We start from the raw sequence: 54,206 nt of genomic DNA on the forward strand, positions 1-54,206 counted from the left end.
AGCCAAGTGAATTAAGTAAGTCAATTTAACATGCAATACGTGTGGTAGCACAAATAAATTACCAAATAACTAAATGCAGATGAAATTAAATTTGACATGGATGATTTGTTTACGAATAGGGAAAGCCACCGTGGTAAAACCTCACTATGTGAATTTAAGGTCACCACTCCCAAGAATCCACTATTATCAAAACAAGCGGTTACAAGTAAAGGAATCTCAGTACCTTATACCAACCTACAGTTGAACCCTTACCCCTATACACAATTGGACTTGTAATGTAGTGACAATCTCTTCTTTCAATGCACAGCTCCTACTACGTAACTAACCAATTGATGCGCGGATCCCAATATGCGGCTTACACACTAACTTGAGAAAGATGTTGGCTGCAAAGTTCTTTAGTTCATCCACAAGATGAAGATCAAGAAACTCATTGGTTACAAAACCTTACGGTGTACAAACGCAATAGTTTCTTCAAGAGAAAGATGAACTAGGACAAATTGTCTTCGGTCACAATTTGAGTAATTAATCAATTTGCATCAAGTTGCATCACCTTAGACGGCCCTTAAAATAATTCTTATATATGTCTAGGGTTTTGAGAAAAGAAACCCTACAAAAATAGCTTGAATATGCATAAAAAACAAATCTGGAGACCTGAATTTCGTAAATCTTGATAGATAGGTGATCTGTCAAGATGCTGTTGAGCATCGAGCTAAAACTTGATGTGAATGAAATATAAATAATAAAGTCCTCTCATATTTGCATTTTTAACCTTACTTTTATGCTGTTTTGTGGCTGATTATAAGTTGTCTTTGATTTATAGGTAATAAAGGTTTTACGTACAAAGTGGGAGCAGACCAATTGTCAAGCTAACTTAAGACCCAGATGTGAAGCACAAAAGAAAAATTCAGCCCAAATTAAAGATCCAGCCCAAGCGTGAATTCAAGAGATGACCAAAAAAAAAAAACAGAGAAAGAAAAAGAAGCCCAAGATTCAATCCAACGTGGATGTAGTGTGCAAGGAAACAAAACCAAAGTCAACAATTCATACATAGTCAACGTGGTGGGCTTTAGAGTCCAAATCAATTATTGTATTGTTGTTGTGGGACTCTTGATTTCTTAACCAAAAGATCTACTAGGAGTACTTGGGCCACGTTGGTTTTAATAAGAAGCTTTTAAGTCTCAGCCACATAGGTGAATGGAAGTATAAATAGTGGGAAATAGAAATAGAGGGGGCGGCAGAGAAGGAAGCGAAAACCCAAGCGAGAAGAGAGCTGAAACAGGGGACAGCAAAGGCTGAAAGGCAAGAGCCAATTTTTATTAACCTAGATTAGGATTAATTTGGTTAAGATTTGATTAATTTTCCTACATTCATACAAGTCCTTGTGGGTTCAACCTCGTTCTTGTCAAACTATACTTCGGTATAGTTCGTACACTTGCGAGTACTTTAAAATTTCACAACAAAATTTCCTTTTAAATTTCGATAGATACAATCTGTCGAGATTTAAAATACAGTACTTCTCCACTTGTTTTTTAAACAGATTTGCATGACTTTAACTCTTGACTTGAACACTATGTTGCTTGAATACTTAAATCATTCTAAATTTACCCAATTACAAGTAAAACGCGTTTTATCAAAGGATTAGTCAATTCTAAATGACATATATTCATAACAAGTTCCACATATGTCCTAACACACATCAACACAACCATGCTTAGAAGATGAATCTTTAGTAAGAGATGAATTGTGGGTAAGAGATGAATCTTGTGGCCTACGAGGTTTCTTTATTACAAATTTTTTCATAGTACTAACAAAAGAATAAAAAATAAACTATAAGTTTATTTGACATATTTTTTTCTAATACGATAAACATATTAATTATTTTTGTTAAGTGATTTTTTTTGCAATTCTTTAATTTATAAGTTTACAATTATTTAAATGCCTTATATTTTTATTGTCCTTTAGTGTTAATGTATTGACCCACTCACATAGCCAACAACCTCTCACAAGTCACAAATTTAGTCAAATAGTCAAAGTGCAAAAGACAAACTCATAACTCAAAACTTTATATCAAAACAATACAAACACTTAAAGCAACAATTACTACACATAGAAAAAAAAAAGCTATTGCCAATGACACAAAACTCAATTAAAAAATCAAAACACTATAACCCATTAACCCCACCCCCACCCCCACCCCCCCCCCCCCCCCCCCCCCCCACACACACACACACACACACACAAAGAGTCATATATATGGCAAGACATGTGAGTGAGAGATGGAACTTCGAAGAAGACACATGAACAAAGAGACAAAGACAAAGCAAAAATAAGAATAGAGAGAGAGAGAGAGAGAGAGAGAGGTGATTAAGAACACAAAGAGTCAAAATCCTATAAACACAACTCTCACAGTGAAAGAAAAGAGAAAGCGAGAGGTAAAAAATCAGATCAAGTGGCGGCAGATCAAGTGGCAATTAAGTGGCAGCAGGGGTAGATTAGGGACAGTCTAGTTGGTAGCAGATCATGGGGCTACATAGCAGCGATTAAGTGGCAAAGACCGCAGATTATTGAGATTAGGGACAGTCCAGGCGGCGGTAGATTATGAGGCTACACAGTGGGAGACTTTGGAGGCTACGTAGCAGCAAATTATTAGGTTTTATTTGGCCTTTTTTTATTTATGATTTTTCAAAATTTGATTTATGGGCTTTTTATTTCTGAGATTAAAGACCAAAATTTTCTATTGGAATTTTTTTTTTTTTGAAGTTTAAGCTGGGCTTTAAGAAAAAAGGGTCAAGTTTGAAGGTGAGGGTGTGCAAAGCTGTATTTCAAGAGGCTCAAAATTTTTTTTTATAAAAATATTATATATATATATATATATTTTTTGGGGTCAGGGGGTTCATTTGAACCCCCTGACTACAACATAGCGCCGCCCCTGTGTTGTGTGCAATAACTAGTAATTCTAACATCTCAAAAAGATGTTAACTTTTGAGGGAAATTATACTTTACCACCTTAAATTATGCACCAAATTATACTTTGCATCCTAAACTATTTGAATGCACACTTTACACTCTAAACTATCATACTTTGCACCATAGTGTTACTTTGCTGTTATGTTTGACAGAATGCTATTGCATGTGACAAGCACATGCATTTTGTTTAGGTGGAATAAACTTAAAAGACCGAAGCAACATTTTTCAAAATCAATTAAAACGAAAGCCAAATTTTTCCAAATCTCTCTCCTGGTCTCACGTGTGTGCCAGCCTCTCTCCCAAATTCAGATGTGGAAAAAAATTGATTTTTGTTTTAATCGATTTTGAAGAAGGGTGCTTCAGTCTTTTAAATTTGTTTCATCTAAGAAAAATGCATGTGTTTGTCATATGTTTGTAATATATATTCTAGTTTGATGAAGGATTCAAACCCATACTTTGTATTTGAAACAAAGTAAAAACAAATCAACTTCTTGATTTAGCTAGGTTTGGGTCAATTTGGTTGTTGGTATTTGGAAACCAAGAAAATGAGTCATTGAAGGCATAGTGTAGTTACTAAAACTAGGGGTATTCATAGGTTTGGTAATTAGATTGGATAGTTTTTTGGAAAATTACACTTTATCCCCCTAAACTATGAGAATTTACACTCACCTCCTTAAACTATAAGAATGTACACTTTTCCCCTAAACTATTGCTCATGTAACACAATTAGCATCCCACTTTTTATTTGCCAGTTAGGTTTGACCGAAAGCCAAGTCACACATATCTCATGTGACACCTTTCGGGTTGAAAGACCGAAATACCCCGCTACCATTCTTAGTCAAACATGAATCTAGCACACTGTTTGTTTCCCGAGAAAAAAGCCATATGAAGAAGATAATAAAATCCAAACAAAAAGTCGAAACAATCAAAACCCAAAAACAATTCAGAATCACTTGATGAGATGTATATAATAATAATCTAATAATTGGAGTTCATCACTCTTTCCTTAAGGTCCTATGGCATTGAAACCCAGTTAAAAAAAAAGAAAAAAAACATAAGAAAGGCTACTTAAACCCATAAAATGAGATGACCATCAAACCCCAAAACTAACACGAAAACCAAAAAGGGGGTGTTTAGTAGAGTAGTTTGAGATGAGATTTTTGTAATTTTTTGAAATACGTGTGAGTAAAAATGTGAGTTTGGGACTCCTCAACAAACAAAACAGGCCCAAAATAAGATGAACGTCAAACCTAAGGATCAAACAATAAACCCACTGAGCTAGATGAACATAAAATCCACAAAAAATAAAATCAAACCCACAAATTTACAACCCAGAAATAAACAACAATATAGAGGGATTAGACAACAAACCCACTAAGATGAACAACTTGGAACCCACAAGTAGCTCCTAGCTTCGATCATCAGCAAACTCATAAAACATTAACCCAGAATCCACATTTTCTATTTGAATAATCCACTTCGTCAATGGCCAGGTCTAAAACTTCACACCGAGTTCAAACCCACTCATTCTTTTGGACTCCACCAGCATTAATATTCTTTCTCTCACCGCTAATTCATTGAGTTACAAGGCCAACAATAACGGGTTTTGTGACTCACTGAGTTGCGACTTGCAAGGCAAACAAGCCTTGATCTCAAAGAGATCTAGGCTCACCCATTTCATAAATTTCATCTCTTTAGAAGCACCACTTAGGATCCACAAGCAGCGACGCAATTAGTTGTTGTTAGTGTGTACGAGCTGACGCCATTGGGAGGTGAGATAGATTAAGAGAGCGAGAGAGAAAATTGAGTTTCTGCTAAGGGACATTAATTAGGTCATTTTAGGGGTTCCACTTAAGCTCCAACCTATGCTTGTCGAGTTGAAAAACTCTCCCCCCAAAAATATGTGAAAAAATACATGCCAACATGAACCTGACCAATAACTCATTGATCTGACCTATATTCAACCCGTTTAAGATTACCCATTTTTTACTTAACTCAACCTATTTGCCATAACTAGGTAGGACTGAGAAACTTTTCATTAGCAATATTGTCTTTTTCATTTATTTGGGTTCAGTAAACTAAATTATTTTCTTAAGACACATGTCATCTTATTATCAGTTTAGAAACATCAACTTGGATGCTAAGAGCAACCACATCAGCCCTTGTATAGTCTTCTAAAATAGAAAAATGTACTCATTTTACACATTTTGAGAAAAAAACACTCACATCAGTGGATGTAAAAATGTGTAAATATACACATTAGCTTCAGTAACCGTGTATATTTACACGGTTACTGTTGCTTGTCTACCTATTATTTTAGATTTTTTTTTTCTCTTCTCCCATTACCTCTGACTCTCACCTCTCTCTTTTTTAGATTTCCTCTTTCACCTCACTCTCACGGATCAACTCTCTCATTTCATCAGATCACCTCACTCTCGCCGACCCACGCTGCCGACTCAAGCCCCATCGCCGATCTGTTCTTTAGGTTGTTTTCTGGTTTTCTGATTTTTTTTTTTTTTTTTGTTGGATGCTGGTGTCGATCTTGTTGCTCAGTGGGAGGCTGGAGGCTAGGTTGATGATGGTGGTTGCTTGATGATAGTGGCTATAGGGGTTGTGTTGAGAGATGACAGTGTTAAAAGAAATGATTATTTTATTGAATAAATGTGTATAATAGATAAACTGATGCGGGAGTTTTGTAAAAATGAGTGTGTAAAATAGAAAAAGTAGGTTTTTTCTTGCAAAATAGATGGAAATTTTACACTAACTGATGGGATTGCTCTAAGATTGTATTCCCGAAACAGGATTGAGGTTAAGTGGGTATTGCACCACGAGCAATTATTCCTATTTTTCTTACAAATTTTTTTACATTTCACATTGTAATTTTTTATTATTTAAAAGTTGAGATTGAAAGTTAATTTTTTTTAGACATTAAAATGTATTGCATGTAATGCACCTATTTCAATCCCCTTAGAGCATTCATATCAGTGGTTGTATAATAGAAAAAATGTGTTAAATTTATACATTCTTACCCAAAAACTACCCACATCAGTCAGTGTATAAATGTGAATATTTACAAATTCGTTACAATAATTATGTATATATATACACAGTTACCATAGGTGTGTATCCATTATTTAATTAATTTCCTTTTCTCTCTCTCTTCTTACTAGATTCCTCCTCTCTCTTGGTCTCTTTCCTTTTTTTTTTCCCTCTCTCTTCGCACTAGACTCCTCTTCTCCTTGGTCTCTTTACTTTTTTTTTTCTCTCTCTCTCTCTTCATACAAGACTCTTTTTTTTTGGGGATGGCACTCTCTCTTCATACAAGACTCTTTTTTTGGGATAACAATTTTGCCTTGCCCTGCCTTGACCTACCCCTCCCAGCTTCGCCCTGCGCAAGTTTTCCCTGCCCCACATAAGTGGTGGGGCGAAATTTTAGCCCTTGCCACAAGGTTGAGAAGGGATGGATTTAAACATTTTAGCCCCACCTTGCACCACCCCGTGTTGATAAGGGCTATAATTGTAAGTTTTTCATACCCTAAATATCTACTATTTTATCAAACAAATCAATACTAGCTTATTTAAATGCATGGATATTAATATATAATTTTTTGTTAAACACTTGGATAATATTATTCAATTCTTGCTAAATATTATTTCAATTTGATGGGATAAATTTAGTTGTAATTTTCAGTATATTTATATTAATGAAAGAAGTTTTATTAAAAATATTGTAATAGTTGTGGGGCAAATTAATATGAAGTATAATTTACAAGGTAGAGTGGGGCCCCAAGGAAGGGAAATTGGGCAAGACAAAACAACGTAGGGCCAAGGTGAAAACCCGATCCTTTGGCCCCGCCCCTCCCTATTGCCGTCCCTACTCTTCTCCTTGGATTTGTTTTTCTCAATCTTCGTTATCCCTTCCTCATTTCTTCCTCTTCCCTTTCATTCTAGACTACCACCCTAAACCAACCAAAAAACCACCGCTTGACCCAACCTCGTCTACAGACTACCACCTTAAACCAACCAAAAAACCACCGCCTAAGCCAAACTCGTCTATAGCCTGACTTAACCAAAAAAACCCAAACAAATGGGTCACATAGTCGATCAACCACAAGATTTAAATACAAACAATTCAAAGGAACCCATAATTCCTTTATCTTGCTTAGTGGGTGACTGATCTATGGGTATGAAATTTTCTGGTGGGTTAATGAATTGATTTTGCTTGGATGATGGGTGGGTTGATGGTGGTTGGTTGTTATAATGGGTAGGTTGATGAAGGTTACTTAATTATGGGTGGGCTAATGGTGGGTTGATGATGGGTGTGAGTTGATCCATTGATGGTGGTTGGTTGTTGGGTGATTTTTGGTTGTGTTGGGTCTCTAAGAGAGAAGGGGTGGCAATTCATATATGCATGTCGGATTTGTGTCGTGTGGACTCATAAGTATTCAATTATATGTGTCAATCCTAATCCTACATGTTTACTAGACGAGTTAGGATTCCTTAACCCTAATGCAACATTTTTATTAAATGAGTCAGTTGTGTTAACTTGTTTATCAAATTTTATCAAAAAGAAAAAAAAAAACTAATTTTAGTATTAACCAAATTAATATGAATTATGAAAAGCCAAACGAATAAATATTTTTAATATAAAATTCATAACTAATGAGTAACTACATCACAAATAATCATTCAAAATTAAAGCATATCTCAGTATCACAAATAATCAATCATAATATGTCCAAAAAAAAAAATCACAACAATTGATAAGTTTATATACCTAGGGTTTGAAGGATATATTGGTAAAATGTCATTTAATTAAGGCGTAAATGCATTTTTAGTCCCTACATTTTGGTTTTTTTTTTCCTACATTTCTATTTTACTATTTTTAGTCCCTAAACCAATTAACGCGTGATATTTAAGTCCTTACCGTCACACAATTAAGAGAAAAAGCTGATGTGGCTGACGGAAGAATTAAAATATTATTAAAAATCCACCTGACACTTTATCACCCATGCAACATGGGCTTCCTGCCCTTTTATTTCACAGTAATTTATATATAAAAAAGCCACATCAGATAAAATAATAAAAAAAATTCTAACCTTATTTTTTTTAAAAGAAAAGAAAAGAATTAAATTAATTTTGTTTCTTCTCTTTTTTTTTTTTTTGGGAAGAACATGAAGAACCCAGAAACTTCTAACCCGTCAGTCCCTCCTACCTTCAAAGATTCAAAACACGTTCAAAAAACCCAAAGTCCTTACACAATTAGAATCTCTCATTCTCATTACAAACCCAAATTAGAATCTCTCATTCTCATTACAAACCCAAATTTACAATCCTTTCACATTCCACATTCTCATTACAAACCCAAATTTACCCAAAATAGCAATTGGAATCTCTCTCTCTCTCTCTCTCTCTCTCTCTCTCTACAGGTTGATTGAAGGTGAGCTCTCTCTTTAAATCCATTGCTGAAATGACGAAGCCGTTGGTGGTGAGGTTTATGAGGTCGGGTGCAATGAGTTTGAGATAGAAAGAGGCTGAGATCGGCTTGATTTGGGTTAGAGAGATGCTGTGATCGGTTGCTGGCGGCAGTATGGTCGGCGACGACTCGACGCAGGGCCAGTGACAGTGGAGCTCGGTGGTGGAGTCGAATCCGATTGGTCCAGTCTCGAAGATTTTTCATTGCGAGACGTCTCGGTCTGCCACGTGGCGGATTTGGTAAGAGAGGGGAGGGACCTTGAAAGCTATGGTGGAGGTTGCTGATTGATGGAGGACTAGGTTTGGAGGTTTCAGATCGTTAGGTTTTGTTGACGGGTTTCGGATCTGGGATTTGGGTTTGGTCGTTCAGATCTATGATTTGGTGGTTTCGGATCTAGTTTTGGTGGTGGGTTTTGTGTTTGGTTTCTTTGGTTCAACACTTTGGCCTCTCGATTTTGCTTCCACTAGAATCGATTAATCATATCTTTGGTTTAGAATTTGGCTTTTGTTATTGGTTTTTTTTTTTTTTTTTTTTTCATTCATTTGAGCTTGTTTGTATTAGGAGTTTGTGTAGATGGAGGTAAGCGAATTGGGTTGTTGCTAGTTTTGCTGAAGATGGATTGATAAGTTTGTGTTTGTATTCTTGATTTGTGTTCTTGTTGGATTTGTTTGCATTTGTGTTTGTGTTTGTGTTCTTACTGGATTTGTGTTTGTGTTCTTGCTTAATCTTGTGATTGTTTTCTAAGATAAAAAAAAAAGGAGAAAATGTCAAATAAAGGAAAATGTTCTTGTTCTTAAATTTGGATTTGTGTTTTTATTGTTTTTGTTCAAGGCACTCTTAGATCTCAATTCATGTGATTTTTTGTTTTTAATTTTTTTTAAAAATTTTGATGCTGATGTGACATTTTTAATGCTAAAATAGATTTTTTAATTATTATTTTAATGTGCCATCAGCCACGTCAACTTTTCCTGTTAGTTGGGTGACGGTAAGGACTTAAATGTCACATGTTAATTGGTTTAGAGACTAAAAGTGGTAAAATATAAATATAGGGACCAAAACGAAGAAAAAGCCAAAATATAGGGACTAAAAGTGCATTTACGCCTTTAATTAAACTGGTTGAACAGGTCAAACTAGTTTCATGTGATGGACACTAACCCAACCTATTTATTAAACGGGTTAGTCGTGTTAACTCGAATATGATATAAACTCATTAAATTTTAATTTATAACCTATTAATTTCATGTCATGCCGTGTCGGGTTCGTAGGTCGTGTCTAATTTTACCAACCATATAGAGAAGGAGCAAGTGAGAGATTTCTAGAGAAAGGGAGATAAATTTAGTCCGTTTGGATAGAACTTATTGCTGAAAACTGAAAACTGAAAATACTGTACAAAAATAATTTTTTAATGTGTAAAAATTACTGTTCATCTCAAAAAGTACTGTTCATTGGCCTAAAATCACTGTTCATTGCCAATGAACAGTGACATATGCGCGTGGAAAAAAAAAAAAAAACGGGTTGGATGTGGGCGTGCTGGGCTATCCAAATGCATTCAAAGTGTTAAGGAAATAGGGAACAACTAAGAGAGTATTAGGGAGGGAGGAGTCTGAAGAAAATAATAAAAAATTATAGAAGAGTAGATATTTTATTCAAATAAATTTTTAGAATAAATAGTCTATGAGCGTTTTTAAAAATAATTATATAAAATAGAATTTTTTTTTTTGGGGGTAAAATAGACAGTAAATTTGTGAAGAAGTCCTGCGAATGCTCTTAAAACAAAGAATAATTTCTCGCATTACTAGCAAAAACCTTTTGCAATGAAAAGATCCTCTCAAAAGTCTAAAGACTCAAACTCAAACTCTGACACTGTCACAGTACTCAGCTGAGCTGACTGCTTGCTTCGCCGCTCAAATGTCTCAGACCCTCTTTCCACTTCCACTGGCTTCCTCTTCTTCTCGTTCTTCTTCAAATCTCTCTAAAAACTCTAATCTCCTATACTCACACTCTCCAATCTTCTCAAACCCCACGTTTCCTCACCCTTTGACTTTTCCTTCCAAGCTCCGTATATCACAACCCACCTCCATAACACCCATTCGGAGCCAACCCATGTCGCATTCAAGAACTAACAGTAACAGTAACAGTACCCCAATTGAAAATCCCAGATGGTCTCTCCGTGGAATGACCGCCCTCGTCACCGGTGGCACTCGCGGGATCGGGTACACATTTTTACATACATAGAAAAAAAGAAGTTTTGGAATTTATTTTCTTTTCCTCTTTGCTTTTTGAGAATTGAGAAATTAATTACATTGTCAACTGGGAATTGGGCATTGGTTTTTCTACTTTTTAGGCGTGCGATTGTAGAGGAATTGGTGGGGTTTGGAGCCAGAGTGCACACGTGTTTTCGGAATGAGAGTGAGCTTGATGGGTGCTTTAGTGAATGGGATAATTTGGGTTTTGGGGTTACTGGGTCAGTCTGTGACGTGTCAGTTCGATCTCAGAGAGAGGAGCTTATGAACACTGTGTCCACTTTGTTTGATGGGAAGCTCAACATCCTCGTAAGCTTCTTTATTTCCTTATTTTTTTACATACAAAAACATTGATGTTTGCGTTTCTCTTATTGGGTTTCAGAATGTTATGTATTGTATCTGTTTGTGTTATTCTTTTGAGTTTTAACATGTTATAATTTGAAGTTTTGAACTGCTTTTCCTGTTTACTGAACTGGATGACTGGCTTATTTTTGATCCGTAGATAAATAATGTCGGGAGAAACATACGGAAACCGGTAGTGGATTTCACTGCTGCTGAATTTTCTACTCTCATGGCAACCAATTTTGAATCTGTTTTCCATACTTCTCAACTTGCTTATCCGCTTCTCAAAGCATCAGGAGTGGGAAGCATTGTATTCACCTCCTCTGTATCAGGTTTTGTTTCACTGAAGTCTATGGCTGTTCAGGGAGCAACCAAAGGTAATTTACCTATCAGATGAATGTATCCATTTTCCTATGAATTTTGAACTCAAGAAGCTTATAAAGAAATTTTGTTTATTTGTGATTCTAGGAGCAATTAATCAACTTACTAAAACTTTGGCTTGTGAGTGGGCGAAAGACAACATAAGAAGTAATGCTGTTGCACCTTGGTACATCAGAACCTCAATGGTGGAGCAGGTAAACTCCAGATTGCTATGTGACCATTAATTGTGTACAACATCATGGTGGCAGGGGCCGTTGCCTTCATTTCTCCATGGAAGTTATGCCCCACACTCACACACCCATCCACTGACTCAAACACCCCCCTGACTACAATCATTTTAGGGGAGTGAAATATAATTGAAAGGAAGCATTTCTTATTAGATTTGCTTAAAAATTTTGATTTGCTGCGTAAGCTCTACTGTGTTAACAAAGTTCTAGGTTACCAAACAGAATTTGTTCTGCTAGTCTCCACATTTAAAAATTATGTTCAATACTTAGCTTCGCTGTCATCGTATGCAAGGCACCTGCACCTTAGTAAATTCAAAGTCTAAAACATTAGTACTTGCACTAATTGATGTATAGCAGTTATAAAGGCTCAGTATAAGAAATCAAAGTTGACCTTGAGTCTTTATTTGTTGTAGGTGCTCAGCAACAAAGAATACCTAGAAGAGGTGTATTCTCGAACTCCTCTTCGGCGTCTGGGAGATCCAAAGGAGGTCTCTTCCCTTGTGGCATTCTTTTGCTTACCTGCATCATCCTACATCACTGGGCAGATTATTTGTGTTGACGGAGGGATGTGTGTAAATGGTTTCTACCCAAGACATGACTAGAAGTGGCAACTTAGCCTTATTCCTCATCTGCTCTTGCTATACTTTGACCCCATTCAATCTAACCTCCACTGTAAATGACATAACTCCCAGCTTGTCTTTCGGAGTTCTGCAATTGAACTTTTTTTTTTTCCTTCCTAATTATTGTTCTTTGTTTATTTATAAGTAAAATTTCTTTTTCTGTCCTTCTAATGGCATTTATGTCAGCTATGTTACTCTTTGACCTTTCCCATTTGTTTTATTACAATATTTTTGTAATCATGAAATGATTCGAACTGACAAGAGAGAAGAAATTGTAACATTAGATCTGCTAGTTGAAGAATTTTCTTTTTGTGTATTACTATAAAGAAGATTATATATATACACACTTTCTAAGTTAACAATCACTTGAATGCTTGGAGGGAAGGGACATCAACAATTTAAATTAATGTATACCTAGTAACTCCTTCTGACCTTTTATATATTTAGACGCACATAGGAGGTGCAGAAAACTTCAAGCACTTGAGAACAAACTTTCTAAGTTAACAATCACTTGAAATGCTTGGAGGGAAGGTACATCTGCAATTTAAATTAATATATACCTAGCTAATTCTTTCTGACCTTTTTTGGGCTTATGCTAAAACTTTTGTATTTATTGTTTTTATCTAACTTCTTGTTTTTCCCTGTTTTGAGTAATTGCACTAGGTTGAATTTCTTAGGTATATTTCAGATCAATGGACGGGGAGAAACCATTGTAATCATTACTATATTACTCATTTGAGCTACTGGAAGTACAATGAAATCAATAGATCAAGGAGAGATTAAGATGGGGGATAAGATGGTGCAGGCAGGGAGTAGGTGCAGAGATGATAGATGGTCGCTTCTGGGAATGACTGCTCTTGTTACTGGTGGAACACAAGGAATTGGGTCTCTCTCTCTCTCTCTCTCTCTCTCTCTCAAGCTAATTGCTTCATGGTTGTTCATTTTTAAAGAACTCTGCTTCTATGGGGCCTGTGGCTACAGATTACTAATCTTATAAAAACTAGTAGAGGCTTATTTATTGCAATGTTTTGTAATTATGCCAGGCATGCTGTTGTGGAGGAATTGGCAGGGCTAGGTGCAAGAGTACATACATGCTTAAGGAATGAAGCCAATCTCAATGCATGCTTACATGATTGGGAGACGAAGGGTTTCCAAGTCATAGGTTCAGTCTGTGATGTCATGTCTCGAGGTGAACGAGTGAAGCTGATGGACACAGTATCCTCAGTGTTTAGTAGGAGAATTAATATACTTGTATGTCTCAATTCAGTTCAGTTTAATTCTTTTTTTTTTTTGGTGTGGATGTGTTTAGTTTAATTCATTGCATTCTACATAGCAATTTTAGCATCACAAGATTGTAATGTTACAGTGAATCATTACTGCTATTGTGGGACTGGAATGGAAGTGAGGTTATCGATGGAATTCATTAAGTGCAATCATTCTGGACAACTGTGACAGACAAAAATGGGATTGCAACAGAAAATAGGTTCCAGATATTGTTAAATGTTTTTTTTTTTTTGCCATTCCGTTGTACCCTCTCCTATTCCATTCCTTTGTGTGACCAACACCACCATCACCACTACCATCGCCATCACACTGTCGCTGCTGACACCTCTGCCACTACCATCATTGTTGCACCACCTCTTCTGACGTCACCACCACCTCCATCACCACTGTGTCTAAATGAAATATTAATAATTTTCTGTGCGAGGTAAATGACATAAAATGTTATTTTGATCATTTTCAGAGTTGCAACAACACAAGAAAACAAGTCATTTTGTGATGAAAAACAAACGAATTGCCAGACTTGAGGAATTTAAAGTGAGTAGATAATTCTGGCAGCTGGTTATAGGGAGGGATTCCCAGATGATAATGAAGTTACTTTTCTGAAAGATGAGAAATCCTCTTCTTGTATCTTTCTAGCTTGGACTTAGCAGCCTCTTATGTACAATAAAAACCCAACATTCAGCCCAAAAAAAAAAAAACCAATAAATTGAGCTTATCTATACCAATTTTCAGAGATTGTAACTGGAAATGAGGTTTAGGGAGTTGATAATTCTTGGAACTGGTTGAAGAGATGGAGTTGTGGATCATATGGAAGTTACTTTCTGAAAGATTGGAAACTTTTTTCCTGTAGCTTTCTAGCTTGAACTGTGCCGCTTTTTAGGTGAAATATATAAAACCAATATTCAGCCACCAAAAAAAAAAAAAATTTAAAATAAAATTGAGCTTATCTATAACAATATTTAAAGATAGTTTAGACATCAAAATTATCACTTGCCACATTAGAACATAGTAGAGTCTAATGTGAATTAGCATCAAATTGTAGTTTCCTTTGTTATGTTCTTGCTAAAATTGGGGGTAAAGTTGCCTACCATTGACCTCCGTAGACCTTGCAAAGGTGGGAGCCTGGTGTGTTGCATGTGACATTTACGTATTTACTAAAATAATTGTTCCATGTTATGTTATTTGGGCTTCCCCAAATTTGTACCTTGTATATGGCTTTGCGTATTTTGAACATCATATTTATAAATAATTGTTTAACCAGCCTCCACTATACCATCGCCAATGTGCTCTAGCTCAAATGGCAGCTCCTCCCTTTTCAAGTGCTAGATGGAGGGTAAGGTCATGGGTTCAATATTCATAGTCATTGGTTATGTGCCTAACTTACCAATAAAATAAAAGCATTTACTATACCATCAATATCATTGTTTTTAGTTTGAGAAGAAAAAAGGACCATCCAGCGTTCTGGTTAAACAAATTGCAATGCATATCTTCAATCATTCTTTACATCCTAATTCTGGTAGCCTGAACCCAGGAGCAGGATAGTTCTTTGCTTAGCTAGTTGCATAAATTAAATTTAGAAAACTTCATATTTGTGAATCTTCCAAAGGAGTTTCTCATACCAATGTTTCTTATAGAAATGTTCACAGCTACCCTTGGAATGGCTTTCCTTCTTGTGAACCTTTAAAATCCTGTTCTTACTAAATTTTTTATACTAGATAAACAATGTGGGGACAATCATCTGGAAACTGACTGTAGATTACACAGCTGAAGAATTCTCTACTGTTATGACTACCAATCTTGAATCTGCTTACCATATATGCCAGCTGGCACATCCTCTTTTGAAAGCATCAGGAGTAGGAAGCATTGTTTGTATTTCTTCTATTGCTGGTGTGGTGGCACTAAATGTTGGATCTATTTATGGTGCAAGTAAAAGTAATTTACTTATGTAATTTAAATTTTTATTTTTTCGATTTGATCAGTTAAAACAATGTGCATATTATTCAAACCTTATAGATTTGTAAACTTTTAAATTCTGACGCTAGTCTCTTTTTTTCTCTCCATGCAGGAGCAATAAACCAACTAACTAAAGATTTGGCATGTGAGTGGGCCAAAGACAATATTAGGAGTAATTGTGTAGCACCTTGGTTTATCAGAACCCCCTTGGTTGAAGCTGTAAGGCTGTAGCACCCTTTCACCATGCTTGTGCATTCAATGAATGTGTTTTTCACTGTTCTGTGTGCAGTTAATCTTTATCATGTTCTATTTATTTGGGCCACATGCGAGTCATATGTAGAGTTAAAAGATAACAGAAACGTGTGGGTGTGCGCGCGCGTGCGCGCAACGGTGCACAAAATTTACATCTGAAATAGAAATGGAACTCCTAGGCTTTAATTCTCAAAAACATTTTTTGAAGAAGTTAGGATGTTGCTGAGACTTGGACAGCTCACTAAGTTAAAAATAATTCCGTATTCATTTACATAATATGAAATAAGTCCTTTATGCGACTCCTCGTTACTATTGCAGGCTCTCAATGATGAGCAATTTTTGAAATCGGTAAACGCAAGAACTCCTCTTGGACGCCCTGGAGAGCCAAAGGAGGTTTCGTCCCTTGTGGCATTCCTTTGCCTACCTGCATCCTCTTACATAACCGGGCAGATTATTTGTGGATGGAGGGGTGACAGTTAGTGGCTTCCTCCCAAAACATGACTGACAATAAACATCAATCTCCTTATGATTTTTAAATGAGACATTTCCATATGTTCTCTTCTGTGTTGTGTGTTCTTACTTCTGTTTTGTAAAAGAGGCATTTTAAATTCCATCCAATGTGAACTGGATGAGGGTGAGAGGTAAGTTTGTAACCCTCCTGATCTAATTATCTTGCCAATGGGAGGAAAAAAAACAGAGGATAAAATGCAAAGCTTTCCTTCCATGTGGTTTTGTGAATTGCAAAGGGTCCTCTAACATCATGTCTAAAGGTGAGTTTGGTTCAGTTCCTTGTAATTTTTATTTTTGAAAGAAAAAAACGCTGAACCAAATAGGCACTAAGTCTGTATATCCTTTAGGTTTGGGCTTTGCTTCTTTAGCAAGGATGGAACCAAGAACTTCTTTTGTGGACCTGTAGTCCTAAAATGCAATCGGATGGATTTCAAAATCTCACACGCTCACACATAGACATATACATGTAGGTATATATGCGTTTAATAAAAATTTTCATACTTTACAAAAGATGACTAAACTAATATTACCAGGAAATTCTTGATTCGATTTCTTAGATTTTTATACTATATTCGATCTCAAAATATATGGACTAAGTTTTTGTTTTTTGCTTTCATATGAACAGAATTAGTTATCTTATTGAGTAATTAAAGAATTTGTAAATTTTATATAAAACTTTGAATTCATATTGGCATTTATTCGGTATTTGTAATATATTTTATCTTTATTCACGTGTTATGAAATAATTACTTTTAGCCTCTAAAACATTTGAATTTTTACATCGAAAATTTATTTCATTTACCAGCTACAATACCTACAAATTTGTGGAATACACTACACTATCATATATAACAATTATTTGATCCATAAATGACAAAGAAATACACAGATCAAGAATCGTTTAAAAAAGTATTATTCCAATCAATCTTTTAAAATACGGGATCTTAGATATCTTTTTGTTTTTTTGTACTTTTTTTGGAAATTCTCAATTGATGTTTCATGGGATTTTGCACTCATTTCTTATTCCAAAATATTAACATAACAAAGAACAAGTAAAAATTTGATTACTAAAGAAAATTAGAAAAATTAAGCATATTAAATACATACAACAATGCCTAAAACTCACACAACATTTTACTACTCATGCCAATTAAGTAATTTTTTTTTGAATTTGACATTGAATTTTATTTAGTTGCATGTCTTAAATATAATTGTATAAAGACCTCTAAAGAATTATCATGTATTATTATTATTAAGTTTCACAAAAATTACGATTTTGAGTGGAGATTATATAAAGTTTGTATAATATATTAGTAATCTTATCATATTTTTTTGATGAGATATTAGATAACTTTTGATAAATTATAAATATAAGTTAATTATCACTATTCAATATTTTTTGAGGAGGGTAAGGGATTATGTAATTCCGTCCTTGTTTCTTTTGTTAAATGTTAAGTTTAAACCACAATCCAATTAGAGGATTAGCATTGGCCTAACAATTCATCATGTCCAACTAAATTTTGCAAGTGAAATTCAAGAAATCATGTAACATTGGGCTAGCTAAATTCCATCATCATTTTGTTTGTCATGCATTACCATCACCAATAACATTCCGTTTACTCAACTATGGATGGTGTGAATATTAGAGTCTTTCTTGCACAACTATAGAAGTTACCAACACACACATAGTAGAACCCTTTACTCAACCATGGGTAAGTGAACATGGGGAATCTTCCTTACTCCCCTTTGCTTATGGGCTTTTCCTTCTTTAGCACATTATCTATGGGAACCACGTGTAAGCCCCACACATCCCATCCGTGGGAACCTCACACCTCATCGAGGTCTAATACTATTGACAATACTCTTTTTATTGGGACTTATTTCAAGATTGTTTGTGTGAGCCTTTTTTTAGGCTTGCCTTGTCCCCGCTCCATCTACGAAAGGGACGTTAAACACCTTGCCACTTTTCTTACACACCATCATAAGCTCTGATATTACTTGTTGGGGAAAGAACAACTTGGAGAGCCTCCAACTTGGTAATTAATATAACATATAGGAACACCTTTTGACCCAAAAGGCTTGAACTTGTGAGTTTTAGTTTCAATTATCTTATATTAATCACTCATTCTTCTCATTAGTATCTAACTAGAAGATGTCCCGCGCGATGCGCGTATCCACTATTAGTTATTTTATAATACTCATATGTGTTATAATGTTTGAAAAATTAATTTCAATTATGAATTATATGTCATTAAAATAATGAATGAAAAAAAAAATGTAACACAATATATCTATAAGTAGCCATAATTAATTAGACTCTAAAAATGCCATTGTATGCTCTTTTTTTTTTGATCAGGTGTACATGTATATTTAGTTCTTACATTTGACGTTTCTAATATAAAATTTTTTATTATTTCCTTTTTTTTTAGAAGGTTTTTTTAAAAAAGAAGAAGAAGAAGAAGAAGAAAACGTGAACTTTTGAAGGCTAAACATCTAAGATTTAAGATTTATAATTTCTAATTCACAAAACTAAATATACATGCCAAGAGATTAAAAATAAAACAGCAATTGAGCAGAGAAATTTAAACTTATACTATTTCATATCTCACGTTTAATTGAGTACCTTAATCACTTACAAAAATTAAACACTTTCCAAAAATATAAATAAAGACAAAAAACACATACCTTTTAGAAACACCATATGTTGTTAAAGTATTGTATCAAACTTTGATAGCGTTAAGTTATTAAGAAACTTAGATTATATGCACCTAAAACCAAAGCCAATTTCATACTCTCTTTTACACTAATTTTCTCGCTTTTTGTCTCTCTATCTCTCCAGTCCTACATTTCTTTTGGCCTTTTGATAGTTTGTGAAACTGGAATATATAAAGGAACATGAAAACTAACATTGAATGGAGAAAACCTTTCATTTTTTAAATTAATGAAATTAAAAGTGAAAGAGTTTAAGAAGTTGGAAAAGGGAGTAGAATCAAACCTTTTAATTTTCTGCATTTATGGCTTAAACTAATCATTGATAAGAAGATAGGAGGTGAAAGGCTAAATGAAAAAGTACTCATACAAAGCGCCACATGGCAGAACCTCATGCATTTCCGCACGAGGTCTCTGCTTTTATATATATATTGATTGATGTGAAACTTTAGTACTTAATCAATCACACTACTCACACTAGTAGCGGAGCCAAATTTTTTTCCAAGGAGAGGCTAAGCTAAGCATGTAAAAAACTTTCATACTTAGAATGTGTTTGGATCCAGCGTCCAGCGTCCACGTCCACGTCCAGCCTTCAGTTTTTTTTTTCCTTCCCAGCCGCAGTTGTTGACCAAGTCTTCCGTGAACAGTGCATTCGTGCACTGTTCACGGACCCACAAATTTTACTTTTCAGCCACTTTTTCATTAAAAATAGGTCCCGCGGTACTATTCACACATTTTAAAATTATTTTGCTACAGTGTTTTCAGTTTTCAGTTTTCAGTTTTCAGCAATAAGTTCTATCCAAACAGACCCTTAGTGTGCGTTTGGCAAAAATTATTCTTGCCAACTTATTTTACTATTCAACTTATTTTTGGTACTATTTATGGGCCCATTGCACTTTTTAGTACTATTCATTGGTGTCACTATACTATTTCAGTTAACTTTTACTTTTATCTATAGTACTTTCAGTAAAAAGTTTTCAGTTTCAGCAAAATAAATGAATCTCAAATGAACTCTTAAAAAAAAGAAAAATTGTTTCATAAATTAACATTAATTCTAAAGTTTTTATCTAATTTATTTTGGCGTTATACCAAGATAAATTATAATTGATTTTGTATAATTTGTCAATCCAATGGTTGGAGGATGAGAATTTGAAATCTAAATGTATGTGTTGAAAACACTTGTATGTCATAAAAGATGCTAGCTACTAACCAATCATTAATATTATGCATATAATAAACATAATAAAATATATCAATATATTACAAATATCAACAACGTGTCAATGTCATGTAAAACAGTTTGAGGATAAAGTACTCAATAAACAACTAAACATAAAATCCTAAACTAACCACAGAAATCCAAAAGAGCCAAAACAAACCAACAAAGAGAATTACCTTTGGGCACATCGTGAGTCCAGCCATGACTCAGCTAGAGTTGAGGTGGCAAAATAGTGACTTGTGGAAGCAAAGTGTCGAAACGTTGTAGCGTGAGACAATGGCAAAGGTGTAAATGACTTTTTTAAAAAAAATAGAAATATTTGTTCTTTTTCGTATTTAGATGTGTCACGTCCCCGAACTCAACCATAAAGATAGGCACGTGACAATGATCGAACGCTTATAAAATAATCACCCTACAAGTATGCAAGGTCTTCTTAGCACTAACAATTATCCTCAAAAATTAAATCAAACAAATTCAAAATACCTCAAAAATTTCTTTATGAATAGATCTCCAATAATTTAAAATGAACAAAATCCAAACCTCATGTAAATAATGCAAATTGACTAAAAGATATAAGACTATTACAAGGCCATCTAATTCCAAAATCAGTAAGCTTCTTTCCCTTCTCACAACACAACATCAAAACTTCCATAACTTGCTTTTCTTCACAATTTGAAACTGGAGGGAAAAAATGGGTGAGCTGACAACTCAATAAGTAACCAAAATCCTAATAAGTTCCATCAAACAATAGATTTGTAAATGTAATATATGTATTCAAAAGTTATAATATACTATGTGTTTTCAAAATAACTAAAGAAGTTTCATAATCTTAAAATAATGAGTTGCACATAGATCACGTACTTTAATATTATAAATATATTATAGATGATTTAGAAAATAGTTAGCTTTTCATATATCAAAAGCTATAATTTACAATAGGTTCCAAAAACACAAGCAGTTTTAGTGACTCAAAATAGTTCAAATACTCAAACATTTCCAAAATCACATATGTAGTTTTAAGTACTCAAAATAGTTCAAATATTCAAATGTAATTCATATTCTTAACAATCTTATGACTATGGTCATGTTATATCCCCGTGACTGGGCATCAGAGTACCAATGAATAACCCCCATTGGTTTGGATATCAGAATACCAATGAATAAATCTTATTGACTGAGTATCAGAATACCAATGAATAACCCCTATTGGTTTGGGTATCAAAGTACCAATGAATTACCCCTATTGGTTGGGTATCAGAGTACCAATGAATGGCCCCCATTGACTCGGTATTAGAATCAATTCATAATCAGATTGTCCATAATCATATAATATCAAATCATAGTTCAAACAAAAAAATATATCTTATTCAAATACATATATATAATCATATATTCAGCATTTAAATATATTTGTGATATTTTTATATTCTTTACTTTAAATCAAAATAGCAAAAAAAAAAAACAATTAAATAAAATAAATCTTATATTCAATTCTCATATATATATATATATTTGTGAAAATTCTTTACTTGAAATCAGTAATATAATAGAAATAAAAATGTAACAACTGTAGACAATTTTCGTAGTTAAAATATGTAAAATAAAACAAATTAGGATAAGGTTACTTACCTCCAAAAGCCATACCAAAAGAAACTTCTTCCTAACACTTCTTCTAAAATCCTTAGGTATTACCTAAACTAATTTTGCAAGTATCATTTACTCAATAATCAAATAATTTAAGAATGACTTAAAACGGTATTCGGCCAACAGAATAACTACTAAAAATATTTAATAATTTCTTTTTATTATCTCAGAGTAAAAAATCCTTGTATATATCCTCTACTGCCTCCAATAAAAACCTAGGATACATATTGTCATATAGGGTCAAAAGCATCGCCTAGACCATGTTTCATGATCACTTGCTGGCTTCCCTATACGCCTCAATTACCAAACCAATGAAATAATAATAATAATAATAATAATAATAAAAAAATTAGAAGGAAGCTGGCGTTGGCGCGTTGCTTTGTCAAGGGGATTATTCTATGGATATATATATTTGCCACTGCCGCCTCTAGCTTTCTTTTGGCATGAGGACAAATCAAACAATTGAAGTTTTGACACAAGCTTTTATGGAAACTCTGTTCTTCCTCTACCATAACAATAAACAAATAATAATAAATCATAAAGATGTTGGTGTTCCTTCTTTTCATCAAGCATTTTTTTTCTAACTCCATCAATCTGGTACAATTCCTTTAAGAAAAATTATGCAGCACAGACCCATGCGGCCATGCCTAAAGAAAGTCTCACTATTGGCTGAAATTCTCACATAAAAAAAAAAAAAAAATTTCTAAATCCATATAAAACCTAAATCTGACAAAGAATGAGATATCTTAGGCTCTTACCTCAAGTTGTACTCTAACTCAATTAGCTTATATATAGCTAGGATCTCAGCCTTATTTTATAAAAACTCCCTTATAATTATAAATTATAAAATTGGCCCCACAAAAGAAATTTACTTAAATACCCCTCCTTTTAAATTTTTTTTTTTTTTCGGGGTATTACAAGATGAGTCCTAGAGGAATCCTAATTTGGAAGGGATTCTTTTTCCTTATATTGTTGATTTGGGTTTTTTTGTATGGAGTTTAATTTGGGAATTTGTCATATATTTTTGGTCCTTAGATTTGGATTTGAAAGAGTATATGCCCAAGAATAGGTCAGATTTTTGTATTTCATTGGGTTGTTTCAGTTGATTTGATTTGTCTTTTTGGATTTTTTCTAATCTCAAAATCTTAGGGGGGCCAGTAAGTTAATTTTTATAAACTTCATTTTCCCCTATTTTATCAATATTATAAATGGAAAATTTGAAAAGTGAGGGGGGCCATAGCCCCGCGGTCCCCTCCCTGGCTCTTCCAGTGACTCACACATAAATATTCCAACACATATATGCATTATATTTATTAATTTAAGAATACAAGACAACAATTTAGATAGATATACAATAATTTTAGAAAATGTCAAGGAGAGAAGTTTGTGCATCCCAATTGCAACAATCCTTTTCTTCCAATTACTGACAGAGCCAATAAATTATTTTTATTTATTTTTCCTTGCAGTACCATAAACATATTCCAATAAGGAGTGTCTGAACGTCATTTTCTGCTGCTCATGGGAAGCTAAAGCCATTTACAGTTGTCCCTCCATCAACACAAACAGTCTGACCGGTTATGTAAGAAGCTGCAGGTAGGCATAAGAATGCCACCAAGGAAGAAACCTCCTTTGGCTCTCCTACACGTCCAAGAGGGGTTTGAGAGATAATAGCCTCCACTAATTTTTCATTGCTTAGATACTGCAAAGAAGATAACATAAATTGTCATGGTTATCATGATTCATGAAGTTCTTCCCTTTTAGGTTGGAACCCAACTCAGATAATGACCTCTTTGGAGGAGCCAAGATATTAGAAAACTGCAGTAAGGATAAATTTAGTAAATTGTTCTCATTTCTTAGCACATGAAAAAATCAAAACAGGATTATTTGTTACAAATGTTGTTTATTGAGAGTATGCATTACTCTAAATGTGTCATATGTCTTATTATCACCCTAAGGCATTCAACAATGACCAGATTTTAACAATTTTCAAGCACGATCACACTTACAGTATCAGTTAGGGGGGTTTTGATATACCATGGTGCAACAGAGTTGCTCCTAATGTTATCCTTTGCCCACTCACATGCCAAATTTTTTGCAAGTTGATTCACCGCTCCTTAAAAAAAATATTAGACAAAAGCTGATTATATTATTCGATGTCACAGCTATAATTTATAACCCATAAGCTTGCAATAAAAAGTTAAATAGCTCAAAGAAATTACCTTTAGCTGCACTATATATAGATCCTCCAGTATTTATGGCTACTACACCAGCAACCGAAGAAACGAAAACAATGCTTCTTGCTTCCGAAGCTTTCAGAAGTGGATAAGCAAGTTGGCAAATGTGATATGTAGATTCAAGATTGGTAGACATGAGAAATGCGAAATCTTCAGATGTGTACTCCAAGGTTGGTTTTGATGTGGTTGTTCCCACATTGTTTATCTAAAACCGTATTAGATGAACTATAAATTGAATGTATCAATTGCATAAGCACAAATGAAGTGGCTATGGCCAAGTAATATTCCAATACCATTTAAATTGTTCATCAAAGATTGATCTTATAAAAATTAAATCGAAGATTTTAGTATTGAAAAGAAAAAATGATCATTTACAATTCATCATCTTTGGAGTATGCTTTCAAATGCCACACAAAACGCAGTGATGTAGAGGAAATAAAGTATTTACAAGGATGTTGAGTTTGCCATTAAACATGTAGGAGACCCTGCTCATTAGCTCCTCTCGTTGGGTTTGAGACACCACATCACAGACTGAACCAGTGACTTGAAATCCCTTCATCTTCCACTCATGTAAACATTCATTGAGTTGGGTCTCATTTCGAGAGCATGTATGTATGGTCGCCCCTAGGCTTGCCAATTCCTCAACAACAGCATATCTAGTCACAACACGTAGTAGTAAATAATAGCAAATAAAAAGAAAAACTGAATAATGTGTATTCTATTGTATTAAATGAAATTTTTTTTCTAGGTAAACATGTAATATTCAGTGAAAGTAGAGAATTAGAAACAAATTACAGGGGGAGGGATAGTCCCTTCTCTATCTCAAGACCAAACAAAAGAACACATTTAACTATATCATGGTTAACAAATTTAACCTTCCTAAAAGTATGGCTTACAAAACACTAAGAGAAAGAGTTCAAAATTAATTTGGTTTCATCAATATATGTTAGGAATTTAACCTAATTATTCCTCAACATGTGAGAAATGAAAAAAAAGGACAAATATGAGCCAAGAAAACTATCACATGACACAAGATATATGTGATTCGATAATGTGCCTATGTCCATAGAGTTGCAACAAGGAGAAAAAAATATAAAGGCGACTGTAAATGATGTTTTTCAATATAATCATCAAACCTAATTTGTAGTGACCTATAAATACCCCAAAATAGTAGGGTCAAATTGGGCAAACCCCCACTCCTTGGACTAAGTCTTAGAAAATGTCTCATTTAAAGTCGTAATGCTTCCAATTTGGGCAGGGTCAAAAATCGAATGGAACACAAACCAAACTTCACATAGCCCAACAATATATTAGTTCAAAGTATTGTATTTAATGATTTTGTTGTACAAGCTGAAGGGCATGGATTGGGCTTAGTATAATTAACTTTCATAGCAGAATTTCACAAAATCTATATATATATATATATATATATATATCTAAAAGCTGAAGTGTAGTGTTTAATGTTGCTGCGCTCTTGTTGAGCCACATCAGTGCCATATCATCAACCTATTTTCAATATTTTCTCTCTCCTTTTTAAATATTTTTCTCTTTATTAATTTTCCACTTTACAATTACACATTCTCCAACATTTACTTTTACTTTTACTTTTTTTTTCCAATCTCCCCTCTACTTTGTACCCTAACCTTACAATTTTTCTATCCCTTCATCTTCCTTTTATTTTCACTCTTCTTCTCTCCATTGTTTTATTTGTTATTTTCTCTTCCACTCAATCCTTATTTTGCAAATCTCTCTCCCTCTCTCTCTCTCTCTCTCTCTCTATATATATATATATATATATATTCTTTCTTTTAGTGGATGTTTAATTCTTTAGATTGATGAATTTTTATGTTTAACTATTTTAGGTTGATATGATTTGGTTACTGTATTTCTTACTAAGTGTAAGATAGAGGGACTAAACTTGGATACAAACCTTACAAAGAGTATATATATATTTTTTGGTATCATTATTTTATTGGCAAAACTAAAGGTTATAATTCATTGCCATACATTAACTTACTAGCTGATTGAGAATGATTATGACAATATTCGGAGTGTTTAAAAGTGATTGCCTTGTTGTTGATCTACCAAGAATGTATTACTCTTTTTATTTTCGGATGAGAAAATAAATAGATCTTGGATAAAATTCAAAACTCACCCAATAGGATTAGACTAATGCAACATTATCCAAACTCTTCATAAATATCTAATTTGTTCCCTGGGTCAAACCACATTTAATATTGTTTGAACTTTCTCATGCTCCTTCAAATCTTCTTCTACTTTCTTTTTCATCCTCGATTGTTATTTATTAACTATTTATTATCTAGACATTACCTTGTCCTTATAATTGCCACAATACAATTACTATGAAATTTCATTGTGATTTGTGATAAAATTAGTTTTTGAGAAAAAGAGTTCAAACAAAGTTAGATGCAGTTTGTGTTTAAGGAATAATGTGGATACTTTTGAAAATTCTATGTTAGCACACCCCCTCCCCCCAAATTGCTATTTTAGATCCATTCACCCTAAACCTGGTTTACCTCGATGGCTATTACTAAAGTTTTTTAGCAACCGTGATCAATAACTTCTTAAAGATAAGAATTATTTTAGTTGTGTTTGTATTCTGATATATATTATTTTATTCTCTCTCTTCCCAAATAAATTAAAAACATCTCATCTCTCTCTTCAGTCACTCAGATTTCTCTAGGCACTTGATAACTGGATCATTTTTATTTTACCCACAAATCTTTTTGGGTCAAAGTCATAAACTCATACTTTAGAGATAAATGGTATAATCCAGACGTCCTTCCTAATAACAGGTTGGATATTTAGCCAAATAAATGAACAACAAATTAATCCTAATAAACAAGCAAGCTTTAATTGAAGCTACCAAACCAATTATGCAAACATAAAATCCAACCAAAATATGAAAATAATACCATAGTGAGGCAAACAAAGTTTTTCTCCAAACTAGTTTGGAGAAAAACTCTTTAAACTTTTCATATATATTTATATTAAGTGTGAATTTTAAAAATCTAACGGTTGGATTGCATGTTTTTAATATATCCTTCATGCTTGCAAAATTTCAATAGAATCAATGATCAATTACTTTGCCATCAAACAAATGTTAAAATTTCAAGTTTTTATGATATAAAATTGTGCATTAAAAATAAGTTTATTAATCGAATAGTAAATAACATCTTATTTGAACGAAATTTGATATGCATGTAAAAAATATAGAGAACATGAAATTCAACGATTAGATTTTTAAAATTCACAAAAAAAAAAAAGATACGAGAAGTTTGAAGAGTTTCTTTCCAAATTAATTTAGAGAGTAACTTTTTTCCGCCTACTTCTCTATTTTTCATCCAATCAACTTCTTAACAAAGTTGCAACAATTCTATAAATGTGGCCATTTATAATTTATTTATCTATATTTAGAAATATTCAATAAGAATGCAATTCCAAGCTAAAATCAAAAGGAAAAAAAAAGGCATAGGTAGAGAAAGAACCCGATTCCTTTGGTTCCACCAGTAACAAGGGCTGTCATTCCTTGAAGAGACCACCTGCTTCCTCTGTTACCAGTTTCTTCCTGGGCCATTTATCTCTCTCTCTCAATAACGAGTATTTTTCCACTTCTCCGAAGTAGAACACCGATACCAATATATCAATAGATACTGATTGGGGGAAGCTATGGGGAGGAGTTTTTGATAATGAGAGAAACAAACAAACAAACAAACTGAGCATCAAGGTTGTCTCAGCTAGTGTGACATAGACTGTCATCTTGTAGCCTCGCACTCAATTTGTCTTTGCTGTTTTGCGCAAGACAATGGAGTGATGGAGAGATATATGGGCAGGGCAACCCAGTTTTTTTTTTTTGTATCGACACCTTTTTTCCCAACTATGTTTCTTTTTACGAATATGCGTTATTGATTTCCAGCATTTTAGTCATATCATAGATTTACAATGATCAAATCTGTATTAAGATATTTGGTACTTTTGACTTTAAGATCTTTGCTCAATAATTGAAAAGTTTTTTATTTTATTTGAGAAAGATAATGGAAAAGAAGATTAAGACGACATTACATATATTTCACTCAGGGACCTACCACTAACATATCTTGCTCCACCTACATGCCGTATGAAAGGGCCACTGATTTTATCAACTCCGAAGGATGCTGTTTGGCGGGGTATTGAAGACTCTCGGTTAGCAGCGAGTGACTTTAGTTTTATTTCTTTTTTCTCATTTAAGACGCTTGGTAATTCAGTAGCTCACTAGTTAGCAAAAAAAAGCAAAAGGTTTGTTGGAATCTCAATTTTGGTTGGGGGAGGTGCCTGAAGACATCTATCCTTTTGTCACCCATGATAAAGTTTTGATTCAATAATATTTTCGGTCTTTATTCTAAAAAAAAAAAAGGGCTACGTGAAAGTAGAATGCGTATGGCCAAACATATAGGTGGAACATCACTTTCAATTCAATCTACCATTAACACCAATTTTATTATGCATCATTTATTATAGGCTATACTAGTTTTTACCATAGAAATTATGAAAAATATTGTGTCATCATACAAATTTTGAATCCAAATTACTGTTTTAAAAATCAGACCGGATCAACAGGTTCAACCAGTTGAACTGGGAACTGAATCCAGAATCAATCTGGTAAAAATCGGTCAAGAATTGAAAAAACTGATAACCTGTCCTTTTTTCAATTCTTTGGCCATTCTAATTTTTTAAAACTATGATGCAAATTCCATTCTGTTTTAGTTATTTGCACCAAAAGTTGGTCAAAACTCCAGAGGCAAAGGAATGCTTGGTGTTAAAGCACATCACATCACAATCATTCATAAATTTGAGTGATATTAGGAATCCTATAAATTTAATTACTTTACTTTATAAAATAATATATCAACATATAAATGTAAGATAAAAAATTAACTAAGAAATTTATTTACCAACTGTTGCATTGTATTCACCTCCTCTGTATCAGGTTTTGTTTCACTGAAGTCTATGTCTGTTCAGGGAGCTACCAAAGGTAATTTACCTATCAGCTGAATGTATCCATGTTCCTATGAATTTTAAATTCAAGAAGCTTATAAAGAAATTTTGTTTATTTGCGATTCCAGGAGCAATTAATCAACTTACTAAAACTTAGGCTTGTGAGTGGGCGAAAGACAACATAAGAAATAATGCTGTTGCACCTTGCTACATCAGAACCTCAATGGTGGAGTAGGTAACTCCAGATTGTTATGTGACCGTTAATCGTGTGCAACATCATGGTGGCAAGGGCCATTGCCTTAATTTCTCCATGGAGTTTCCCCACTCTCCCACGGAGTCTAACACTCCCCCCCCCCCCCCCCCCTCCCTAAGTACAATCATTTAAGGGGAGTAAAATATAATTGAAAAGAAGCATTTCTTATTAGATTTGGTGCCTAAGCTCTACTGTGTTAAAGTTCTAGGTTACCAAACAGAAATTGCTCTGCTAGTATCCACATTTTAAAATTTATTCAATACTTAAGCTTCTCTGTCATCATATGCACGACATCTGCACCTTAGTAAGCTCAAAGTTTAAAACATTAGTACTTGCACTAATTGATGTATGGCACTTATAAAGGCATAAGCCCAGTTCAGTATAACAATCAAACTTGACGTTGAGTCTTTTTTTGTTGTAGGTGCTCAGCAACAAAGAATACCTAGAAGAGGTGTATTCTCGAACTGCTCTTCAGTGCCTTGGAGCAAAGGAGGTCTCTTCTCTTGTGGCATTTCTTTGCTTACCTGCATCATCCTACATCACTGGGCAGATTGTTTGTGTTGACGGAGGGATGTGTGTAAATGGTTTCTACCCAAGACATGACTAGAAGTGGCAACTTAGCCATATTCCTCATTTGCTCTTTCTATTCTTTGACCCCATTCAGTCTAACCTCCACTATAAATAACATAAACTTGGCATTCCCATGCTTGTCTTTTGGAGTGCTGCAATTGAACTTTTTTTTTCTTCCTAATTATTGTTCTTTGTATATTTAATAGTAATTTTTTTTTCTGTCCTTCTAACACCTGTATTACTCTTTGACCTTTCCCAGTTGTTTTATTACAATATTTTTTGTAATTATGAAGTGATTCGAACTGACAAGAGAGGAGAAATTGTAACATCAGATCAGCTAGATGAAGAATTTTATTTATTTATTTTGTGTGTATTACCATAAAGAAGATTATATACATACACACTTTCTAAGTTAACAATCACTTGAAATGCTTGGAGGGAAGGTACATCAATAATTTAATGCAATATATACCGAGCTAAATCCTTCTGACCTTTTTTTGGCTTATGCTAAAACTTCTATTTTTATTGTTTTTATCTAACTTTTTTTTAAAATTTTTTTTTTTTTTTTTTTCTTTTCTGTTTTGAGTAATTCCACTAGGCTAAATTTCTTAGGTATAATCAATGGAGGAGGAGAAAACATTATAATCATTACTATATAACTCATTTGAGCTACTGGAAGTACATTGAAATCAATAGATCAAGGAGAGATCAAGATGGGGGATGACATGGTGCAGGCAGGGAGTAGGTGCAGAGATGATAGATGGTCACTTCTGGGAATGATTGCTCTTGTTATTGGTGGAACACAAGGAATTGGGTCTCTCTCTCTCTCAAGTTAATTACTTAATGGATGTTCATTTTTAAAGAACTCTGCCTCTATGGGGCGGGCCTGTGGCTACAGAGTACTAATCTTATAAAAACTAGTAAAGGCTTATGGCGAAAATGGGCAATTAGCCATAATTCCTCAACTATATAGTTAGTAGGTAATGTTTCGAAAGTTTATCAATTACTAACATCTCGACTTTCAGGGAGTCGATTCTGAACCTATAAATCGAGTCTTTGAGGCTTAGTTTTTTTGGTTCTAACGAGGTCTGACTTGACATTTTTTCCACATGGATGCCACATGTAAATCGAGTCTTAGAGAGTCGATTTATATATCGACCTTTAAATACTCGATTTGTATGTGACGCGTTCAATACGTGGAAGCTAGCTGATTTGCGGAAGCCACCTGGAAACCGAGTCTTTGAGACTTGATTTCTAATAGGGTTTTTTTAAAAAATAACGCATCTCGCACAGACCTCTCTCCACTCTCTATCACTCTTCCTCTCATGCCTCTCTCTACTCTCTGTCATTCTCCCTCTCACGCCTCTCTCACACCCTCTTCACCTTCTCATGCTCGCACCTCTCCACGCTCGCACCTCTCCACCCTCACACACCCTCTCACGCTCGTGCCTCTCCACCCTCTCACGCTCGCGCCTCTCTCACTCTCACTCGCCCTCTCCACTCTCACTCACTCAGTCTCCACTCTCAAGCACCCTCTCCACTCTTACTCAGTTCTCTCAGGTATGATTTTCTTGTTGTGTGATTTTTTCATGTGGGTTTGTGGTTTTTGTTCCAAAATTATGATTGATTTGATTTGATTGTTTTGTGTGGTACTCTGTTTGGTTCCCAAGAAAATGCAAGAAATTTTTTTTATTTGTTAATTTAACATGAGGAATTTTCTATTTGTTAATTTTCTATGGTAATCTGATTGATTTGATTGTGCTGAGATTGTTGTTGTACAGTTTATTTAGACCCCTTAAACCACAATTGGATTAACCTAGTTAACAAGTCAAGTTATTACTTAGTCCAAATTCCAGATTTATGTTAACAAAATCATATAATCATATCAATGCAAAGTGCAGAATATAAAAACACAAAGATATGATGACCTAGGAAAACCAAACCGGTAAAAAACCTGGGGAGGATTTAACTTAGCTATCCTCAAGGTAAACTTGAATCCACTATGAAAGAATCGAAGTATACAATAGCGACTTAGACCACTAACATCCTATTGCTACCCACCAGTAGAACTTACTGACACGACCACGTGCAAGCTCCGAGACCACGGACTCCTTCTTTCTTGGATTCTCCAGCAAGTACAAGCACCCCCCCCTTGTGTATCTTTAAACTCTTATGGCAGCAATTGAGTGATCATTAAGCTCTTAAAGAAATCTCAGTCTTGATAATCCCAAGATTGTGTGAAGGCAAGCATCTCTCTGATCTCATAAGAGATTCACACAAACAACAATATGAGCAACATAAAAAACGTGATTAGGGTTTGCCTTTTATACCTAGGGCAAAACATAAAACCCTACATGTCATATGGGCTTAGGGCTGAGTTGGAAAATCTGCAGAAAAAACGATCTGCACGACTTTCGATCGGTCAAGTCTAATTCTTAATCGATCGAGTCAGGCAGAAATGCATAGTAACTTCTGTAGTTAACTCGATTCCAACTTTACATAAAACACATACTTTGAGCAAGTCTAAAACACAACTAGACACCTATTTTGATCATAGTTTGCCAACAATACATATTAGAGTTCTAATACATTAGTTCCTAAGTACTTAGAACCTAACAAACTCCCCCTTTGGCAATCCGTGACAAAACACAACTAAAAGCTCAAAGTTTACAAGGAAAAGCCCTTTACAAAAATATGCCCATTAGAACAAATCAAATCCTAACTATTATCCATCAGTTGCAAGTGTACACAGCAGCTTAATTGAATCAACCTGTATATTCCCTGAAACACTAAACAAAACGCATAAAAGTATGTGTGGAAAACACAAGTAAATAAACATAACATTCTTGATTTCACAAAACACAAAATATGGACAAATAGTAATGAATAACTCAAAATCATAAGTCTATAAGCAGTGAAACAAGACACAATAAAACTCCCCCTATCATGAATACATCAAGAGCCAAAAACAAAATACACAGTGAAGCACCTAGATACAATCTAATCTCCACAGGCTCTCAAGCTCTCCAAAAACAAAAAACTCCCCCTAAGATATACAATCTCAATCTACTCCCCCTTTTTGTGACGGAATGCCAAAGAACAAATCAAAATCCATCATCAAAAGGAGGTGGCAAAGACGAACGTCTAAGAAGCGCCAAGTCTGCTCACAAAGCACGGATCTTGTCCAAAATGTCCACCAAAATCTAACCATGAGCCGCCTGAACGGTCATGACAGACTCCAACGTATGATGAATGTGAAAGTCATCCGAAGTCGATGGCGGAGGAACATCAGCAGCAGCATCTCCGATAGGATCAGCAGACTCCTCACCAGAAGGAACACCTATAGACGAAGAAGGGGGAACAGTACCAGAAGACTCAGCTCGAGGGCGTTTAGAGCGCTCTCTCGTCTAAGCAGCCCTCTGCCTAAGGAAAGTGGCACCTATGGGAGCAATAACATGGACGGGCTCAGTCACTGGGAAGTCGGACAAACCTAAAAACAACAAAATCCTATGAATGAAAATAGGATGAAAAAGAGCATGAGCAATAGATGAACTCCTATACACTTCGTTCAAGGAACGAAGAAACAGATGAGGAAAACTAATAGGAGCATCCGTAGCTAGAGCACATCGCTCCAAAGGAATGGTGTGCATATGCGAAATAGGCCACAGAGGATGACACGCTATCCTAAAGATAAGATATGTAGACTCGATAAGCTCAACAGAAGTGATCTGAGGATCAGAACCCCACCAGATAGAAGTACCGGTGATGTAGGACATAATGTCGTCTAGGGGAGGAGACACATCATAGGGGTAAACATGATGCTGAACAAGAGGCACCCCAAGAGCATTAGCCACTATTGAAGGAGTAATGGTGTATGCATCACCACAAATCCAACTCCTCACAAGAGTGCCGGAATCATATGAGTGAACAAAGAGATTCGAATAGAACTCTTTAATCAAGATGGCTGGAGGAGGAGCATCAAAATCCAGAAGAGGAAACCAGCCTCAACACTTAAAGTTTTCCCTAATGGCAGGATCAATCTCATCTAACAGAACCCTGCGCTCAGCCCAAATCTTTCTCTTAGTGTTTAGATTCTCAAAAGTCTCTTGGTGCTTAGCACTCAAGAACCTATCACTCTCAAAGGAAGGATCAGAATTAGAGGTGGATGTCCTATTGGCTCTTGTCTTCCTAGGCATGATGCTAAAGAATGAAACAGAGACACAAGAAAAAGACAAAAACAACACAAGGGCAGACTACAAGTTAGCATATAAAAAAAAACTATATGATGCATGAACAGATAAATGTCATGATGCATGGTCTAATGCAGTGACAACAAGTTCAAATATGGAAGTTTAGAAACACAAAATTGGCTTGAGCATAGAGTTAAAAAAAATTCAAATTAAAAAAAAAAAACCTCTTGATGAAAATATACCCAATTGACTAATTGATCATCACACAAGTTAGAAAATAGTTTAGGATGATCAATTACATCAAACCAACAAGCCAATTTCATCAATCAAACTCAATTGAACACAAACCCCAATTCAAATCAAAACAAGCCCTAGAATTTTGAATTCTTCATAAAACACCAAATTGATCAAATTAAACATTATGGATCATGATTATAGAATTATAGGACAAAAACCCATCAATCAAGTTCAGAAAATAAGGCTTGAATCATAACAAATCCCAAAAATTTCTTAGTCCAAAAATATCCCTTAAATGCATGAATTTATGCATGAAACATGAAAGAAAATGCAAAATAAAGGGTATAAAGGTCTTACCGGCCTTTGGAGAGAAAAACCTTGCAAAAAGAACGGAGGAAAATGACAAAAAATTGAAGTAGCATTGACTGGTTCGTATGGAGAGAGAAAAGTTGAAAATTTTTTTGAAAAGTGGATGAACACGTAAGAAGAAAACTCTTTTTAAAAAGTCTCCAGACGATTTTTGATCGATCGAAAAACAGATTTGATTGGTCAAAAATGCTTCGATTGATCGAAAACCAATCGAGCATCGATCGAAACAGACAGTGGCTGACTAAAGATTTAATCGCAATTTCGATCGATTGAAAAACATGTTCGACCGGTCGAAATTCTGGAAAACTTAGTTTTTGAAAAAAATAAAGCAAATTTAAGCAGAAACTCCTCAAAGCATTGAATTATATGAATAAAATGCATGAGTATGAGATGAAATGCTTTTCAAAAACATAAGTTTTGAACCCAATTTCCCAAATATATAGATTTTCCAAACATTTTCCTTGAATTCTCAAGCATCAAAATGATTTTGCAAAATTCTTAAGGCATTTTCAAACTTGGTTAGTTAGACCAAAACACACACAAAAACATGTACAAAGTTTAACAAAGAGTAACCTGTGTAGTGTGTGTAACTAGCAAAAGCTTGAGAAACATGTGAGGTGATATGAAAGTAAAAATCAACCACAAAGTCTTCAAAATTCATCACAAAGAATGTAAAAGAGACTATCACCCAAAGAGTTACATCACATCTCCTAGATCATAAGCTTGCAATCATGTAAGTTTCTTAAGTTTGCCTCATAATGTACACACAGATTTTAAGATTTTTAGAAACTTATTAAATAAAAGTCGGGATAATGTACACACCAATTTTATATATTTGATTTTTGCGTTAAGTCCAATAATGTACACACCAATTTTAAGCAATTAACCCAAGGCTACACCTTATGTTCTTTTTTGTGCATGTGCTACACTTTCTCGAGCACAAAATCTTACGATATGCACTAAGGTGTTCATGATTGGCTAGTGAACAGTGGTGAGATGGTTATTTATGCCTTTCTCAAAAGGATCAAGTCCGTCAGTCAAAGACTTGTGACTTCAAGATCACGACAAAGTAGTCAAAAACTACAAATATCTTCCCACACAACATGCACTACAAGGCTTTAACTAGTAAAGTCCAAGACATAAGCTCATCCAAGCTAAATAGAGTACATGTACATGGTATATATAAAAAAATTGACCGACCTTGTTTTCAAAAAACCAAGAAAATAAATGTAAAAACATATTTGCTTTCTCCCTTTTTTCATTTTTTTATTATTAAATGAAAATTAACAAAAACATCCTAGAATGAAATGCATGAATGTTATGCAATGCAAATCCTAGAAAACAAAGAGAACAAAAAAAAAATTGGTCACAAAGAATATAGCAATGAAGCACAAGGACCATGAAGGCTAAGAAAACCTAAGGACACAAAATCACACCAATGACTTGATGAAGAGCTTCAAACTTGCTTCCATCAAGGGGTTTGGTGAAAATGTCAGCATCTTGACGTTCAGTAGGAATATATTCAAGAACAACAATCTTCTTTTCAACCAAATCTCTAATGAAGTGATACCGAATCTCTATGTGCTTAGTCTTAGAATGTTGAACATGGTTCTTAGAGATATCAATAGCACTAGAATTATCACAATAAACAACTATGGTGTCTTGAGAAATTCCATAATCATTCAAGAGCTTTTTCATCCAAAGAAGTTGTGAACAACAACTTCCAGCAGCAATATATTCTACCTCTGCGGTAGACAGAAACATAGAATTTTGATTCTTACTCATCCAAGCAACAAGATTAGCTCCTACATAAAAACACCCACCAGTGGTGCTTTTTCTGTCATCAGCATTACCGGCCCAATCAGAATCAGAAAAACCAGCAAGAGACAGCTTAGACTCTTTGCTATAAAACAATCCATAGTCACAAGTTCCACCAACATATTTAATGATCCGTTTAACAACATTTAAGTGTGAAACCTTAGGATTAGATTGAAATCTAGAACAAACACCAACACTAAAGGCAATATCAGGCTGACTAGCAGTTAAATACAAAAGACAACCAATCATGCTTCTGTATAATGTAACATCAACAAACTCACTTGATGGATCATTGGTTAGTTTTGCATTTGCAACCATTGGTGTTCTAGCATGTGCAGCCTTGTCAAGTCCAAATATCTTAACTAGATTTCTAGCATACTTTGCTTGGTTGATGTAAATTCCTGAATCTGTTTGCTTCACCTACAATCCTAAAAAATAAGTCAGTTCACTAACCATACTCATCTCAAACATTGCCTTCATTTCATATGCAAAGGATGTAGCAAGAGAGTCATTAGTAGCACCAAAAACAATATCATCAACATATATTTGAGCTACAACAAAAAAATTCTTATCCTTTCGAATGAAGAGAGTAGTATCAGCAAATCCTCATTTAAAGCCATGCTCAATGAGATATGTAGTTAGCCTATCATACCAAGCCCTTGGAACTTGTTTCAACCCATAGAGAGCCCTCTTCAACTTGTAGACATCATTCGGTCTGTGAGGATCAACAAAACCCTTTGGTTGTTCAACATATACCTCTTCTTGCAACATACCATTCAGGAAAGCACTCTTAACATCCATTTGATACAACTTGAAGTTCAAATGACTTGCTATGGCCAAAAGTATTCGAATGGATTCCAATCTTGCTACCGGTGCAAAAGTCTCATCAAAATCAATTCTTTTCACTTGTGTGTATCCTTGAGCAACAAGTCTTGATTTATTTTTGATAACAGTACCATGTTCATCAAATTTGTTCTTAAAGATCCACTTAGTACCAATGATATTTACTCCCTTTGGCCTAGGAACTAGTTCCCATACATCATTTTGAACAAATTGATGAAGTTCTTCATGTATAGAATTAACCCAATTAGCATCTTGAAGAGCTTCATCCACCTTTTTCAGCTCAAATTGGGATAAATAGCATGAGTGAGTAATGACATTCAAGGCTTTGGATCTCAGTCTCATGTTATCATTTAGACTACCTTAAATATTTGTGGCAGGATGATTTAACTTCACTCTAGAAGATGGTCCTTTGACTAGAGATGTTGAGGTACCCTTCTGTTCAGATGGGGGACTAAGCTCACTCTGTATTGGTTGGGTATCATGCACTGGTGTGGATGGTTTTGAACTTGATGGTACAGAGACCGCATCATTTAGCAACAACAGCTTTTCCTCAGTATGCTTCCCCACATAATCATCAGTAATGAATCATCAGCTTCTAAGATCTTTTCTTGAACTGGAATAGTGTTTTCTGAAAGGCTTTCAAGACTTAATTTATCATTGATCACTACATTTGAAGATTCCATGACTATTTTAGTTCTTAAATTATACACTCTGTATGCTCTACTAGTGGAAGAGTATCCTAGAAAGTATCCCTTGTCACTCTTTGTATCAAACTTTTCTAGGTTCTCTCTATCACGCAGAATGTAGCAATCACTACCAAAAATTCTGAAATATTTGACAACGGGTTTCTTTCCTCTCCAGGGTTCATAGGGAATTTGCTTAGAATCAGGTCTGAAATACACCTGATTGCTTGTATGGCAAGCAGTGTTAACTGCTTCTCCCCAGAAGGACTTAGGCATCTTCTTATTGTGTAACATGACACGTGCCATTTCTTGGACAACTCTATTCTTCCGTTCCACTATCCCATTCTGCTGTGGTGTCTTGGGAAAAGAGAACTCTTGATGTGTGCCTTGATCATTGCAAAAGGTAGTCAGTTTTGAATTTTCAAATTCTCTTCCCTGATCACTTCTGATTCTGGCTATCATAGGACCTTTCTCAACTTGCAATTTTTTACACAAATGAATAATTTTTTCTGGAGCCTCAGCTTTGTCTTTCAGAAGCACAACCCATGTATATCTAGTATAGTCATCTACAACCACTAGAATATACCTCTTTCCTCTCAAACTCAGAACTCTGGCCGGACCCATGAGATCAATATGTAATAGCTCTAAAGGTCTAGTAGTTTGAACATCAGTTACAGACGGATGTTTGGACTTCACTTGTTTACCCATCTGACATGGTCCACATGCATTTTTCAATCTTCTCAAACTTGGGCAAACCAATAACTGCATCACACTTGAAAATCTTCTCTAATTGTTTGTGACTTGCATATCCCAACCGTTGGTGCCATAAGTCAACTTGATTGATCTTTGCACTAAAACATTTGTTGCTTATACTTGGTGTTATACCATAACAATTATCAGCTTTTCTCACACCAATACACATACAATCACCTCCTCCATCGAGTATCTCACACTTATACTTGGTGAAAAGAACATTCAGCCCATTATCACAAATCTAACTAATGCTGAGTAAGTTGGCCTTTAACCCATCAACATACCAAACATCTTCAAAAACCGGTAGCCCTGGGATGTCCACGGTTCCAATGCCTTTGATCACAGACTTGCTTCCATCACCAAATGTGACTGTACCAATCTTTCCTTCAAAGAGAGTCTTGAATAAAGCTTTATTTCTTATCATTTGCTTGGAACAACCACTATCCAAATACCAGAGACAAGAATCACATGCCTTTAAGGCAGTTAAAGCAGTGTAACACAGATAATTATTATCAGGCACAATTATGTCAAGATGCTCAATGGAAGATTTAATGAAAGCAACAAGGGATAAAAACAAGTAAACAAGTTGGCATATATGCAAAAAGATATTATAAGAATCCATGACAAACAGGAGTCAAGGATCAGCTCAAAAATCAAAAGATCTACACACAAGAGCTACCCGCTCTGATACCACTTGTAGAATTTGTTTAGACCCCTTAAACCACAATTAGATTAACCTAGTTAACAAGCCAGGTTATTACTTAGTCCAAATTCTAGATCTAGGTTAACACAATCATATAATCATATTAATGCAAAGTGCGGAATATAAAAACACAAAGATATGATGACCCAGGAAAACCAAACTGGTAAAAAACCTAGGGAGGATTTAACCTAGCTATCTTCAAGGTAAACCTGAATCCACTATGAAAGAATCGAAGTGTACAATAGTGACTTAGACCATTAACATCCTATTGCTACCCACCAATAGAACTTACTGACATAGCCACGTGCAAGCTCCGAGACCACGGACTCCTTCTTTCTTGGATTCTCCAGCAAGTACAAGCACCCTCGCTTGTGTATCTTTAAGCTCTTATGGCAGCAACTGAATGATCCTCAAGTTCTCGAAGAAATCTCCTTCTTGATAATCCCAAGCTTGTGTGAAGGCAAGCACCTCTCTGATCTCACAAGAGATTCACATAAACAACAATATGAGCAACATCAAAACGTGATTAACGTTTGCCTTTTATACCTAGGGCAAAACATAAAACCCTACATGTCATATGGGCTTAGGGCTGAGTTGGAAAATCTGCAGAAAAAACGATCTGCACGACTTTCGATCGGTCGAGTTTAATTCTCGATTGATCGAGTCAGGTAGAAATGCATAGTAACTTCTACAGTTAACTCGATTCCAACTTTACATAAAACACATACTTTGAGCAAGTCTAAAACACAACTAGACACCTATTTTGATCATGGTTTGCCAACAATACATATTAGAGTTCTAATACATTAGTTTCTAAGTACTTAGAACCTAATAGCCGTGTTTGAGAAAATTTAACATGAGGAAACTAAGAGGCTTGAAGAATGAGGAAACTTTGCCTCTCATTGAATCCAAATTAGTCTGAGGTATCCAAGTCTGTAATATGTTAATAACAGTAACAAATAGAAAGAGAAATAAATTTTCCTGTTGATTGGATTAGATCTTACTTTAAAACAGGTTTGAACATGCAAATTGTATCAGATATCAGTGTGAGATTTTAGTAGTCTCTACTCATATGGTTGGATTTGTAGACAGTTATGTGTGTGTTTGATTATTTGGGTTGTGGACCTATTTGACTTAAGTATTTATGAATATTGAACGGAAAACAAATTCTATTTGCCTATGCACATGCTTAGTAAGAAATCAGAACACAGAAAGGTTTACACATTTTTTTTTTGTTGAGGTTATTCAAGATCAAATATTTGTTAGAGTAAATTGATGCATTTTAAAATGTGTTACAGGCACAAAAACTGCATGAAGTTCATTGTGTGTGCGTGTGTGGCTTTGCAATGGAAAGAATGAAGCAACTTGAAAATAGGTAGTAATTACAAATGAATTCCACCAAAAACTAATTGCCAGAAAAAACAAAAGCAATTTCCTGAATAGTCTTAATCACTGAATTCCCTTTCAGCTATTATCCCTCAGTTGCCATTAAGGTCAATGAATCACACAGCTTTAGAAACCTCCAATCACAAAAATCATCAATTTTACCATTAAAAAAAAACCAATTCAACTTTTAATTTCAGTTAACCTCCCCAAAGTAGAGACACAAAGACATAGAGAACCAGACAATAGAGATAAAACACAAATTGACTCATTAATGCAGTAAATAAATAAAATTCAAAAGTAAATTTGTATATTTGTATAAGAATACTAATTAAATTATATAAAAAAGATATTTTTAACCCACAACTGTCTTAAGTTCATCTTTTGTAGATGGTGAATGCAAGTGGTTTCACATAGAATAATAAAAGACATGCATAATTGATTCACCAATTCAACAAACCAATGCAATGCAATACCTTCAACAAAAGTTATTTTGAACCATTGGATTCATAAAAGCAACAAACCAATTAAAACACACACACACACACACACACACACACACACACACACACACACATATATGCATTGAGTCAAGTTGCACAATTTTATTCAATAAAACAATAAAAAAGCACACCCAAGCTCACACATGTATATGAGTTAACTTGAATAGTTAGACCATTTGATTCACTCTAAAGCAATAAAATCTCACACACACACAAAGACAAATATGGTTTCAAAGAAGGGTGTTTGGCATGTCATTGAACCGGACTAGATAACAACGTTGAAACCGGTTAAAACTGTTTTTACTATGGTAAATTGTTAATAAAAAAAGAAACTGAAAATTGGACTCAAATATACGTGAAAATTGTTTTTGTTTTCAATAATGTCTATTACGTGCTAATTACTTATCATTCTTGTGCAGTATGGCTGTTGTAAATGCTGGACAGATTGATCATGGGCAGCCTGGCCCCATTGACCAGTCGGTGTTGACGTTGCAGGCCAACCATCGGTCAGAAGCTATTTGGAATGGGCAGGTAAAACACAACACTAAAGATTTAACCTATGTACACGCATTTAATTCAAACAATGTACATGCACTTGCTGTCATATATTAAAATATGGTTTTGTTCTGTGTAGGACCTAAGGTCCCTTAAATGTCGTGCCCGTAGTGAAGAGTTCTCCGATCGAGAGCCAATGGTGGACGACCGAGTCGTTGACATCATTAAGGCACTTGGTTTGGAGGGACTTCTCAGGACCCCATATAGAGAGATTGACCACAGCCTGATAACGACCTTAGTGGAGCGATGGCGGTAGGAGACTCACACCTTCCACATGCCAGATGGTGAGGTCACCATCACATTGCAAGATGTGGAGGTTCTTCTCGGGCTTCCTATTGATGGCGAGGCCATTACAGGGAGCACGCAGAAAAATTGGCATGATGTGTGCGACGAATTCGTTGGCTTCCGACCTGTAAATGATCAAAGAAAGCAACTTCATGGCCAGAGGATTATCATCCAACTGCTTTTGGAAGCTGTTGCCAATCCATTGCCGCCTAATGCCACAAAGGATAAGCTGCCTAAGTACGCACGATGCTACATCCTAGCGTTACTAGGGGACACAATCTTCATGGACAAATCCGGCGATAGGGTGCATCTAATGTGGGTGTAGCAGTTGGAAGACCTTCGCAACCCACGAAGGTACATTTGGGGAAGTGCTTGCCTTGCATGGTTGTACCGAGAGTTATGCAGGGCAAGCGATAAGAAAGTTAATCAGATTGGTGGGTGCTTACTGTTGGTCCAGTATTAGGCATGGGCTAGGTTCCCATATCTGTGCTCGACAGTTGAACATGGCCCACCAGTGGGTGCTTATGGTCCTCCAATGCGTGGTCCATTATCCTTGAAGTAAGTCTCTACCTCATACACGTTATGTAACTTCAATTTATTTATTTATTTTAAAAGCTTCTAGGAATTATTTAAGTCAATATTAAACAATTTTAAACCAAGGTTCAATATATACCATAGGTTAATATACTCTAATTTTGTGTCAAATTTTCTAAATTATATGATTAGGTTAATATATAAGACATTAATTCTTAATTTTTGGTTTTTTTTTTATTATTTTATAAGTATATAAAAGCTGCTCAATTAACCAAGCTTCAGTTTACTAGATTAACTATCTTATTAGAACTGTTACTTTAAATGCAGCATAAAAAATTATGTTTGTAATGATTAGTTGAAAAGATAGTGAGTGGGCTAAGGTTATAAATACTTGACCATCCATAGAGAGTCTATATGCAAATTGTGAATACAACTTCATTACATTAACTTGACCATCCATAGATTGATTACATTATAGTTTTAATCATATGATTTTCTAAGTGGGAAAGTTTTACAAAGTTAATGATCCCTTGTTCTTGATTGTAGGTGGTTGTGGGTCCCAAACAAGAAAAATAGGCCCGCTCACATCTTCCTGGACAGGTGTCGTGAGCAAATAGCTTTAATGTTGCCAGGCCAGGTATGAAAATGCCTTGTTTAACATGTTTAGGAACAAGATATAGGTTTGGTGAAGTTTGAAATATAAACATTGTTGCCTAATGTGTTGCGTACTTGTTTTTTGGCTGTTGTAGGTGGTGTGGCAGCCGTATGAAGCTGAATTCGAGGACCTTCTACCGCGGTACGTTGTAGAGAGGGTCATGTGGATGGCAACGGTGCCGCTTGTATGTTTCCACCTAATAGAGAAACATACACCAGATCGTGTCGTTTGTCAATTCGGGATGATCCAAGAAATTCCCCGTAATGTTAACTCTGATACAGTGCTTCATGACATTGATTTGAGGGGAAAGGTTGGTGTTGATTGGATGCGGAAACATGTTGCGCATATTACGGAGTGGGGTAATCGCCTTTAACAGCGTTGTGAAGCAGTGCTCGCTGATATACCTCCACAACACGAGTACTTCGATTGGTACAAAAGGGTAACTCAGAGGTTCATCAATTTCCTTGGTGCTAGATTGATTATAATGGTAACTTTTCCATGTGTTCTACATCTTACCGAAGATAACCACAACTCCCACGTACAATGCCATTCCAAAATCGAGCCTTCGCTCGCTTGAAAAACATTAATATACGGTTGTTAGTTCCTAAATGCGAAGAACAAAAACCAAATGAAATTCTGAGCATATTATATCAAAACAGCAAAGGCACTTGCCTAGTTTGTAGTACTACCACCTGTCGAAGCCCCACGGGAACCGCTTATCGAAGCCCCAAGGGAATTGGGACATCTTCTGCGGTTATGCCCCTCTTCATGACACACTTCGCATCGCTGCCTCAGTTGAATCTCCCTCAAGTCCGAATCTAGGTTCCGGCTTCCCCGTTTTCACCGTACCCCATCCATTTCATTCCTTATTCTTGACTTCACAGGATGACCTTTGGCCTACAACAGACTTGGGTCAGGCACCCACCGTGGTCCGTGAACGTCCCTCCACAATGACTCTGACTTTGGTACCACAAATTGATTTGAATATGTATGAATGACATTCTCTAAACTGTAACATGGGTCAATATAGCTGGTCGCATTGAAATGCAATTGCTGCAAAACTTTAATTGCATGTGAACAAGGGATCTTAATGTTTTGCCACTTTCCACAACCACATGTTCTAGCAAATACGCACACTCCATGACTGTGGTTTCCCCCTCCACCTCTATGGTTGTTGTACGGGATAACCACTTGATATACACCAGTTTCATGATTAAATTCCCTCACAGTGTGTCCTGAAGTTTTTTGCAGATTTTTGGTATAGATCCCCATTGCATAATCACTCTACACCTTACCTTAAGAGCGATCAAAAGTAATTCCTTTATGTCGATCATGGAAATATGCAACAAGTTTGCACCAAGTGAACTCAACCATTGCAGCAATGGGCAAACCGCGGGCACCTTTAAGTACCCCATTAAAGCACTCAGAGATATTGGTTGTCATTGCCCCGTAACGCCTTCCACCATTATGTGACTGGGTCCATTTCTCCACATCCTCACTCATTAGATATGTGTATGGCATATAGCGTTCAAGATGGGGATCATTAGGGTCTACGCTCCTTAGTACATTAATCTCGACATCCTTAATGGTTTGCATTATGGACTTAAATTTAGCTTCATGAGTCACATATCCAGCTTTCAAGGCCAATGCCTTTAGAGTCGGGTCATCAAAGTGTGGGTTGAAGTTGCTAGCAACATGTCGAAGGCAATATTGGTGAAATACCCGTAACTTTCCGTCATCACCTATAGGCCACTCTGCAATGGCGCATTTGATGCCTTTATGCTGGTCAGAAATAATGCAAATGCCCTCGTCAGGTATCACATGCCCTATCGAACTCCTGAGACACTCTAAAAACCACCCCCAACTAGCCCCTGACTCCTTGTCCACCACAGCAAAGGCAAGAGGCAAAACCTTTTGGTTAGCATTGGTTGTCATTGCAATCATCAACACCCCTCGATATTTACCATACAAATGAGTCTCATCAATACTGATCACTGGCTTGCAATATCTGAATGCAGTAATGCATGGAGCAAATGCCTAAAATACATAGCGCAGCAACGTACTACCATCGATGGGCCTAGGTATGGTCCAATAGGTGTATTGGGTACCTGAATCCTGATCCAAGTATGCTAACAACAACTTTCGCAACCTTTGGTAAAACTCCTCCCAATCCCCAAATATCTTAGCAATTGCCTTTTGTTTTGCGTCCCATATCTTATAGTAAGAAAGCTCATGATTATACTTAGTATGTATGTGGCCCCAGAGCTCATCAATATGAGCAGTGTGATTTTATTGCAATTTTCCCACAATTTCTGATGCAACAAAATTAGAATCCATCATTTTACCGTCTCTTTGCAAGCCAAAGGGCATACAACTGTGTGGACCCACATAAGACGTGACCAACCACAGACCATTAAATTTAGCCTTCATGAATGCCCCAACGTACCACTTGCAGTTGGTGTTAATGCATGTGGCGCACAATTTAGTTTTGGTCGACCTCCGGATTATAAAATTTCTATTATCTTTTGCTGCGTATATTATCAATGCACGCTTCACCGCCTCTTTATTTGCAAAAGTCAACCCTTTATTAAAATGCATCCCATTTCCCCAAGTAGAAACAAATGGTATCTGAAGACGTGAAGAATCAACCATATTTTCCCAAGTATTTGCGTAGAATGACTCGGCAGGAGGTGTGTAGGCAGTGGTCGTATTTGTAACATGCTAGACGCCAATATCATCGTTCGCATCACCTTCATCATGGCACTCCATATTTTTCTCTTCAAAATTGGGAGCAAGTTCATTGTCATCCACATCCTTGTCAAAGTCGCCTCGCTCAATTCTCTCTTTGTACTCATCCATATCATCAAGATTTTCATCATTATTCGCAAAATGATCTTCATCCTCCACCCCTAAATATGTCTCTTGAGGTTGGAGTGTTTCACCAGTATTGGTAGCATAATCTTGAGATGGGAGTGTGTAACCTCCCATTGTAGTGCATCCATCATCTAAGGCTGTAAATTGCAAAGATGTAGTTGTTTGTTGCAACTCCTTGACATCAACTTCTGCGAGCGGCTCGAAACTTACGTACAACTCAGCAGCATTTACTATGGGCATTTTATGGATCCTATTAAACATGACATTTACATGTTTATCTTCTTTGATCGCCATGTACTTGTAATTTATCCGTTCATGAAGGACTTCTTGTGGGTAACGATATATAATATTTATGTCATAACAAGTAGGGCTCAAACTCAGTTCTTTCATTATTTTCATCTTCAAATCATTCAATGTCTTCAACTTACGACGTATCATCATATAATAGCATTCGATACTCAACCCTTGAAATGGGAATCCGTCAATCTGTTCAGGATTGAAAAGGGGTCCACCGTAGTATACATTTATGTCAATATTCTTCAGAAATTGTGAACCTATTAGAGTCAAGGGTAATATGTTAGTGGCATATTTTAACACAATTACAAAACATTTTTATGTACTCAAAGTACAAAAATTACAACTTCTTACATCAAACACACCTCACATTTGCATATACTCACTCCACATCACATACAAACACACTCAATCATTATCATTTCATACTCAAACAAATAAAAAAACTAAAGACAAAACTCACCCCCACTACAAAATTTCAAATCATTCTAACAAAAAAATAATGAAAAATATTAAACCAAACAACAACAAAAATAGCCATGATAAAAGCCTAACAATACAAATATATCTTAAATATTTTTTACTTTTTATAAAAAAAAGCCTAGCATATATACACTAACTCGTTACATCATATGCATATACAAACCCCACATTTGCATATATACTCAATCATTACCATTTGTTTCTAAAAATTAAAAAAAAATCCTTAATCATACTCAAATAAAAAAAAAAACTAAATACACAAATCTTCAAATCATTCTATCAAAAATATAAAGAAAAATAACAAACCAAACAAAAAAACTTATGATACATACCCATAAAAAAACCTAACATTGCATATATGTAACTAACAACAACCCATTAAAAAACCCTAACATTACATATATGTAACTAACAACTATTCAGCAAAAAAAAAAAAAAAAACTAACAACTAGAGAGAGTGTATGCTATAAAAACCTTACCTGACATGAGGATGTGTAAATGAGAGGTGAGTTTGATTTGAAGTTTTGTATGAGAGAGAGAGAGAGAGAGAGTTGCTGGATTTTTTTGTGTGGGAAACGGCAAACCCCAGAAAAATAGGTAATGTGGACTAAAGAACAACTGCCCTAACCACATGGATTAAACTGGACCAACTATTGCAAATCGAGTCTCTGAGACTCGATTTTACTTTTTAAAAACCAAGTCTCTAAGACTTGATATCTAGCTGGAGTCCACGTGGATGCAACTGACAACATAAATAGAGTATTTAATTGTTCACATGTAAATCGACTCTTAGAAATTCGATTTCCAGGTAGCCGCCACGTGGAAAAGTGCCACATCAGATCTAATCAGAACATGAAATCAAGTCTCTAAGACTCGATTTATAGGTTCAAAATCGACTCTCTAAGAGTCGAGATGTTAGTATTATATAAACTTTCGAAACAGTATCTACTAACTATATAGTTGAGGAATTATGGCTAATTGCCCATTTTCGCCAAGGCTTATTGCAATGTTTTGTAATTATGTTAGGCATGCTGTTGTGGAGGAATTGGCCGGGCTAGGTGCAAAAGCACATACATGCTCAAGGAATGAAGCCAATCTCAATGCATGCTTACATGATTGGGAGAAGAAGGGTTTCCAAGTCACTCGTTCAGTTTGTGATGTGATGCCTCAAGGTGAACGAGTCATGCTGGTGGACAGTATCCTCAGTGTTTAGCAGGAGACTTAATATACTTGTAAGTCTCAATTCAGTTCAGTTTAATTTTTTTTTTTGGATGTGTTTAGTTTAATTCATTGCATTCTACATAGCAATTTTAGCATCACAAGATTGTAACAATGAATCATTACTGCTGTTGTGGGACTGGAATAGAAGTGAGGTTATCGATGGAATTCATTAAGTGCAATCATTCTGGACAACTGTGACAGACAAAAATGGGGTTCCAGATATTGTAATATGTTTTTTTTTTGCCTTTCCATTGTACCCTCTCCTATTCCATTCCTTTGTGTGACCAACACCACCATCACCACTACCATCACCATCACACTGTCGCTGCTGACACCTCTGCCACTACCATCATTGTTGCACCACCTCTTCCATCGTCACCACCACCTCCATCATCATCGTGCCTAAATGAAATATTAATAAGTTTCTGTGCGAGGTAGATGACATAAAATGTTATTTGGATCATTTTCAGAGTTGCAATAACTCAAGAAAACAAGTCATTTTGTGATGAAACAAACGAATTGCCAGACTTGAGGAATTTGAAGTGAGTAGAGAATTCTGGCAGCTGGTTATAGGGAGGGATTCCCAGATGATAATGAAGTTACTTTTCTGAAAATGAGAAATCCTTTTCCTGTATCTTTCTAGCTTGGACTTAGCAGCCTCCTATGTACAATAAAAACCCAACATTCAACCCAAAAAAAAAAAAAAACCAATAAATTGAGCTTATCTATACCAATTTCAGAGATTGTAACTAGAAATGAGGTTTAGGGAGTAGATAATTCTTGGAAATGGTTGAAGAGATGGAGTTGCGGATCATAAGGAAGTTACTTTCTGAAAGATTGGAAACTTTTTTCCTGTAGCTTTCTAGCTTGAACTGTGCCGCTTTTTTGGTGAAATAAAACCCAATATTCGGCCACCAAAAAAAAAAGAAATTTGAGCTTATCTATAACAATATTTAAAGATAGTTTAGACGTCAAAATCATCACTAGCCACATTAGAACATAGTGGAGTCTAATGTAAATTAGCATCGAATTGTAGTTTCCACTGTTATGTTTTTGCTAAAATTGGGGGTAAAGTTGCCTACTATTGACCTCCTTCGACCTTGTAAAGGTGGGAGCCTGGTGCGCTGCATGTGACATTTATGTATTTACTAAAATAATTGTTCCATGTAGTGTTATTTGGGCTTCCCCAAATTTGTAGCTTGTATATGGCTGTGTATTTTGAACATCATATTTTTAATAATTGTTTAACCAGCCTCCATTATGCCATCGCCAATGAGCTCTAGCTCAACTGGCAGCTCCTCCCTTTGGAAGTGCTAGGTGGAGGGTAGGGTAATGGGTTCAAGACTCATAGTCATTGGGTATGTGTGTAACTTACCAATAAAATAAAAGCATTTACTATACCATGAATATCATTGTTTTTAGTTTGAGAAGAAAAAAGGACCATCCAGGGTTCTGGTATAAACAAATTGCAAATGCACATCTTCAATCATTCTTTACATCCTAATTCTGGTAGCCTGAACCCAGGACAGGATAGTTTTTTGCTTAGCTAGTTGCATAAATTAAATTTAGAAAACTTCATATTTGTGAATCTTCCAGAGGAGTTTCTCATACCAATGTTTCTTATAGAAATGTTCAAAGCTACTCTTGGAAAGGCTTTCCTTCTTGTGAACCTTTAAAATCCTGTTCTTACTAAATTTTTTATCCTAGATAAACAATGTGGGGACAAACATCTGGAAACCGACTGTAGATTACACAGCTGAAGAATTCTCTACTGTTATGACTACCAATCTTGAATCTGCTTACCATTTATGCCAGCTGTCACATCCTCTTTTGAAAGCATCAGGTGTAGGAAGCATTGTTTGTATTTCTTCTATTGCTGGTGTGGTGGCACTAAATGTTGGATCTATTTATGGTGCAAGTAAAGGTAATTTACTTATGTAATTTAAATTTTTATTTTTTCGATTTGATCAGTTAAAACAATGTGCATAATATTCAAACCTTATAGATTTGTAAACTTTTAAATTCTGACTCTAGTCTCTTTTTTTCTCTCTATGCAGGAGCAATAAACCAACTAACTAAAGATTTGGCATGCGAGTGGGCGAACGACAATATTAGGAGTAATTGTGTAGCACCTTGGTTTATCAGAACCCCCTTGGTTGAAGCTGTAAGGCTGTAGCACCCTTTCACCATGCTTGTGCATTCATTGAATGTGTTTTTCACTGTTCTGTGTGCAGTTAATCTTTATCATGTTCTATTTATTTGGGCCACATGCAAGTCATATGTAGAGTTAAAAGATAACAGAAATGTGTGGCCGTGCGTGTGCGTGCACACAACGGTGCACGACATTTACACCTGAAATAGAAATGGAACTCCTAGGCTTCAATTCTCAAAAACATTTTTTGAAGAAGTTAGGATGTAGCTGAGACTTGGACAGCTCACTAAGTTAAAAGTAATTCCGTATTCATTTACATGATATGAAATAAGTCCTTTATGCGACTTCTCGTTATTATTGCAGGCTCTCAATGATGAGCAATTTTTGAAATCGGTAAACGCAAGAACTCCTCTTGGACGCCCGGGAGAGCCAAAGGAGGTTTCGTCCCTTGTGGCATTCCTTTGCCTACCTGCATCCTCTTACATAACCGGGCAGATTATTTGTGGATGGAGGGGTGACAGTTAGTGGTTTCCTCCCGGAACATGACTGACAATAAACATCAATCTCCTTATGATTTTTAAATGAGACATTTCCATATGTTCTCTTCTGTGTTGTGTGTTCTTACTTCTGTTTCGTAGAAGTGGCATTTTAAATTCCATCCAATGTGAACTGGATGAGGGTGAGAGGTAAATTTGTAACCCTCCTGATCTAATTATCTTGCCAATGGGAGAAAAAAAAAAGGATAAAATGCAAAGCTCTCCTTTCATGTGGTTTTGTGAATTTCAAAGGGCCCTCTAACATCATGTCTTAAGGTGAGTTTGGTTCAGCTCCTTGTAATTGTTATTTTTGAAAGAAAAAATCGCTGAACCAAATAGGCACCAAGTCTGGATATCCTTTAGGTTTTGGTTTTGCTTCATTAGCATGGACGGAACCAAGAACTTCTTTTGTGGACCTGTAGTCCTACAATGCAATTGGATGAATTTCAAAGTCTCACACTCACACACGCATATATAGACATATACATGTAGGTATATATGCGTTTAATACAAATTTTCATACTTTTTGAAAGAAAAAATCGCTGAAACAAATTTTTTATACTATATTCCAATAAAATTGAGAATTAATTGTTGATCTCAAAAAATATGGACTAAGTTATGTTTTTGCTTTCATATGAACTGAATTAGTTTTATCTTATTGAGTAATTAAAGAATTTGTAAATTTTATATAAAACTTTGAATTCATATTGGCATTGATTCGGTATTTGTAATATAGTTTTATCTTATTCACGTGTTATGAAATAATTACTTTTAGCCTCTAAAACATTTGAATTTTTACATCGAAAATTTATTTCATTTACCAGCCACAATACCTACAAATTTGTGGAATACACTACACTATCGTATATAACAATTATTTGATCCATAAATGACAAAGAAATACACTGATCAAGCATCGTTTTAGAAAATTATTATTCCGATCAATCTTTTAAAATACGGGATCTTCGATATCTTTTAGTTTTTGTTTTTGTTGTTTTTTTTTTGGGAAATTCTCAATTGATGTTTCATGGGATTTTGCACTGATTTCTTATTCCAAATATTAACAAAATAACATAGAACAAGTAAAAATTTGATTACTAAAGAAAATTAGAAAAATTAAGCATATTAAATACATATAACATTGCCTAAAACTCACACAACATTTTACTACTCATGCCAATTAAGTAATTTTTTTTTTGAATTTGACATTTAATTTTATTTAGTTGCATGTTTTAAATATAATTGTATAAAAACCTCTAAAGAATTATCTTGTATTATTAAGTTTCACAAAAATTACAATTTTGAGTGGAGATTATATAAAATTTGTATAAATATATTAGTAATCTTATCATACTTTTTGATGAGATATTACTCTTTATTTTAAAGTTCTTTTAGTGCCTTAAAAGGCTAGTTTTTTTTTTTTTTGGGGGGGGGGGGGGGGAACTCTTAGAACTTTTAATTTTGTTAAATAATAAATATAAGTTACTTATCATTATTCAATATTTTTTGAGGGGGGTAAGGGATTATGTAATTCCGTCCTTGTTTCTTTTGTTAAATATTAAGTTTAAACCACAATTCAATTAGAGGATTAGCATTGGCCTAACAATTCATCATGTGCAACTAAATTTTGGAAGTGAAATTCAAGAAATCATCTCACATCGGGCTAGCTAAATTCCATCATTGTTTTGTTTGTCAAGCATTACCGTCACCAATAACGTTTGTTTACTCAATTATGGATGGCGTGAATATAGGAGTCTTTCTTGCACAATTATGAAAGTTACCAATGCACACATAGTAGAACCCTTTACTCAACCAAGGGTAAGTGAACATGGGAATCTTCCTTGCTCCCCTTTGCTTATGGACTTTTCCTTCTTTAGCACATTATCTATGGGAACTACATGTAAACCCCACACATCCCATCCATGGGAACCTCACACCTCACTGAGGTCTAACACTATTGACAATATTCTTCTTATTGGGACTTATTTCAAGATTGTCTGTGTGAGCCTTTTCTTAGGCTTGCCTTGTCCCCACTTCATCTATGAAAGGGACGTTAAACACCTTGCTACTTTTCTTACACACCACCATAAGCTCTGATACCACTTGTTGGGGAGCCTCCAACTTAGTAATTAATATAACATGTAGGAACATCTTTGACCCAAAATGCTTGAGCTTGTGAGTTGTGGTTTCAATTATGTTATATTAATCACTCATTCTTCTCATTAGTATCTAATGTGAGACTTTAGTACTTAATTAATCACACTACTCACACCAGTGGCAGAGCCAAAAAATTTTCCTACGGGAGGCTAAGCTAAGCATGTAAAAAACTTTCATACCTAAAAAAAAAATTGTTTCATAAATTAACATTAATTCTAAAGTATTATCTTATGCTTTTTGGTGTTATACCAAAATAATTTATAATTGATTCTGTATACTTTGTCAATTCGATGGTTGGAGGTTGAGAATTTAAACTCTAAATGTATATGTTGAAAACATCAATAATTATATGTTATAAAATATGCTAGCTGCTAACCACTCATAAATATTATGTATATAATAAACATAATAAAATATATCAATATATTACAAATATCAACAGCGTGTCAATGTCATGTATAATAGTTCGAGAATAAAGCAGTCAGTAAACAACTAAACATAAAATCCTAAACTAACCACAGAAACTCAAAAGGGCCAAAACAAACCTACAGAGAGAAATACCACTGGGCACATCGTGAGTCCAGCCATGACTCTGCCAGAGTTGAGGTGGCAAAATAGTGACTTGTGAAGGCAAAGTGTCGAAACATTGTTGCGTGGTGACAATGGCAAAGGCGTAAGTGATTTTTTTTTAATTAGAAATATTTTTTCTTTTTCGTATTTGGATGAGTCCTAAAGGAATCCTAATTTGGAAGGGGTTCTTTTCCTTATATTGTTGATTTGGGTTTTTTGTATGGAGTTTAATTTGGGAATTTGTCATAGATTTTTGGTCCTTGGATTTGGATTTGAAAGAGTACATGCCCAAGAATAGGCCAGATTTTTGTATTTCATTGGGTTGTTTCAGTTGATTTGATTTGTTTTTTTGGATTTTTTCTAATCTCAAAATCCTAGGGGGGCCAGTAAGTTAATTTTTGTAAACTTTCATTTTTTTCCCATTTTATCAATATTATTAATGGAAAATTTGAAAAGTGAGGGGGGCCATAGCCCCCCGGCCCCTCCCTGGCTCTTCCAGTGACTCACATGTAAATATTTTAACACATAT

General features: G+C 35.1%; 3 protein-coding genes and 1 pseudogene across 5 annotated transcripts; 3 read left to right on the top strand and 1 right to left on the bottom strand.

The window, feature by feature from the left end:
* The first annotated feature begins 10,241 nt into the window (after positions 1 to 10,241).
* LOC142607290 (tropinone reductase homolog At5g06060-like) lies at positions 10,242 to 13,675 on the top strand. The gene is made up of 6 exons (XM_075778733.1): positions 10,242 to 10,656; positions 10,788 to 10,995; positions 11,189 to 11,405; positions 11,497 to 11,603; positions 12,050 to 13,141; positions 13,300 to 13,675. Exons 1-5 carry the CDS (start codon positions 10,352 to 10,354, stop codon positions 12,236 to 12,238), a joined length of 1,026 nt encoding a protein of 341 aa, XP_075634848.1. The 5' UTR covers positions 10,242 to 10,351; the 3' UTR covers positions 12,239 to 13,141; positions 13,300 to 13,675.
* On the top strand, positions 13,011 to 16,495 carry LOC142607291 (tropinone reductase homolog At5g06060-like). Of its 2 annotated transcripts, none has more exons than XM_075778736.1 (5): positions 13,011 to 13,141; positions 13,300 to 13,507; positions 15,256 to 15,472; positions 15,609 to 15,712; positions 16,064 to 16,495. In XM_075778736.1, exons 1-5 carry the CDS (start codon positions 13,011 to 13,013, stop codon positions 16,223 to 16,225), a joined length of 822 nt encoding a protein of 273 aa, XP_075634851.1. In that variant the 3' UTR covers positions 16,226 to 16,495. The 2 variants fall into 2 exon arrangements, with proteins under 2 accessions (XP_075634851.1, XP_075634850.1); XM_075778735.1 differs by having other exon boundaries at positions 15,606 to 15,712; positions 16,064 to 16,492.
* Positions 16,496 to 23,107: 6,612 nt separating this feature from the next.
* On the bottom strand, positions 23,108 to 27,993 carry LOC142607293 (tropinone reductase homolog At5g06060-like). Of its 2 annotated transcripts, none has more exons than XM_075778738.1 (5): positions 27,571 to 27,992; positions 24,510 to 24,717; positions 24,047 to 24,266; positions 23,834 to 23,940; positions 23,108 to 23,526 (listed from the first exon to the last, which is right to left on the bottom strand). In XM_075778738.1, exons 1-5 carry the CDS (start codon positions 27,657 to 27,659, stop codon positions 23,344 to 23,346), a joined length of 807 nt encoding a protein of 268 aa, XP_075634853.1. In that variant the 5' UTR covers positions 27,660 to 27,992; the 3' UTR covers positions 23,108 to 23,343. The 2 variants fall into 2 exon arrangements, with proteins under 2 accessions (XP_075634853.1, XP_075634854.1); XM_075778739.1 differs by having other exon boundaries at positions 23,393 to 23,526; positions 23,862 to 23,940; positions 27,571 to 27,993.
* A 206-nt stretch (positions 27,994 to 28,199) lies between these two features.
* On the top strand, positions 28,200 to 50,964 carry LOC142606141 (tropinone reductase homolog At5g06060-like; annotated as a pseudogene).
* The last annotated feature ends 3,242 nt before the right edge of the window (positions 50,965 to 54,206 follow it).

This window comes from Castanea sativa, chromosome 8 (assembly GCF_040712315.1).
Source record: "Castanea sativa cultivar Marrone di Chiusa Pesio chromosome 8, ASM4071231v1".
NCBI lineage: Eukaryota > Viridiplantae > Streptophyta > Magnoliopsida > Fagales > Fagaceae > Castanea > Castanea sativa.

What these genes read in the sequence shown, in the direction of transcription:
- LOC142607293 (XM_075778738.1), bottom strand. Translation starts at nt 27,659, where the DNA reads ATGGCCCAGGAAGAAACTGGTAACAGAGGAAGCAGGTGGTCTCTTCAA. An exon ending in TATATATAGTGCAGCTAAAG is followed by an intron (nt 23,941 to 24,046) that starts GTAATTTCTTTG and finishes ATTTTTTTTAAG; the next exon opens with GAGCGGTGAATCAACTTGCA. An exon ending in AAACCCCCCTAACTGATACT is followed by an intron (nt 23,527 to 23,833) that starts GTAAGTGTGATC and finishes TCTTCTTTGCAG; the next exon opens with TATCTAAGCAATGAAAAATT.
- LOC142607290 (XM_075778733.1), top strand. Translation starts at nt 10,352, where the DNA reads ATGTCTCAGACCCTCTTTCCACTTCCACTGGCTTCCTCTTCTTCTCGT. An exon ending in GGTGGCACTCGCGGGATCGG is followed by an intron (nt 10,657 to 10,787) that starts GTACACATTTTT and finishes TCTACTTTTTAG; the next exon opens with GCGTGCGATTGTAGAGGAAT. An exon ending in GAACCTCAATGGTGGAGCAG is followed by an intron (nt 11,604 to 12,049) that starts GTAAACTCCAGA and finishes TATTTGTTGTAG; the next exon opens with GTGCTCAGCAACAAAGAATA.
- LOC142607291 (XM_075778735.1), top strand. Translation starts at nt 13,011, where the DNA reads ATGAAATCAATAGATCAAGGAGAGATTAAGATGGGGGATAAGATGGTG. An exon ending in GTAGGAGAATTAATATACTT is followed by an intron (nt 13,508 to 15,255) that starts GTATGTCTCAAT and finishes TTTTTATACTAG; the next exon opens with ATAAACAATGTGGGGACAAT. An exon ending in TATTTATGGTGCAAGTAAAA is followed by an intron (nt 15,473 to 15,605) that starts GTAATTTACTTA and finishes CTCTCCATGCAG; the next exon opens with GAGCAATAAACCAACTAACT.